The sequence below is a fragment of the Pinus tabuliformis genome, chromosome 4_2 (genome assembly GCF_031772625.1).
Source record: "Pinus tabuliformis cultivar Carrire ecotype Pingquan chromosome 4_2, CPIR1, whole genome shotgun sequence".
NCBI lineage: Eukaryota > Viridiplantae > Streptophyta > Pinopsida > Pinales > Pinaceae > Pinus > Pinus tabuliformis.
In genome coordinates this window covers 1,144,205,345-1,144,277,433 of record NC_142304.1, presented here as the reverse complement: position 1 = coordinate 1,144,277,433, position 72,089 = coordinate 1,144,205,345, and the positions used below count along the sequence as shown (strand labels likewise).

At 38.2% G+C, this 72,089-nt stretch overlaps 1 long non-coding RNA gene and 1 pseudogene across 2 annotated transcripts; both read left to right on the top strand.

The window, feature by feature from the left end:
• Nucleotides 1-51,676: 51,676 nt before the first annotated feature.
• LOC149173715 (3-dehydrosphinganine reductase TSC10A-like) lies at nt 51,677-54,002 on the top strand (annotated as a pseudogene).
• Nucleotides 54,003-61,426: 7,424 nt separating this feature from the next.
• LOC149173714 (uncharacterized) lies at nt 61,427-62,314 on the top strand. Of its 2 annotated transcripts, XR_016259701.1 has the most exons (3): nt 61,427-61,710; nt 61,791-61,834; nt 61,947-62,314. It is a non-coding gene; the product is annotated as an uncharacterized LOC149173714 (long non-coding RNA). The 2 variants fall into 2 exon arrangements; XR_016259700.1 differs by having other exon boundaries at nt 61,427-61,834.
• Nucleotides 62,315-72,089: the final 9,775 nt, after the last annotated feature.

Below are 72,089 nucleotides of genomic sequence, written 5' to 3'. Positions count from 1 at the left end.
CAAAAAAAACTCATCAAAGACTAAATATAGGTTAAAACCTTTAAGGAGTGAAAAATATTGTTGGCTTCCTCTAGAATAACACTACTTTCAGAAGCTGGGTTCAGATTTTACCACAAATGCAAGAACCAAAGTGATAAGCTTATTTCAGAGTTTTTATAGCATGATATATTATAAAAAAAAAATTGAAGAAGCACACAATACAAAAAAGTTTTGTATCTAATATCATTCTAGATAGAGAAAAGTACTCGTTAGGCTATCTATGACATGAGTAAGAATTGCTACCCACCTACTTTCAAAATCATCATGGACATTTACATTTTAAAAAAGGAATTGATTAGGCTACCTATGACTAAATAAGAGTTATTCCCCACCTTTCCAAACTATCATGTACATTTAAGCTATCATATTTTATCAACATCCTTTCTATGCTGCAACACATTACAACTTTCCATTATATTTATGTATTATATGAGTTGATGTACTTGTAAGGTGCATAAATTTCAAAATAATTGTCCAAATACCCATGTTTCCACTAAATTAATTTTTTAAGTAAGAGACACATTTTATTGTAGGAAGCATGCATCAATCAAACGCTGCTCTACTCATAGTTTAAAAATCCAACCAATTTTTCATACACAAACACATTCAATACTAATCCCCAATAACAAACAATGCTCAAAAAAATATTCTTCATCAAACATCTACCAATGCATAAACAATGAGGAGACAAGTGACACATCGAATATTCGATCAACCAAGGCCAAAACCTCTCCAACATGAGAGGAAAACCCAAATGAGATCTTCTTATTATATAGACTTCAATTGACAAATACCAAGACCATGGCCTAGACCCTTGACTCAATGACTTCTCCGAGACCAAGTCACAAGCCTCCTTGATTCAACTTCCTTCTTTTTCCTTGAGTCAATGATGATCAAGCTTCTTCCTTCAATAACTTGACTATCCTTTAAATTCTAGTTCCATGGATCAGATATGTAGTTCTTGGCCCTCTTGCATAAACCCAGAAACGTGTGGTTGACCAACCTTTTGAACCTTGATCTTCTTCGCTTGGATGGTATGAACTCTTATTATAATTCGGCGTGTACCATTTCTTATCTTCTTCCTTGATTTGACTTCTTGGACAACAACAAGGTCTTTGACCTTTTCTGCAGTAGATAGTTCTTCCTTCCTTCGCATGTGTGGATCTATTAGCCCTAAAACATACCCATAAACAACACCAAATCTTCTCTCTTTGTTTCCTTCTCTTGGTTGGTTATCTTCACACTTCTTATTACAGACTTACTTAACCAAATTTGCTTGTCCACAAATGGAGGATGAGCTGCCTTATATATAGTGTTCTGTCCATTAAAAACACGTGCTAGGAAGTGTTAAAGGGTGATAGGGGAACAAAAGGGAGAAATAGGTGAAAATAATGCATGCAAATAAACGATTACGATTTCATGACAGGAAGTGTTAGTGAGTTCCAGGTGTGATAAGGAGGGAGTGATAAGGTATGCTAGGCAGTGTTAAGGCATATTAGAAGCCAGGGAAACATGCCAAGATGTGTCAGGTGCTAGGGTGTGCCAATGCATGCCAAGGAGTGTTATGGATTGCTAAGGAAACATAAGGGAGCACTAGTTTCAAATGCATGGAAATGAATGACTAAGAGTGTGTGACAAGGAGTGTCAACAAGTTATAGGTGTGCTAAGGAGGGGACGACAAGGTATGTTAGGTGGTGACAAGAAATGCTAGAGTGTTAGGGTGACATGCCAGGGTATGCCAATGCATGTCAGCGTGTGCCAATGTGTCTTAAGGAGTGTTAGGGAGTGTGACATAAACACAAAGGAAAACTAGTTCAAAATGCATGGAAATGAACAAATAAGAGTGTATGATAGGGAGTGTTAGTGAATTCCAAGTGTGCTCAGGAGGGAGTGACAAAGTTGTATGCTAGGTAGTTCTAAGGCATGCAAGAGTGCCATGACATGTCAAGGAGTGGTACAGTATGATAGGGAGTGCTAAAGCATGCCATGGAATGCAGGGAATGCCAACATGTGCTGCATAGTGCCAAGGGATTGTTAGACATGCCAGGTGTTATGCCATGTCAAGATGTAAACTATGTTGTTTAGTTGTTTTATGGCCATGGTTAGACATCAGACTTGACTTGGTAACTTCTTAAGTGGAATGAGCTAAGATTGGGCATGAGTAGCCTAAAATGAGTTATAGGCCATTCTTAAGTGAACAAGGGATAGTATAGTTGTAGTAACTGTAAGTTGGTCAAGATGTTGTAGTTGAGGTAGGACTTGGTTGGTTCCCAAGTCTTAAAACCAATAAGGGTAGTTATGAGGGCATGATATCTAAGGAGTTCCAGGGCATGCCAAGGAATGAAAAGGCATGATAACACATGCCAGACAGTGTCAATGCATGTCGAGGAGTGTTGGGGAGTGTGAGGGCATCATACGGGAGAACTAGGTCAAAGTGCATGGAAATGAACGAATAAGAGTGTCTTCTAGGTGTCCCAAGGATGAAGTGTATTAGGATAATTTCATAATAGGAATTTCAATAGGTAAGCCTACGATTACGATAAGGGGATGGAAAAAGCAATTTTAGAAAAAGGGAGACTTTGTCTAGGGACAACACTACTTTTTCAATGACTTCGTTGGATTCCCAAGTCACAAAAAAAGTAAGGCTATCTATGAGGGCATGAAAACTAGGGAGTGCCAAGGTGTGCAAGGAATTCCAGGAAGTCATAACACATCCTAGAAATTTCTAAGGCATGTTAGTCATTCCAAGACATGCCAAGTGCTAAGGCATGCCAAGAGGTGTTAGGTGCTAGGGTGTGGTGCCAATGCATGCTAGGGAGTGCTAGGGAAACACAAGGGAGGACTACTTTCAATTGCATGTAAATGAATGAATAAGAGTGTGTGATAGGGAGTGTTAGCAAGTTTTGGGTGTGCTAAGGAGGCATTGACAAGGTATGTTAGGTAGTGCCAGGGAAACACAAGGAAGGACTAGCTTCAATTGCATGGAAATGAATGAATAATAGTGTATGATAGGGAGTGTTAACAAGTTCTGGGTGTGCTAAGGAGGCATCTCTGGACAAATTTTGGGAGGTTTTGGAGAAATTTTTGTGTTTTGGTGTAGACTTGCAATTTTTTGGCAATTTTCTATCTAGGAGCGCAGTGAGCTCACACTGTGCTTCTTCCTCAGGGCTCCAAATGATGTAAAATCAACATTTTTGGAAAGCATATGACCCCATCTCAAACCAAATTTTCCCACTTTCTTGTTCTGGGGCTCAGGTTTTGAGAAATTTGCAAAAAAAGAGGCCAAAAATCACCTTTCTACCCCTCTCTTTCCATTTCGTTGCGCACTTGGAGACACCTTGGGAGAATGGCCATATCTCAGCCAAAAATGGGTCATTTTGAGTGAAAAAATACTCTAAAGACATCTACACTCTCCCAGATTTCCAGAAAAGGCTTCCAATCTGGATTTGGACTTCAGAAAGGCACTCAAAAATGGCCTCCAATAGCTCGTTGAACACCTGGAAATTTCTGAGATTTTTGTAAAATTTTCACTATGTAATTCCTAGTTTGACTTTGGTAAAAGTCAAAAGAGTGAAGTAGATGAATGTGAGGGGTAAAAGTAAATGTAAATAATGGGTGGTTAGTATTTATAAGCCGTTTTGATGTAAATTTGACCTCATTTATGAGAGATTTTGGAGTCAAAGTTAATTATAGAAGTCGTTTTTAACTTCCCTAGACATTAGGGTTTGGTTAGAACACCTCATGGAAGAGTTCCTAGAGTCTTTGATTTGACCCCTGAGAGCAGGGAAATGTTTTTTTGGTATTTATGTATTAGTTTCTTAGTGATAGAACAAGATGGATTTCAGAGGAGAGAACTATTGTAGCTTGTACTTGGACATTTTCTGGAAATCAAAGGACACAATTTGCAACTATTATCTAGGAATTCATGTGTAGTAAGTTTGTGATGTTATTTTTTCTCTATTATAGCTTTATATGAAAGATATTAATCTTCTCTTTCCATTCATCAATTATTCAATTGTTTTCCTTACAGTTTATAAACAAAATTATTTGCATAAAGCTTTGTCTTGATGGAAAAATCATTATGTATTACTTTATTTCTTGCTTAATGAATTCATGTTTCATGCTCATTAAGACCTTTCGCTTCTTGTAAACACTACACTACATCGACAAACCCTAAGATCCAAAAAAGTAATGCTACCTTGCTCTTTTATATTTGTTGTTGTAACCCTTTGATCCTCTGGCCTAGCTACCTGGTTTTTCTCCCTTATCCAGCAACAAAACCCTAAATTTTCCAAAACCCACTTGAGCCTAACTATCTAGCCTAAAATCCTTTACATTCCAGTCATCTCTTTGTTGTGATTTCATAGAGAGATCCCTCTTTGGTTTGGTAGGTCTATCTACCAAACTAAAATCTTGGTATGTTATTACCTCCATCGATCTCCTCATCAGCCTTGGACATTGTGGAGGATAATAGAGGGCACGAAAACTAGGGAGTGCCAAGGTGTTCTATTGAATGTAATGTTACCAAGTCATGGAAAAATGTAATGCTAGTCGTAAGGTCATGACTGCCAAGGTGTGTTAGGGAATGCTAGGGCATGCTAACATGTGCCAGATAGTATGAAGACATGTCAAACGAGATAATATGTGCCAAGTGCTAAGGCATGCCAAGATGTACAGGGGTGTGACAATGAATGCCAGGGACTGTCAAGGGAACAAAAGGAAGGAACAAATTAAACTACAAGGAAATGAGCACATAATATGGTTAACAAGTCATCAATTTACCTTTTCCATGAGGGTCATACTAGGAAAACCAACACTAGGTGCCAATAGGTGCCAAGTGCCAAGTGTCAATGCATTCTAAGTGACAAATCTTCCTCCATTTCTTCTCATCTAGTTTCCAATAATTGATCTCAAATAACTTTAATATTAAACGATGCAAAATCATACCAAGTCATCTCAATGCATGCCAAACATGCTAATACTTGCCAGGTGCCAACACATGTCAAGTGCCAATGTGCGTCAAGGAGTGTGATGCATGCTATGAAGTGGAAGAGCATATCGAAGAGTGCTAAGGTGTGCTAGAGAGTGCCAATGCATGCTGAGGAGTGTTAGGGAGTACAAGGACAACATAAGGGAGCACTAGGTCAAAATGCATGGAAGTGAATGAATATAAGGGTGTATCGGGGAGTATTAATGAGTGCTAGTTGTCATGCCAAGGAGGGAGTGACAAGGTATGCTAAGCACAGGTAAGGCATGCCAGGGAATATCAGGGAATTTCAAGAAGTGCTAGAGTGTGCTAGGTATTTTTTGGGTGTGCTAGCATGTGCCAAATAGTGCCAAGGCATTCCAAGCGCTAATACATGCTAGGATGTGCATTATGCGTCAAGGAATTTCAAGGTAAAAAAAGGAATAAACAAGCTAAAATGCAAGGAAATGAACACATAAGAGGGTTAATAAGTTAGGACTTCATATTTTTCAAAATGGGCATGCTAGGCACACTAATAATATGTCCAATACATGCCAAGTGCTAATGTGTGCCAAGTGCTAATGTTTTTCAATGCAATATTATGCCAAGGTGTTCCAAGGCATGCCAACACATGATAGGGGAGTACTATGATATGCTAGGGCATGGCAACATATGCTTGGCCTCCTACTCATGGCAAGATGTTCTAGGTATAAAGATGTTCCAAAGCATGTTAAGATGTGCCATGAGTGTTGAGGAGTGCTAGGTCTCTCTCATTAATAGAATTGATAGAGCTTGATTATGTATTAAATAATATTGTTCCTACACACACTAGTGGAACTTTATTTAAAGGAAATTTGCTAGATAATAAATCTAATAGAGATAAATCATGTGTTGACTCATAGGAAAATTATATTCTTATGACTTGAGGGAAATGATACACACTAATTGATTCTTAACAAATTGACTGACTATTATAACCACTATGACCTTGGACACATAATAAAAAAGACTCCACAACAATGGTCTTAAATCGTTATCTTTTGACAAAAAAATATAGTAACAAGTGCATAGCTTCATAAAAAACTCATTGGAATGATCAATGATGACGAACATTTTTTTACCGTCACCAAAAGTAACCAAAAAGAGAATTGGTGAGGTTCAATAAAATATCTTCACTAGAAGTGTCACCAAAAAGAGAATTAGTGATGGGCCTTTAACGATCCTCACCAAAAGTGTCACCAAAGAGAAAATTAGTGACGAGCCTTTAACGAACCTCACCAAAAGTGTCATTGAAAATGGATTTGGTGACAAACCTTAAAGGACCATCAGTATATACGCTTACAACAATGATTCTTTAAAGACAGTCACCATATGCAACATTAGTGATGGACCTTAAAGGTCCATCACAGGAATGAAGCATCATAAAAAACTCATTGGAATGATCAATGATGATGAACATTTATTGACCGTCACCAAAAGTAACCAAAAAGATCATTGGTGACGGTCAATAAAATATCGTCACTAGAAGTGTCACCAAAGAGAGAATTAGTGATGGGCATTTAACGATCCTCACCAAAAGTGTCACCAAAGAGAGAATTAGTGACGGGCCTTTAACGATCCTCACCAAAAGTGTCATTAAAAATGGCTTTGGTGACAAACCTTAAAGGACCATCACTATATACACTTACAACAATGCTTTTTTAAAGACAGTCACCATATGTCATATTTGTGACGGACCTTAAAGGTCCGTCACAGGCATGACCCTCACCAATGACCTTTTTTCTTGTAGTGATCTTATCGTCCATGCCATTCATCTTAGTGTCCATGCCATTCATCGTATCTTCCATCTTAACGTCTGTGCCATTCATCTTAGCTTCGATCTTAGCGTCCATGCCATTCATCTTAGCTTCCATCTTAGCATCCATGCCATTCATCTTAACTTGCATGCCATTCATATTAGCTTCCACACTGTTAGAGCCTAGATTTACCTCAGGCTGAAAAGGTAAGCTTCTAGGTCCACATCAAACCATGCTTAGCCTGGTAGCTAGCCCTACCAGGTCAGGAGAGGGCTCTCTCCAGGTCAATCTCAGCTAATTATGGTCACTCAAGGCTTGATATGACTCATTTTATTACTGATATTAGGCTAGGTATATATGTAAAGGAGTTTGTTTGATAAAATTATGTTTTTGTGGGCTCTGAGGGAAGGACAGATTTTGGGTGCAAGGAATGAGGCACAGTTCTGCAGGGATTTCAATGGGGCAAGGTAGGTCACTGTATTTGGTACTCTGAATCAAGTGAGATGGATGGATCAGACTGAGGAGGAGTTGAAGAGGGCAAGGGAAGCCATGGATCCTCTCCAAACATTGGAAAACATAAAAAACTAAAGCAAACTTCAAGTAGAGCACTGCAATTTCAATGTATTCTACTTACACTCTTGTTTGTTTTAGCTGAGAAGAAATAAGAGAGAAATGATACACATAACACATGAATAAATTCACAAATACATAAGAAAGCATTGTACCAAAATAAATTCCACAAGGATCCCAAAGAATGTTGCAAATCCTGGTCTCAATTCCTTAGCCAAAATACTGATGTGAGTGTACAATGAAGCTCTAGGTTTTCTCAAGAGTCCAACCATGCTAATGACTGAAAAACAACATAATATAGACAAACATAGCTCATCCTTGCCTCTAGGGGTCTAGCTCACATGTTTAGGAGCTGATCCAACTGATCCTAAACTGAGAACTAGAATCTAGACAACATAACAACATGCCTCTAGAAACAAGGAAACTGATTCATTCAGTTACAAACAACCTCTAAACTGATGAATCTACCTGTACAAGTAAAAATATAACATATTTACATCATGATCCATTAATTTTCATCAAATTACATCATAAATTTTCCATTAGGAAAGTAAACAATTCAAACTAGGCAAAACTGGGTGAAAAATAGAGCAAAACTGGGTCAAACTGGCAATTTTTCCTCTATGCGTTGCGCCTGTTTGGACCCACTTTTGGAGGCCTTCCCGATGTCCAAATCCACTCCAAGTGTGCTTTTTGGAAAGGTCTGCCTGTCTACTTGCCAACCCAAGTGGAATTTTTCAATTTGACCTTCATGTTCCCTATAAAACATCAAATCTCCCAAGACTGCTTCTTGTGTGTCAAAATATGAGCAGTGAGGTCATTTTTTGAGTGTTTTTGACCTCTTTGAGGGCTCAAAACCTGCCCAAATTTCTTGGCCATAGGTAAGAAAGCATAAATTTTCATGAAAAATATATAAATACAAAGTTTTTATGATTTGGAGCCCCCTATCAAAATCGAACGCCCCGTGGCGCAGCACATAGGGAGGAAAACTCTGTTTTTTGTGCAAAAAATTTCCAAAATGCAAAAAATGCTCCAAATTTTTTGAAATTTGGGCTGTACCTTCTCTATCAAGAGATATGATGGGCCAAGGATGCCTTGGCCAATATCCGGAGTTGATCATGCTCCTTTCGCCTCTTTGAAGCCTTCTTCAATTTTGCCTTTAAATTCCTTATTCGTGCCTTGCAAGCCTTGTTCTGTGCCATGTAATTAAAAGCCATGTGTCTCAATAAGTATTTCTCCTTGTTGGCCTTCTCCAAAAGTCTCTCTAAGTGGTTGTTGACTCTCTCAAGCCAAGACTCTTGATCAGCATTGATCTCTTGCTTAAGTGAAGTGAACTCCACCCTCCTTCTTTGGGCAGCTTGTTGGTTCTCCCGCATGTTTTGTAACTCCATGATTATGTACTGATCTTCAAGCTACTTATTCCTCTCCTCCAGGTATTTTATGATCCACTTAGCCATCTCCAAGTTGAGGGACAAGGCTGTGATTTATGTCTGTTGCTCTTGGATGATCTCCTTGAGATTTGCACTTTGCGGACCCATATCTGTATCATCATCCTCAATAAGAATAAAGTCCTACTCACCTGAAGGCCCCTCATCCTACATTGGCCTCTTGCCTTTATCCTGAACCTATGGTACTGATGTCGGAAGCGAGGCCCCTTCCACCCCAGGTGGAGATAACACTCGCTTTGCTGCCGCAAACAACTGTCTGGTGCCCTTCTGATAAGTAATAAAGACCGACATGCTAACAACCTGTGTCTCCTAGCCCTATTGCTGATAAGAAGATCCACTTGTCTCATGAAAAACCTCTGAAGGTCCCTGAGGAGATCTAAAAAAATCACGAGAGATGAAATCATCCCAAGTGATGCCCTGCAATCCAAGCTGATGAACAACCACAATTTTAATAAGAGCAAAATGATAAATACTGTTAAATTGTTGCTGAGGGGTCTTCTGCTGCACTAGAGTGGTCATCCTTTCGATATTTCGGCACATGAAGTAAGGGATGTTCATCATCCGTACCTGGGTAAAATGCATGAGCAACCTGATATGATAAGCATACAAATGGGAGAACCGGCCCTCACAACTGAAATACTTCATGATCAATTTCATTAAAGGAGCATATTCATCTCCGAGGTACCGAAAAGGAAACACTCTCTTGAGCTGTCTCAAAAAGCCAGGTTTAATATACGGTTCATAATACTGCCGGTCAATTTTCTGCCTCTTGTTCCATGGCTCTCCAATGTTGGGAAGACCAGTTTCTAATGAAATGGACTCTGGTGTTAGTGTGAAAGAGACACCAGCTAGAATGGCTTGAACACCATGTAAATGCAGTACAAACAAACGAGCCAACTCATGATGAAACTGAATGGAAGCAACCTTCTCACAAAATTCATAACATGACTGATGTTGGAAATAAGAGATGGCAAGAGGGCAGGCCTCTAATTCAGTAAGGGTTATTGGTTCTTCTCTGATATGTTTGCCCCCTCTATGAGGCCTCTTGGGTGCATGTCCTTCTGTAGGTGAGTCACTTTGGGTCTCCTCTTCATAATCATATGATGGATTAGATGCCATAGCTACTGGTGGACAAGCTGCCTTGAAGAAATAGGTGCTGATATGTCAAACTACCTTAGACTACCTTTGATGATGTGTTAGACCTTTGTCACCAAGGGAAATAGTGAAATGGGGGACAATGGAGGGGAATTTAGGAAAAAATAGTGGATAATTTAGGGACTATTGGGATAGATTTTAGTTAGGGAAATGTGGGATGTTTTGGGATTATAGGATTAGGGTTTAGGGATTTACAATTGAGATTTTGGAAAAGGGAATTTGGGATAGGGGATTAGTGATTTTGGGGGGTTTGGGAACTTAGGGAATAAGGGAATTGTTAAACACACATGGGCAGCAAGAGAAATATGAAAGATAAATCATGAGAGTACAATTTTTATTAACAACTGATATACATTTATAGTACATTTTTGTGACCATTGGGTTTCACATCCCAAGGTCTCTTGGAATCCTTTTGTCCATTCATCTTCCACACTAACCCATTGAGGATTAGGTGTCCAACATTCCCCCCCTTAATCCAAAGGGTTATGTATGAGTCCAAGAAGAGAGCTTTAATACAAAATGTGCAAAAATGCATGGCAGCACTAGGCTGAATGTGCTCTTTGAAATGTTGGTATAAAGGGTGGTGGTTTAAGGATGACCACCAACACTGGAACGCTTAGTGCAGTTCCTGGAACTCTTCCAAAACTGGCAAGAAGCTGAAGTCTTCTGATAGAGGAAGTGCTCCTATTGTTTTGAAGAGGGAAAGCTTCAACCAATAAAGGAAGGTCTCACCCCGCATAAAAGGGAGAACTTCAACTTGAAAAGGGAAGTCTCAACCTGTGATGGTTTAAGGATGACCAACAACTCTGGAATGCTTAATGAAATTCCTGGAACTCTTCCAAAACTGGCAAGAAGCTGGAGTCTTCTGCTAGAGGAAGTGTTCTCAATTTTGTTCCTAGAATTCTTCCAAAACTGGCAAGAAGTTGAAGTCTTCTGCTAGAGGAAGTGTCCCAGATTACCGACTGAAGGCATGTTCACGGGAATCTTTGTCTCTGGGTACAACTTTGAGTCTGGTGTGGCAGGTTGTGGCTCAGGCTCGTTTGATGTGACTTTGAAGCTTGTAGATGACCATCATTTCCCCCCTTGTCAGATACAAGGTGAGATGATGGAGAAAATTCAACTGCAAGACTGTTCAATACTCTGGAACAAGTTCTGACATGTGATTGGAATATCTTCTTGGCTGTTGATGCCCATTGCCAAGAAGCGATCCATCCAAGATGAATCCTTGTTCTTGTAGGGTGTTTGTTTCTGAAGCATCTGTTTGAAGAATGACTTGTTTTATGACAATGCTTACATGGATGATGATCAAAACAATGATCTTTCAGATGGCCAACTCGGTCACAATGTTGGCATTTCACAATCTGTTGTTGTTGTTGTTGCTGTGAAAGAGGGGCAGAATCTGGAACAGCTGGAGGTGAACTGTCATGAGGAGCAGGTGAACTATCATGAATGAATCCAGCACTCTGAAACTGAATGGGCTTTGAGTAGTCAGGAATATGAAAGGACAAGTCCTTGTCATATCCAAGACCAATTCTGTGCTTGTTGTGGACAAGCTGTTCCCAAGGTCTGATGATGGGCTTGGGAAGTGCAAACTGAGTTTCTGCATCTGCATGTACAACTACTACTTTATTTGAATGAACTGTAACATTATTGACTTGATGCTGATGGGTGGTTGTCTCAATGTTCTGAACAAAAACAGGTTCATAATGATGTTTATTTTGATGTAGCTCTTCTTGTTGTAGCCGTGATTCAAGCTGCAAAAAATCGATCTTTTCCTGTGCATTACGCAGGTAGCTCTGAATGTCACAGAGAGTGTCTTTGTTGATGTTGACTATGTTTTCGACACTAGAATGTATTAGTGTATTCAGTAACTCTAATACTCCATAAAGTCTTCCCATTTTATCAACAAATCAAACTCTGTTAAATACACTTATTTTAACTTTTTTTTAAAGATATTAGAAGTTGCTCCTATTTTGATTTGCACCAAGTTTTGGCTGAATGGTAAAATCATACAACTTTTGGAATAAGGGGATAACTTCTATATACTTTAATACTCTATGGGAACTTCAATACTGAACACAAAAACCATAATGAGTTTTAAATTCAATGCCACAACTGGGGCAGCAGCAACTGCAAATAATAATCCCCAGCACTATATTACAGAAATACGCTGCCCTGGTACACAGATAATGACTTAGCTCTCAAGGTTGAGGCCACACGAATCTATTCAGCCATATAAATCAGACAAATATAATATATATCAGTCCAGGGATGAAGAGAGGAACACGAACTGTTAAATAGAGGATATATATGCCTTTGGTATAAGGAAAACATGCCCAGAACTGATGTCACACTTCGACCATTTCAGAAAAACCCTTCATGAGCTAATAAATGTGTAGTAACTCGGTGCAGGACAGTGCTATCATAATAAACTCGAGCCACAAGAAAAAAATATTGCTTTTATAAGTCCAGGCACACACCAACTAGAGATATTTTGGCTAGCTAGACAATATTAATTCGCCCCTCGAAGAGATAAACTCAGTCAGCAATATTAGAAAGGGAAAACTCTTTATTTTTATCAAAGAACTTGTCCTTGGAGACTTCAGCGAACAATGGCATCTTTAATAAGTTGATATTCGACCTATGAACTTAATATTTCTCTCATGTCTTATTATACGATATCGCAATGGTCACACCACTGCAGCAATTCAGAGACAACAATATTGCTGATATAATATTATGGTTACTATTATCAAAATAAAAGGTAGGGGATGCGATTTACCTGCCCGGTCAGCATAAGCTCAAGAAACAATTCATTTTCTCATTGCCATTTTTACGAGCATTGCAAATTGCTCCCCACAGTTCCCTTGGAGTAAGAACCTTCTCATGGAAGTTATTTTGGCCAAACTCATGCTACAAACGACTCAATTTTCTGAAAACAACTTGCGAAGTGCAAAAGCAACATGAATGGATTCTCTTCAAATTATTTGGAATTGGCATGAGTACATAATGTATTCAGTAATCCCGTGTTTGATGCCGAATAAAATTAAAGAATCTACAAAATGAGGAAAACAAACATGAACTCCGCTTAAAGATAACACAATAGTCCTTGCTTTTATTGTAGAATTTGATTCGATGCAATTTGGATTTTTTGTTCTCCCAGTTGCGAGAACGACCAGTTTGGAAAACTAAAAAAACAAACATAAAACACGCACATTTTCGACCATTGTTCAAAGCCTGCAGTTCACCATTCAATGCACATACTGGAATAGATTTCAACTGATACCAAGACCGTGAGAGGCTCTCCCAAGTAGAAATGCCACGTTTCGGCGCAAGGAATACGATGCAAATGAGACACGCTTCCAGATGGTAGCAAAAATAAAATCTCAGTGCTTATGGGTCTATCAACTTTGTACTGAGGTGGAAGAATAGATTTAGAAAGGGCCACAGAGGTGTCTCTTGATGTCTCTTTGAAAAACCCTCCTTTAGGATGGGGTTGCATATCCAACAATTCTCTCGTTTGTTCGCATGTTAGGGTTCCCTCTGATACCAAGACCAGGCTCACAAATATGGCCAATAAAGCTGCAGAGAGTCCCAAACTCTTTGCTCCAGATTTAGTGGACGATTTAATTGACATATTTAGTCAGTAACAGCGTCAGAGATTGAAGAGACGACAAAGGGACAAACGAAACTTGGTTTGGAACAGTCACTGAGCAATGAATATATGGTGGTATGGGTAGGAAATACCAAGTGGTATAATGCAAATAATACGTGGGAGCTACGTGGGAGCTGGGCATTCATCAAAACAGTGGGAGCTGGGCGTTCATCAAATGATTTGACACCAAAACGTGGGCGTTCATCAAAATGTGGGAGCTGGGCGTTCATCAAATGCTCTGACACCAAATGCTCTTCTTCTGTAAAACAGATAGACGTTACACACAAAAACGTGCCAACAATGAGCGCAGGGAGGAAAATAATAAACGGGTGCAATCAATGGTTGAATGCAGGTATGGGCACCACTTTTAGATGGCCAGTGTATTATATGAACAACGCTTTTGAATGGAGAGCAGAGGAGCAGATTTTTGTATGCAAGGTAGAACATAGGCAGAATCGGGAGTTACAGAGCAAAGGAAAGCCAAAAATGGCGTTGGAGAAATAACAGGTTGCAGCGAAAATTTAGCTGAGAAAATATTCATGAGAAAATATTCTTAAAATGAAGAATTAATGGTAGAAATGATCTGCACATAAAGGCCATAAAACAAATGGCTCAAATTAATTATGCAGGGCAGGAATATGCCTGCTCTGATACCATGTTAAACACACATGGGCAGCAAGAGAAATATGAAAGATAAATCATGAGAGTACAATTTCTATTAACAACTGATATACATTTATAGTACATTGTTGTGACTGTTGGGTTTCACATCCCCAGGTCTCTTGGACTCCTTTTTTCCATTCAGCTTCCACACTAACCCATTGAGGATTAGGTGTCCAACAGGAATCAATGAAAAATGGGGTAAGGGAGTGAACTTGGTGGCAAAACAGTCATCAAAACCCTAGGCTGCAATTTTTTGTTTGAGGAACTTGAAATGGTAGGGTTTGATTTCTTTAAGCAATCACCATGAAACAAGCATCATGAAGCAAGCACGCAACTTGGATAGAAAATGGTAATGGAGGCTCTACCTGACAAATCCGTGCATTTTTGGGCGATTTGAGCGAGTTCTGGAAATTTTCGGGCTCTTTGGCTGTATGCGTCGTGCAACACACCCAATGCACCGCACCCTTGTAAAAATGAACTGAGTGTTGAGGACAAGTGCGCTGCGCCAGCTGTATGCACCGCGCCTCCTACCCAGTGCGCTGCGCTGAGCAACTTAGTGCATTTTTCGCCCAATTTCTCACTTGCTCACCAAAATTGCTCTGCGTTGCTTCTCTTTTGCAAATGAACTTATCAAATGAAGGAATAGCTTATAAACAAAGAGCTTTTGAAATTTTAGCTCATGAAACCCACTTTCATAATGTTTTGCAAATAACTTTATCTTTAAACTCTGTTTTTTGGACTTTTCACTTCTTTTTGGCTTTGTAATGAACCAAATGACCTGAGCTTTGCTTGTTTTGCAGGTGTTGGATTTTCTAGGCTAAGGAAAGAAACCAGGGTGCAGATGAAGAAATTTGCAATGAGGAAAACAAACTTTTCATGATTTTTGTACAATAAAAGCTAAATACTCTGTTTTTTTCCTCAAAACAGAGTTTTGAGGAAAAACACATTTTCGAACACTTGGCAATGAAATTTATTGATGTTGAAACCTCCTCATGGCCTGCTGGTAATTATTAGACACTTTGAAACATTTTTTGACAAAACCCTAATGAAACCCTAACCTAATTGACAATGAAACCCTAAAGACAACCTATTGGAATTTTAGATAAAAAGAAGATTGTATATGCCTTTTTAATGAACAGACATGAACCAGCAGGTAAATGACATGAGGGACATGAGGAAAATTGTTGGAAAGCCAGTACCATCAGACGATCGATGCGCCTAATGGAATGCAAATGACTGGGCAGGACACCTAATATGAAATGCAACAAGGGGATTTGATCTCTGACGGAGGGATGAGGATAACGACACTAACATTGGCTCCAATGGGGATGATAGCTCCTTGGAGGTGCCAAGAACTATAGATCTTTGGGAAAGCTGACAGTGGCTTCGTCCATTGGGCTATGGAGTCAATAAATTCAACGAAACAAAACTAAACTCTTGACTTAAAGACTCAATTTCAGGACTGAATGTGACTCAACACTGATCCATTTTCAAGACTGAAATGACTCGAATGACTCTAACAAACCAAACCAAAAACTGAAATCAAACTTCAGCCTTATAGCCTTCACCTCGGGCCCCAAGCTGAAGAATGAAAATAGTGCACACTTGCAATGGAATTTAAACAAACCGGTATATACATTGATGAATAGAATAGCAGAAAACATGTCACAAATAATACTGCTTAAGGAGCCGACCATTGACCGCTCCACCCGGATAATCTTCACCATTCAGCTCTTGCAACAAGAAAGCGTTTTGACCCTGATATGCAACAATTTTGTACGGTCCTTTCCAAAGATTTTCAGATATTCCATGTTTACCTTTCTCCTCATTCCTTGCATCCCATTTCAGCACTATGTCTCCTATCTCAAACTTGTTCGCCTTTGCTTTTCGGTCATATATTCTCTTGATTCTTTCCTGCAGCTTGAAAGTATTCTGAAATACATCCTCCCTAGTTTGCTGCAAATGAATCATTTGATTGATCCTCCACTGCAAACCATCATCTTCGTTGTTCGCCTCTTGCAGAAGTTTGACCATTGGGACTGCCAAAGAAGTTGGGAAAACTGTGTCCACACCGTATACAAGCTCAAAAGGAGACATGCCTATAGATTTTTTGTGACTTACCCTGTCTGCCCAAAGTGCATTGACCAGCTTTTTGTGCCAACTTTTCTTGTTAATTTCCAGCAACTTTTTGATAATGTTGACAAGAGATTTATTTGAGGATTCAGCCAATCCATTGCCCTGTGGATAATAGGCAGTTGAATGCCCCAAAGTGATTTGATACTTATGACAAAAATCAATCATTCTTTTCGATTTGAAGGCTTCTGCATTGTCAGTGATCAACTTATTGGGATAGCCAAAACGAGACAAAATGTTGTTTTCAAGAAAGGAGATAATTACCGAATCGGTGGCCTACCTTGTAGGAACTGCCTCAATCCATTTGGTGAAATAATCTGTCGCCGTGAGGATCCACTTATGCTGCGCTGAAGAAGAAGGATGAATTTCACCGATGAAATCCAAACCCCACTGCTGAAATGGAGCACTGACTTCAATGGGTTTGAGTGGCAAAGGCTGCAACTTCCTCTTACCTTGGAAAATCTGACATTCATGGCAGCTGGCCACTGTTTTGTACACATCAGCAAAAAGGGTTGGCCAATAATACCCGGCTCTCAAGATTTTATTGGCAGTTGTCTTCCAGAAAAGATGGCCTCTGCAATCTCCTTTGTGAAACTCCTCCATTACCTGTTTCGCTTCTTCTTCCACTAAACAATTTAGCAAGACACCACCGGGGTCTTTCCAATAAAGTGCACCATTCATGATACAAAATTTTGCAGCTTTCAATTTCAGTGTCCTACTCTTGTTCTTAGCCATTCCGGGTGGTGATGACAGATTTTGGAGTACATAAATAATGTCCGAATACCAAGGAGAAAGGAGGAACATTTCTGATACCTGTACGGGCAGATTCTCTTCGTTTTCCTCGGACATAGCAGCAATTAGATTAATGTCCAGGACGTGTAGATTTGACTCAGCCATTAGTTTGGCCAGCCCTTGTCCTTTAATGAGCTTTGTCGGTTTGATTTCTAGATCATACTCCAACAAGGCAGCAATCCATTTGCCCCTTCTCCCCTCCGGATCTGTTTGCACTAGGACATCCTTAACAGCAGCGTTAGGAACATAAGCAAGGATGTGAGAATGTAAAATATAAACCTGAAAGTCTTTCAATGCCTTTACTAAAGCAAGGGCTTGTTTTTCAATAATATTGTACTTCAATGCCGCATCCCTTATGGTTCTGCTGAAAAAAGCGATGGGCTTCTCGAGCTGGTCTCTTTTTTGCATCAAGACCACTGCCATAGTATGATCCGAGGTAAATGAAAACAAAATAAAATCCTGAGTATAGTCCGGGCTGATCAAAACCGGAGCTGAAGAAAGTGCTAATTTCACTAAATTGAAAGATTTTACCGCTTCCTCCGTCCACCTTACTGCACTATCCTTTTTGAGCATATTTGTGATCTCCCTTAAGTGTTCTGCAAGATTGGGTATAAAGCGACGTAAAAAATTTATCTTACCATTGAAGGATTGGATTTCTTTCTTACTTCGTGGAAAATCAATCTTTTGAATGGCCTCCACCTGAGCGGGATCAATGCGGATGCCCTCCTTTGAAATGATGTACCCAAGAAGTTTGCCCTCATCCATGGCGAACAAACTCTTCTTTGGATTGAGTGAGATGCCATACTTCCTACACCACTGAAACACAATCTTCCATCGCCCGTTGAAAGGTTGCACCAACATTTTTCATCCCAAAAGGCATCTTTGCATAGTGAAAGGTTCCCCACGGAGTGGTGAACACTATTTTGTCATGATCATCCTCATGGACCAGAATTTGGTTATAACCCGAATAACCATTGAGTAGCGACATCTTGGATGCTCCAACTACTTGCTGAAGTATGTGATCCATCTTGGGCAATGGATAGTTGTCCTTCAAAGAGACTTTGTTCATATTTCTAAAATCAATACATAGCTGAATCTCACCTGTTTTTTTTTCTTGCGCACGGGCACCAGGTTTGAAATCCAACTTGAAAACCTTATAGGGACTATAATACCATCTTTATACAATTGGTTCACTTCTTTCTCAATTGAGGGCATCAACTTTGGATTTATTATCCTCAACTTTTGACTAAATGGCTTTTGATTAGGCTTGAGCGGAATGACATGCTGAATAATACTTGTATCATATGACTTCAAATCGGAATAATCCCAAGCGAATACATCAGTGAAAGAGGATAACAAACTGATATATTTTTGCTCTTACCAGTGGAGGCAATGCTTTCGATAATTTTACCATCTTGGGATTTTCAGCTGATCCGATGTTCACGTCCTCAACACCTTTTTCGGTTGGCTGCAAGCTTGGCTTTCGAGCCACATCGTCATGATCGAACAGCTCCTCTAAAGGGATTAGACCTTTAGGAATGATGTTATCTTTGAGCTGCAAAACTTCCATCTGATTGACTTCTATATCCGCATCTCCATCATCATATTCCACATCAATAGAAGTGTCCTTGAATTTACCTTTGTTCTGCAGAAATTCATCGATCTCATCATCATCTTGGAACACTTGCCAATACCTTTGATTGTCTGGGACAGCTGGGTGATGTTTCACATGAATCTCAAACTTGTTGTTTGAGTTCATTGGAACTTTCAGATTACTTGCTGCTGTTGCAAGTGAATCAGCAATGATATTTTGAGCACGAGGAACACAAGTTAAAGTATAATCTGAAAATACTCTCAAAATATCAAGCACTGCATTTCGGTAAGCCCGCATTCTAGGATGTTTTGCTTGGTATTCCCCTTTCACTTGCTTGATAACCAGCTCGGAGTTGCCATACACTGAAATCCTTTTGGCATTCAGCTTTCTAAGAATTTTTAAACCAGCAATCAAAGCTTCATACTCAGCCTCATTATTTGAACAATCAAAAGCTAGTTTATAAGAGCAGACCCTTACATTTCTTGGCACTTTGTTTGGGGTGAAAATAGGGCTATGTATCCATGTGCCAATTCCAACACCTTCCCTTCCTACCACACCATCAAAATCCATGACCCACAGGCTTGCTTCATCCTCTTCCAAGTGCTGGAACTCTGTTTGTACTGTTTCTCTTCTTTGCTGTCCATCACTGTGTTGCTGCTGTTGGAAGGCTGATTGCTCAGCGGTTTGCCTTTCTTGCTTCAAAACTTCTCTAAAATTTTTAGAGATCTCGGGAATGTATTCTACCTAAACTAATTGGCTATTTACATCATTAAAGCTATCTGAATACAAAAAAAATGATTCCAAATTAGTATGTACATAATTGATCGGATGATTTACCGACTTCTCCTTGCTAGTGATCATGTATTTCATCTTTTGTTCCCAATATAGTTTCCTCATATGAACGAACATGGAATGGTAGCATCGGATAAATCAAGTTGCATTGTCCCTTTAATCTTTGCTCCCCAAGATCTGGAAACAAGCATGCCAAATCTGGGAGGTATATCCGCTACGACTACATCCATCAAAACATTTTTGGCCGGAATCTGATCCAAACTGACCACCAAATCCTTGATAAGACCAATGCACCTTACTCTCCCGGAATCGAAAGAGTAAAGGTCATGATACTTTCTCGTAATGTCCAGTCCCAATTTCTCCATGATGGCCTTGGGGATGAGATTATGAGAGGCTCCGGAATCAAAAATAGCATTATGCAACACAAAGTCATGCACCCTGAGACGGATGTAGAAAGGAGCTACATCACTTTCTTGAGACTGGCCTTCCAATGCTGGCCCAAAAATCAACTCAGGACTGTCATCCTCCACATTCACCATATCAGATGATGGATCTAAATTCAAAATTTTGGAGACCTGACCTTTATAATTGTTGTTCTTCATCAACTCAGTCAAAGGAATGGATATCTTTATCTTGGCAATTTCATTTTCCAAATTAAAAACTGAAACTTTTTCTACCTCTTTCACTGAAACATCCTTCTTTTCAGATTTCTCCTTTGACCCACTTGGCTGATTGGATCTCTCATTTGCTGATGGCGTTTTGCTGGTGGTAGGATCAGTTGCCTCTTTCCCTTTTTTCTACACATTAGGAGGACCATTCTTTGACACTGCTGCCTCCTTCGTTTTTTGAATTGGTTTCACGGGCACATCTCTATTTCGAAGTGAATATTGTCACTGTGAGCTGACAAAGCATTCATGTATCCTATTTGGTACTCATCAGACTCTTCATCAAGAATTGTCTCATTTTCCAAAATGAAATTGTCATCTCTTTGTTCAGCTGAATTCTCGAAATACTCCTCATCCTCAGTGATGAAAATAGGCATATCATCAGGTGTAAAGAAATGATTTTCTTCGCCAATCACATTCTCTTCTTCATCTGATTCCGGACCATGTACAAAGTTCTACTGTAGAGGTGTCTGCACCGGCTGCTGCGCTGCGTGATCTTGGGCTCGCTGCTCTCTTTGTTTGATTCTATATTGTGGCTGCTGCTGGCCACAGAAGTTAGGATTTCTAACTTGAGGTTCGGGCTTGTCAATTTTCATTCTCTCAAGCATCTGCTCCACCTTCCGAAGTACTTGATCTGAAGTGGAAGCCTCTTCCTTTATTGTGACTTTCTTCTTAGCTCTTGCTCTCGCTCTCTTGGCAAGAAAATTTGCCTCAACACTAACTGCAATCTTCTGCATATCTTGCAAGGTTGCCAGATCTCTCTCTCTTAATTTGTAGGCCATATCAGTGTCAAAACCGTCCGGAAACTTAATCAAGGCCAACCCCATAGGTGGCTTTATATGATCAGGAATTGCATTATAAACAGAGTTGAAACGAATATAATAATCTTGGACAGACTCACCAACATTCCGCTTGATGTGCTCATAATTGTGGAGGATCTGAAGAGGATTTTTCTTAACTTCCCAGTGATCTAAGAACTGTCTTTGCAGATTGGACAATGAAGTGATACTAGCAGCCGGAAAAGCTCAGAACCATTTCCTAACTTCACCACCAAATGTTTGTACAAACAGTCTCATTGTTACATTTTCTGCATCAATTTCATGAGGATCAAAGAAATCCGTCATTCTGTCCACATGTTGCTGAGCTGTAACGCTGTGAGGAGTGCCATCAAACAAAGGAATTTTGCTTTGATAATCGGCGGGCATGTCATCCAAATTCTGAGGTAACACAAGAGGTGCAAAACGAGCAGCCATTGCTCTCAGTGGATTTGCAATCGGCCTTGGAGATGTTGGGGGAGTAGGTGCAGCTGATGTATGGGGTGTATGAGGAGGTGTGTGCGGAGGCGAAGCAATTTTGGAAGTTTAAGGAGTAGAAGGAGTAGACGGAGGTGATACTACTGCAGATTTTGATTAGAGATAATAGGTTGCACAGGGATGGTGGGAATGAAAGGCGGTTCGGTGGGAATCCTTGAGCTAGATGCAATTGCGGAAGATCCAAGGGTTGCAGATGCAGTTTCTAGGAAATCAATGATATTTGAAGCCACAATTGAAGTCTGGAGCTGTTTCAAGATATAATCATCAATTGACTTATTAGCCATTTCAGTTTCTAGATCTGCAAGAAATTCTGGATTCAGGACTGTAGAGCCAATAGCACTTTCAGATTTGGTTTCAAACAATGACAAATCAAACTGTTCATCAAAATCAAGCTCTTCAAGATACTCAAAAATCACAGGACATGAATGAGATTTAAACACGGGAGTCTCGGAACTCTCTTGACGAAGGATTCTTGGAATAAGATTGGGATTCTCGTATACAGGAGGAGGATTTGGATCTGGATTGGCTCTGGTATATCTTCTGGAAGCCAGTGTGCTATTATTTCCAAGAGATCAAACAGACATTAACAACTTATTCAACCTATCAAATACTAAAAGTATCATCTAAAGATTAGAATTAACAGTTGCACTGGGGTGAGTTGCAGGTTAGATTTTCCGTTAATAAAACTAGACCGTAGATTGAATGAAGTAGCGTTTATCTACTTGTGCTAATGCAAGCAAAAGCGTTTCAAAGGCTGCCTGGCTAATCTTCAGACTCTGTTTGTAGTTTAACAACGAAGAATACTAACAAACAATCAATGTAGTCCCCAGTACGGTCGCCACTATGTTAGAGCCTAGATTTACCTCAGGCTGAAAAGGTAAGCTTCTAGGTCCACATCAAACCACGCTCAGCTTGGTAGCTAGCCCTACCAGGTCAGGAGAGGGCTCTCTCCAGGTCAATCTCAGCTGATTATGGTGACTAAAGGCTTGAGATGACTGATTTGATTATTGATCTTAGGCTAGGTATAGATGTAAAGGAGTTTGTTTGATAAAATGATGTTTTTGTGGGCTCTGAGGGAAGGACAGATTTTGGGTGCAAGGAATGAGGCACAGTTCTGCAGGGATTTCAATGGGGCAAGGTAGGTCACTATATTTGGTACTCTGAATCAAGTGAGATGGATGGATCAGACTGAGTAGGAGTTGAAGAGGGCAAGGGAAGCCATGGATCCTCTCCAAACATTGGAAAACATCAAAAACTAAAGCAAACTTCAAGTAGAGCACTGCAATTTTCAACGTAAGCAGGCTCGACTGTTAAGGATGCGTAAGCAGGCTCGACCATAAGGATGCGTAAGCAGGCTCGACTGTTAAGGAGAGGACCTTTAGGTGCTCGACTGTTAAGGATGCGTAATCTACTTACACTCTTGTGTGTTTTAGCTGAGAAGAAATAAGAGAGAAATGATACACATAACACATGAATAAATTCACAAATACATAAGAAAGCACTGTACCAAAAAAAATTCCACAGGGATCCCAAAGAATGTTACAAATCCTGGTCTCAATTCCTTAGCCAAAATACTGATGTGAGTGTACAATGAAGCTCTAGGCTTTCTCAAGAGTCAAACCATGCTAATGACTGAAAAACAACATAATATAGAAAAACATAGCTCATCCTTGCCTCTAGGGGTCGAGCTCACATGTTTAGGAGCTGATCCAACTGATCCTAAACTGAGAACTGGAATCTAGGCAACATAACAGCATGCCTCTAGAAACAAGGAAACTGATTCATTCAGTTTCAAACAACCTCTAAACTGATGAATCTACCTCTACAAGTAAAAATATAACATATTTACATCATGATCCATCAATTTTCATCAAATTACATCATAAATTTTCCATTAGGAAAGTAAAAAAGTCAAACTAGGAAAAACTGGGCGAAAAACAGAGCAAAACTGGGTCAAACTAGCAATTTTTCCTCTATGCACTGCACCTGATTCTCTATGAGCCGCACCAATTTGTACCCACTTTTGGAGGCCTTCCTGGTGTCCAAATCAGCTCCAAGTGTGCTTGTTGGAAAGTTTTGCCCGTCTACTTTCCAACCAAAGTTGAATTTTTCAATTTTACCTTCATTTGCCTTGTCAAAAATCAAATCTCCCAAGACTACTTCCTGTGTGTCAAAATATGGGCAGTGAGGTCATTTTTTGAGTGTTTTTGACCTCTTTGAGGGTTCAAAACCTGCCCAAATTTCTTGGCCATAGGTAGGCAAGCATAAATTTTCATGAAAAATCCAGAAATGAAATTTTTTTATGATTTGGAGCCCCCTAGCGAAAGCGAGCGCCATGTGGCGCGACTCATAGGGAGGAAAACTCTGTTTTTTGTGCAAAAAATTTCCAAAATGAAAAATTTGCTCCAAATTTTTTGAAATTTGGGCTGGACCTTCTCTATCAAGAGCTATGATGGGCCAAGGATGCCTTGGCCAATATCCGGAGTCGATCATGCTCCTTTCGCCTCTTTGAAGCCTTCTTCAATTTTGCCTTTAAATTCCTTATTCGCGCCTTGCAAACCTTGTTCCATGCCATGTAATGAAAAGCCATGTGTCTCAACAAGTCTTTCTCCTTATTGGCCTTCTCCAGAAGTCTCTCTAAGTGGATGTTGACTCTCTCGAGCCAAGACTCCCAATCGGCGTTGATCTCTTGCTCAAGTGAAGTGAACTCCACCCTCCTTCTTTAGGCAGCTTGGCGGTTCTCCTGAATGTTTTGTAACTCCATGATTGTGTGCTGATCTTCAAGCTGCTTATTCCTCTGCTCCAAGTATTTTATGATCCACTTAGCCCTCTCCAAGTTGAGGGACAAGGCTTTGATTTCTGTTTCCTACTCTTGGATGATCTCCTTGAGATTTGCACTTTGCGGGCCCATATCTATATCATCATCCTCAATAAGAATAAAGTCCTACTCACCTAAAGGCCCCTCGTCCTGCATTGGCCTCTTGCCTTTATCCTGAACCTGTGGTGCTGATGTCGGAAGCGAGGCCCCTTCCACCCCAGGTGGAGATAACACTCGCTTTGCTGCCGTGAACAACTGCCTGGTGCCCTTCTGATAAGTAATAAAGACCGACATCCTAACAACCTGTGTCTCCTGGCCCTCATGCTGATAAGAAGATCCACCTGTCTCATGCAAAACCTCTGAAGGTCCCTGAGGAGCTCTGAAAAACTCACGAGAGATGAAATCATCCCAAGTGATGCCCTGCAATCCAAGCTAATGAACAACCACAATTTTAATAAGAGCAAAATGATAAATATTGTTAATTGCTGCTGAGGGGTCTTGTGCTGCACTAGAGTGGTCATCCTTTCGATATTTCGGCACATGAAGTAAGGGATGTTCATCATCCGTACCCGGGTAAAATGCATGAGCAACCTGATATGATAAGCATATAAATGGGAGAACCGACCCTCACAGCTGAAATACTTCATGATCAATTTCATTAAAGGAGCATATTCATCTCTGAGGTACCGAAAAGGAAACACTCTCTTGAGCTGTCTCAAAAAGCCGGGCTTAATATATGGTTCATAATGCTGTCGGTCAATTTTCTGCCTCTTGTTCCATGGCTCTCCAACATTGGGAATACCGATTGCTAATGAAATGGACTCTGGTGTTAGTGTGAAAGTGACACCAGCTAGAATGGCTTGATCACCATGTAAATGTAGTACAAACAGACAAGCCAACTCATGATGAAACTGAATGGAAGAAACCTTCTCACAAAATTCATAACATGACCGATGTTGGAAACAAGAGATGGCAAGAGGGCAGGCCTGCAATTCGATAAAGGTGATTGGTTCTTCTCTGATATGTTTGCCCCCTTTATGAGGCCTCATGGGTGCATGTCCTTCTGTAGGTGAGTCACTTTGGGTCTCCTCTTCATAATCATATGATCGATCAGATGCCATAGCTGCTGGTGGACAAGCTGCCTTGAAGAAATAGGTGCTGATATGTCAAACTGCCTTAGACTGCCTTTGATGATGTGTTAGACCTTTGTCACCAAGGGAAAAAGTGAAATCGGGGACAGTGGAGGGGAATTTAGGAAAAAATAGTGGAGAATTTAGAGACTGTTGGGATAGATTTTAGTTAGGGAAATGTGGGATGTTTTGGGATTATAGGATTAGGGTTTGGGGATTTACAATTGAGATTTTGGAAAAGGGAATTTGGGATAGGGGATTAGTGATTTTAGGGGGTTTGGGAACTTAGGGAATAAGGGAATCAATGAAAAATGGGGTAAGGGAGTGAACTTGGTGGCAAAACAGTCATCAAAACCCTAGGCATCAATTTTTTGTTTAAGGAACTTGAAATGGTAGGGTTTGATTTCTTTAAGCAATCACCATGAAACAAGCATCATGAAGCAAGCACCCAACTTGGATAGAAAACGGTAATGGAGGCTCTACCTGACAAATCCATCCATTTTTGGGCGATTTGAGCGAGTTCTGGAAATTTTCGGGCTCTTTGGCTGTATGCGCCATGCAGCATGCCCAATGCGCCACGCCCCACCTATGCACCACGCCCTTGTAAAAATGAACTGAGTGTTGAGGCCCAGTGCACCGCGCCAACTGTATGAGCCGCGCCTCCTGCCCAATGTGCCGTGCTAAGCAGCTTAGTGCTTTTTTCACCCAATTTCTCACTTGCTCACCAAAATTGCTCTGCCTTGCTTCTCTTTTGCAAATGAACTTATCAAATAAAGGAATAGATTATAAACAAAGAGCTTTTAAAATTTTAGCTCATCAAACCCACTTTCATAATTTTGTGCAATTGACTTTATCTTTAAGCTCCGTTTTTTGGACTTTTCACTTCTTTTTGGCTTTGCAATGAACCAAATGACCTGAGCTTTGCTTGTTTTGCAGGTATTGGAGTTTCTAGGCTAAGGAAAGAAACCTAGGTGCAAATGAATAAATTTACAATGAGGAAAACAAACTTTTCATGATTTTTGTACAATAAAAGCTAAATACTCTATTTTTTCCTCAAAACAAAGTTTTGAGGAAAAACACATTTTCGAACACTTGGCGATGAAATTTATTGATGTTGAAACCTCCTCATGGCCTGCTGGTAATTATTAGACACTTTGAAACATTTTTTGACAAAACCCTAATGAAACCCTAACCTAATTGACAATGAAACCCTAAAGACAACCTATTGCAATTTTAGATAAAAAGAAGACTGTATATGCCTTTTTAATGAACAGACATGAACCAGCAGGTAAATGACATGAGGGACATGAGGAAAATTTTTGGAAAGCCACTACCGTCAGACGATCGATGCGTCTAATGGAATGCAAATGACTGGGAGGGACACCTAATATGAAATGCAACAAGAGGATTTGATCTCTGACGGAGGGATGAAGATACCGACACTAACACATGCCATTCATCTTAGCTTCATTTACCTTTAGTGAGAGTCAAATTTGTTGTACTTGGTCTTGTAATTTTGATATATCATGTTGCATTTCTTCCTCTTCTTCATGAGTCATGCTAGAGCTTTCAGGTTGCTTACTAGGTGTTTCCATTTTCTTTCTTTGGAGCATTAATTAATGCTAGTAATTCTCCCACTATTCCCTTTGAATTCCTTCAAACTAATTTTTCAAACCAATTTTATGCAAAATTAAAAAAAAACTACACACATTTTTTTTTACTTTGTAAGAGCTTGATATTGTATCTGTTGTATCTTTGTAACTGCGGATTTTGAATATCTGAAATCTCGTCCTACGGTAGCCCTTTGAGTCCACTTTCTAACCCCACTAGTCTGATCAAGATTGGATTCTCCAAGGAAGAGTTATGCCAAATCTCCCACGGTGACCAGATTATAGACTAGTTGAGTAGAGTGAACTTATATGACGATATGCGTGTCACTGTTTTGACCTTAGTACTTGAAACTGATACATCAAAAACTATAGGTCGTCCTCTTTTTGAAACTTCTTATGAAATTTCAATCTGATGCTCAAAAGAAAAGTTATGACGATTTTCCCCAGGTCACCTTTTTGGAATGTAATTCGAGAGTTTGCAAAAACCCTACCTTCCTCAGATCATATCTCTGTAAATATAGCGAGACAAGCTTTGAAATTTGGAACTGAAGTTCAACACGATTTCGGATCAAATGGGGTTTTTTTGTAGCTTCTGAAATGTAACAGAAAAAAAGTTATATCAAAAATTCCACAATGACCTATTTGGAGCAGCGAAACCCTAGAATCCAAAGCTCTGATACCAAATGTTATGAAACCATCTCACAAAGGGATAGCAAAGATAGATAAACACCTTAGAAATAAGCCTCTTCGAGGGGGAAACCTCCTTTACATTACACAAATGAACAATTCTTAGATCATTCAAATGACAAAACCTCCTTTCTATATATAGGAGTCTAAGGGGTCACAATATAACCAAGATGACCTAACAATAATAATACAAAGGCACAAAAATAACAATAGAGGGATTCTATGGGGCACAATAATAACAATATGGGGACAATAGGGGAACAACAACAATAATAATGGATACAACAACAATAGTAATGGGGAAATCACTAATATTATAGAGACCTAACATTCACCCCCTAGTTCTTTTTCCTCCATGAGACCTACATCCTCTACCTTCTTGAATTTTGCAATTTGCATCCGTCGATGAGTTTTATCTCTTTCATTTTCTAGCTCAAAGAAGAGTGGTATTGAAAATTTGGTGGGTATAACTATCCCTTCCTCAATAAATTTATAGTAGGATCCAAGGTCAAGTTGTGGTTCAGGCTCCTGGAGTCCTTGGGGACCTACTTCTTCCTCTTGTGATGTGGTTTCCCTTTCTTGTAGCACTTTTTGTTAATCTTGTAGTAGATTTGTTCCTTCCTGTAGCAGCCTTGTCTCTTCCCGTAGCATCTTTGTTTTTTCTTGTAGCTCCTCTACCATCTCTTATATTAGAGTAGCTTATTTTTTGAGTTTCTTAGATGTGGTTACTCTAGTGGTGGGCCTCCCTATGGGTGGAAAATGTTTTTCACCCTTAGCTTTAGGGGAGGTGACCTCCTCAATTTTCCCTTCACTGGGTCCCAATTATCCTTCTTGACTATCTAACTCATCAATTTTGATTGGGACTCTTGAAAGAGGTTGAGGTTTCCCTTACTTGATCCTGGTGCTCTTCCTCCTCTTAAATTATAATGGGCCCTACTTGGGCTACCTTCTCTTGGGCTTGACAGATGTGCTAAGTGTGGACAAGGTAGAAACCACCTCTTGTTTTGTGTTCCCTGGTGAGAAGCTTATTTGTTTCCCATGTTTTCCTATCTTTTAAGATCTAGAGGTCTCCTTAGGGCTCTCTTATTCAACTTCCTATTCTAATCTTTCTTCTTCCTCTATATTTTCTCCTCCCTTTTTCTCTTCTTCCTCCTCTTCTTCTTCTTTCCTACCTCCAACACTACATTTTGGTGTTTTTTCTTATTGTGTTGAGGTAAGGGCTTGTGTCTCAATGAAGGCCATGTCCACAAAGTCAGTCGACAACACAAGGCTTCTGAGATGGCTTAAGGCAACCATCATAATGAGTCTGATGAGTCCATGATGAAAAATGTACTGGCACTTTCCTTCCTCGACTCTCTGGCTCATTTCAATTATAGATTGGAGGAGGAAATTTAGGACACTAAGCCTGCTTGGAATGGGTAATTATTCTTGGAACCTAAGCTCATAGAACAACCTAATTTGATAGGCATATAAAACACTCGAGATTCCTTCAAAGGATATGTATTCAAGGACGTTATAGGATAATTCATCCCAAGGGTAGGGAAAGCTTTCTCTTCTTACTTCGTTTTTGTCTTCAATGGGTTTCTATTTAGGGAGGAAGAAACTTTTCTTGGATGTGGAAACTATTGTCCTAATCCCTTTGCCCCATCAAACTCCTAAGGCTATGGTGGTCACTCTACTGATGAGATTTTCATTCATATGGATGGAAAGTCCCCTAAAAATAGTGGTATCACTGTCCTATCCCTAAGAATTGAGGGACATGGAAAACTCATGTGTTACCTCATCATCATACCCCTTCAATTGCTCAAATAATCCCATCCACTGTTGCCTCAAAAAAATGTATCTCAAAGGAGGATGATGATTCATTATATTGGTATCTATGGTCTCTCTTCGATTGAAGCCTCCTCCCATGGACTATTCTAATACTTAAATTATTTGGAGGGAGTTTTTCAAGATTTTTTTTTTTTGTTTTTTTGTTTAGTAGTCTAAGGTGCATAGGTAGAGATAGGTTGCTTGATGCTTTTTTTGTTAGAGAAGGTGAATAATGATACTCCCTTACGTCAGTGAAAGGCTTCCTCTTCTCTTTCCTTGCCTTTATTATATGCAAAAACCTTTTTTTGAAGGAATTTATCTCTATAGGGGTTTGCTACAAGATTCCTGCAGTAGGCAGAATTCACTTCACAATTGTATGGAAAGTGAGGAGGGAGGATGCCACTTACCCTTCTTAAGATGACTTATTTATGTTCATGGGGGTTTATAGGAAAATTCTCGGTGGTTTGGACTCATTTTCACCTCTTGGTCTAATCATGTAACACCTCCTTTGTGTTCCTGTAGAAATCATGGTATTCCTATAGCAGTGGTGTCTGATGCTGTACCTCCTACAAACAAACTCTGTAGCTTTTTTGTAGCACCCTAGGAATCATATGGTAGCATCTAGCTCGACCTTCGATATCTTGATGGGCCTCTCTAAATATTTTTAGGAATGAGCATCGGTACAAGTGAAATCGAGCCTTGTCCTTTTATTCCTTTTTGTGGTAATGGGTTTGGCATGCTTGGTGATCTAGCCTTTGCATGTATTTCCTCTTTTAGTTGTTGTCCCCACTCCTCGTAATTATCACTCCCCCTACTTTGACTTTTCCATGTTGCATGGGTGGTTGAGTATACTGCAGTTTACTGATCGAAGGTGGCCAAGTTTACTGGCCACCTCCAACCCATAAAAGCTCAATTCTCACTCATTAAACACATTTTTTACCATTATGCGAGTAGGCAAGAGGTGAGGGGTGTAATACCTGAGCCTACCTGTGATGTTGAGTTGTTGGAGATGCATGGATGTTTCTGTTGAGCTAGTGATTGATCAACTAATCTATGAAGGTGCTATCTTCCATTATCTTTCTTGTGCACATGTCCTCATAAAACAATATGATGATGTATTTGATAGATGAAATCTCCCTTTCATGTAGGTATTTTCGAGTGTTTGACCTGCTGCTGCTGGAGTGGATTGGTGACCTTGCAGCTGGTGGAGTGGATTGGTTAAATTGTAGCTACTCGTCAGGGATAGTGTGACTTCTATAAGCCTTAGGGATGGCCTCTTAATGCTTCAACATGGTCAAATATTCATTCTAGAGTTGCAACTATCCTTTATCTATGGTTTTGTTGGATCTCTGCAGGGTGCTACAAGATTGATCTCCTTCCTGTAGTAGTCACATAATTCCTTCCCAAAACATCGTACTGCATTCTTGGACTTGGATAAACCACGGTGATCCTAGGTATAGGGACACAATCCTATTATGGCTATGAAAGTTTGTGAAAAAGAGTGAAAGCAGAGTACTTTTTTTTTCTATGTTTTTTCATGGTCAAAGGTGGAATATTGAGGATGGAATTAGCTAAATGGAGTGGATGAGAGGTGAAGGAGGTTGGGTGGACCTCTCCTAACATTTCCCAAGTAAAAAAATGATTTTTGACCCCTTTTTCTAAGCAGATCTCAATCCTGTAGCATTTATGGTCGATCTTGTAGCAGTTCAGGACAATCCTGTAGCACTGCAGGATTGAGGCAAAATTGGGTGTAGTTTCTTGCTAGCTAATGGAGAGATATAGGGAGATGGGTGAATGATGATGGAAATGTAGTGGTTAGGCTAGGGTAATGGAGAAATTGACTATGGAATTTGTTCCTTCAATTGTTGTCCCCTTAACTATTTGGAGTCTTGCAAAAGAAAAATGTTAATAGAATTGATGTAAGGACTCCTCCTTGTGTTTTATTTTTTTTCCTTTTCTTCTTTCTCTCTCTCTCTCTTTTTTGAGACATGCAGATTGCCTTTGGATAGTTTTTCAATCTATATGCCTACCCCATGTGCCTCAGAGGGAGTTTCACCTGGGGAATTTTTCATCTTTTCTTTTATTTTTCTTTTTGTTCTCTTGGGTTGCCTCATAGAGGTTTTCAACCATAGAGTTGGCCTTAAATGCCTCATGGAGGTTTTCACCTAGGCCCTTTATTGTCTTTTTTTATTTTTTTTCCTCTCTGGGTGTTCAAAATATCGGTGAACAAAGGGTTGTATTGAGCCTCCTAATACCATTCATCTCCTTTCTAATTGAACTAATAAACTCCTCTTTAGACATAGACCTTTTTTACAACTTCAATTGATAAACATTTACAAGAAAGGGAATACCTTCCTCATCAATTGTTCTGATTTGGACAAACCCATTCTCATGACATTTTTCCACTAGATAGGGGTCCAACCATTGTGTCATTAATTTTCCTTTGAAATCCTTGAATATTGAGTCATACAGAAGGGCCCAATCACCTTCTTGAAAACATCTCTCCCTAATGTGTTTGTCATGCCAAATATTCCTCTATAGGTGGACTACCTCACTGTGTAAGAGATCCTGCAATCTAAATTCATCTAAATCATTGAGCTGGAGAAACCTCTATTGTTGTGCTATAGTGAGGTCTAAGTCTAACTAAGTTGTAATCCTTAGGGTATTGTTTTCAAAATCAATGGACAACATGGCCTTCTTTCCATAGAATAATTCAAATACATTAAATCTAGTGGTGGTCGTCCACATGGTATTATAGGCCCAAGTGGCTTCTATAACTCTATATGCACAATCCTTTCTGGTGCTTCAAATAATCTTGGTTAAAATGTTCTCCAAGGCTCTGTTTTTGACCTCCACTTTCCCATTTTCCTAAGGATGATAGGTAGTGGATGTCCTGTGCTTGATGTGGTGTTGCTTCATGATGTTTTCAATCATATTTGAGGTGAATTGTATCCCTTGATTAGTGACCAACTCCCTTGGAAACCAAAGTTGTAGAATATATTCTCCCTTAGAAATTCAGCCACCTTCTGCTGAATTGTTTCCTTTACTGCCTTTGTTTCAACCCATCTAGTCAAGAAATTAGTGCACACAATGATATACTTCTTCTGTCATAATGGGGGATCAATGGGCCCATTGAAGTTTATGCCCCATTTCTCAAATGGTTCCAGAGTCACTTGAGGTTGTAGAGGAATTTCATCCTTAGGTGTCAACTTTCCCATCCTTTGGCACTAAGCACACTTGGTTGTGTATCTTCTTGCATCTTGATGTAGAGTGGGTGAGTAGTAACCAACTTGTAGAACTTTGAAGGTTGTTATCTTAGCATAAAAGTGGCCTCGACAAGGTCCATCATGGCATGTTGAGAGGATGTCGAAGATCTTCTCTTCCCTCATACATCTTCTCAAAATATGATATGGCCCCAACTTGAAAATATTTCCCCCAATCCAAGTGAATAAGACACTCTTCCTAATAATCTTCCTCTTCTCCTTAGAGGATGGATTAAGAGGGAACCTCCGAACAACCAAGTAGTTTGATATATCAAAAAATCGAGGAGATAACAATGATATAGCAAAGAGGTGTTGATCTGGGAGTTGATCATCTACCATCTCCTCATTCCTTGCAAGCAAGGTAATTCTTGACAAGAAATTTGCAACCACATTCTCTTTCCTTGGTTTTTCAACAATAGTTAAATCAATTTGTTTCAATAATAACAACCATCTAATTATCCTAGCATTGACATCAAGTCTATTCACTAAATACTTATTGGTTGCATGATCAGTGTGGAATTTTTTTTGATATCCAGTGATATAGTCCCTAAACTTGTTAAAAGAGTGTACCAAAACCAAAAATTCTTTTTTAGTGATTGTATAATTTAACTAAGATTTATAAAGGTTCTTATTGATGAAATAGATACCATAGGGAAATTTTTCTTCCACTTTTCCTAAGGCTACTCCTACAACTTTATCTGATGCATTTGTGTGGATATGGAAAGGCAATTCCCAATTGGGGCCCCTAATGATGGGTGCAGTGGTTAACTTCTCCTTTAGCACTTCAAAGGCCTCTTGACATTTATTTGTCCAAAAGAAGTCTGAATCTTTAGCCAATAGTCCAAACAAGGGTGCAATGAATTTACTGAAGTCCTTAATGGACCTTCTATAGTACCTAGCCAATCCAAGGAATCTTTGAACATCTCTTTGTTTTTGAGGGATAGAGACCCTTTTAATGATGACAACTTTGTTTAGGTTATCCTATATCCCTTCCTTAGATATGGAATGGCCTAGCAAATTCCCTGCATTCACCAAAATATCTCATTTCTTGGGACTTAATGAAAAATTCATCTCAATGCATTTCTTTAAGACTTTACATAGATTAGAAAGAGCTTCCTGGAAGTCACAACCATAAGGAGTGAAGTTATCCATGTATATCGAAATAGTCTCATGAACAAGGTCAGAAAAAAATACTAAAAACATCCCTTTGGAAGGTAGCAGGGACATTACAAAAATAGAATGGAAGGACCCTATAGGCAAAGGTATCCAAGGACATGTGAATGTAGTCTTGTCTTGGTCCTCAAGGCTGATATATATTTGGCTGTACCCACTAAACCCATCTAGGAAGGAAAAAAATCTCTTCCCTACCAGGCCATCCAATAATTGGTCAATGAATGGAAAAGGGAAGTGGTCCTTCTTTGTAGCCTTGTTAAGTTCTCGATAATTAACATAGATCCTCCACTTCCCATTTTTCTTGGTGACTATGACGGGGGGGAGGGGACACCCAATCACTATCTGAAATGGGGTATATGAACCCTGCATCCAGTAGCTTTTGTAATTCCTCTTTCACAATGTCCTTAGGATTTAGATTCATACTTCTATGGGGTTGAGGCATAGGCTTACATCCCTCTTTGATGTAGATGTGGTGAGTACAAAATGAGGGATGCACACCTTTCATCTCCTTATAGTCCGAAGCAAAAGCATCCAAGTGTTGCCTCAACACATTGCATAATTGTTCTTCTTGCTCAGCTGAGAGAGAGGGATTCATCTTTAGAGTTCTAGATATGGTAATCTCTACAACCTTGGCATGATCTAGATTAGGGTCAACAGAGCACAGGTCAGTCCATGGGTTGCTCTCGTATTATTTCATCAGTTCATTAACTGGCATGGAAATGGGAGGTTGATTATGCAATATATGGTTAATAAGTTCATCTTGATCAAGCTGACTCCCTCCTACAACAATTTTTAGTGTACAAAACTGGTAGAGCAGTGCCTGATAAAAATTCCTCTTCCTTATCCTCTAACCACAAGGGAAAGTCATGATCAATAGAAGGTTAAGCAAGAGGGTAAAACACAAGTTTTTTTGATAAATGCCCATTCTTGATGGTCATGTTCCCAGCCTTGCAACTAATGTAGGAATCAACATTGGCCAACCAAGGTCTTCCTAGGATGAGAGGGTAATCATTAAACTTGGCTTTGGCCTGGAGGACAAGGAAATCAATGGGGTACTCCTAGGAGTCAATGGAAACCATCACATACTAGATAACTCCCTCAAGAGCTACTGCGGATCTATCTGTAATCTGCAACATTGTAGTGGTCTTCCTCAAGGCTCCTTGGAGGTTGAGCTTGAGCATGGTTTCCTTGGTCATAACATTGATTGCAACCTCAAGGTAAATCAAGGTATTAGGGACCATAATTCTATGAATGTACACATCCACTACTAGGCTATCGGGATCCAAGTACTTTGGGGAGATTACTCTCCCAATCATCAGATTAGACAACTTACCAACAACATTGATAGTATGGGTATCTCTTGTTCTTCTACTAGGCCTTTTAAAATACTCTTTCTTGATAATATTGTTGTAAATGGGGAAATATTTGATGGCCTGGAGAAGGGGTATTTTGACACATAAGTTCTTCAATTCTCCTAGAAGTCCAACCTCTTTCGGGGTGTGTTGTTTATGGTAGATCAATCTTTCAGGATAAGGAGTTGCATTGGCTTGAGGGGCACTTTCTTCCTTCTCTTCTTCAAGATCTTTAGGTGGAGAAGGTGGGTGAGCATCTGGAAGTACCTTCCCAGACCAAAGGTTGATCTCTTGGATTTCCACAACATAAGTAGGATAGGATGTCTCCCCACTATAAACTTATTGTGCCTGCTTATTGCTCAGGTTCAGATTGGGTTGGGCAGGCATTTGAGGTTTCTTAGGTGGGTTATGGTCAGGAAGTTGTCGTTGAGGTTGAGGGGAGGCATTAAATCAAGAGTTTAGGTTGTTTTAGGCCTCCATCCTTGTGAGGAGTTGCCCCATTGAGGAGATTGAGGTGGATATGGTTGGAAAGGAGGGTTGATAGGTTGAGGAGCATATAGAGGAGTATAAGGCAAAGGAGAGGGTATGGTCCATGATGGATAAGTGGAACGGTACCAAGGCAAGAGAGGTGAATTCTGATTTGGATTTTAAGGAGGATAATGTGAACCTTTCATGCCCTATTGATATGGTCGAGGGCCTTGGGACCTCCTTTAGTTAATGAAGCAAAGTTGCTCTGAAACACCTTCTTCCCCTTGGTATACAACTTTCAGGCATGGAAGCAAGGGATATTTGTTTATTTCATGGTTTTCTTCGCATTAAAGTAGAATTCGATGATATTTAGTGGGCACTCATTTCTAGGATGTCTCTTAGTGCATCTAGGGAAAAAGATAACTAGTTCCCTTTCTGCTTCCTCTTGCTTCCTTTTAATTTGCATAGTGTCCATATGTAGGGAAAAGGTATGCAACATTTCACTCTTTAAATCCTCCAACATACTTCCTATCTCATGTTTGATGGTTGATGTAGAGGGAGATGAACTGACCAAGCCCTGGCTAGACCTACCCTTTTTCCTAGCAGCCCTAGAATGATTTTTGAATATTGTCTTGATGTCATCATAATGAAACTGGTAGATATTTCCTCTAGACAACATGTTGATGGTCTCCATTACATCCTCTTTGATCCCTTAGAGAAGAACTAGCTTGAGTGACTTAGGGTCAAGGGTACAATTAGCCCTCCTATAATTAAGTTGGAATATTTCCTCATAGTCCTCTAAAGATTCATCTGGTCCTAGGGTCATCCTAAAGATTTCTTCCTTTGTTTCTTTGGACCTACAGTAATCCCTGTACTTTTCATTAAAGGATTTCTACATTTAGGCCCAGGTAGTGATGTTGCCTCCAGGTAATCCCATAAACCAGCGCAAGTTTGCTTCTTTGAAGGTGGATGGAAACAACTTCAACTTATGTTCATCAAAGGTATAGTCACAAATCCTAGAGACAACAACAAATTCAAACATGAAGGTGTCAGGGTCCTTAGACGTTAGTCCATGGAAATATGGATTATATTCTTGATTTTGGAACCCCCATTGTTTTTTCAGATAGGAAAAATCTCATTTTGTATGTTTTCAACCATGGTTTGGGTAGGTGAGGTAGGATCTTATTCCCCTATGGGTTCCTCAAAAATTCCAGGTTGCTCACCTAGTGGGTTTTCTAACTCCCATGTAGTCAGAGAGGGAAGTTCACAATCACCAAAGAATAACGATGGTTGGCTACTTGAAGGGGTGGGGGTTTTGGTAGGATTTTCCCTTGAATATCCATACTCCTACAAGGCATCAAAGAACTATCTCTTTTTATTTTTTATTTTTTTTCTTCTTGAAGCTTTCAATTCAAAAGTACTAATGCAAAACAAAAAGAAAAAATAAGCAACCTCTAAGTAGAAACAACACCTACTTGCACACCTCCCTGACAATGATGCCAAAAAGTGATGAGACCTGGTATTGCATCAAGGATGTTGTAACTCCCAAGACCCTCAACTTGAAATATCAACCCAGGGTTCATACAAAATTAGAAGTGACAGTTCTATATGCACAATAGGTAAAGTTCTACTCATGTCTCCCTCAGTCATTGAATCAAATCAAAGCATGCATAAACCACTCCTTCAGCTAACTACAAAGATGATATTTGTAAAAAGACAAAAAGATACCCTAATTGCAAGGAAATGAACATTATCCTAGTTGCAGAAAGGAAAGTTCCATTCATCAGATGTAGAGACTAATTGTAACTGCAAGAAGGGAGAATACTATACCAGTTGCAGAAATGAACCATGTTGTTATACTTTCAAAAAAATTAAATCAATACTCAACTTGCATAATGTAAATCATTAATCTAATTACAAATTTCTTTGAAAGTAGAAATTTAGTCTACAACACATAACTAGGAAATCCAAAAGAAACTTAAGTCAAATCTAATTTCATTGGAGAGACTCCCTTCATATTACTGAGTGTACTAAGATGGATATAGATTTAGCAATAGGGTCTTTACTCATTTCATAAGAGAGTGCTCATTGTGATTCAAATGTGAAAATATGCTTCCTAACTCTATTTGTTGTCTTGCGCTTATAGTGGAGGAAGGATCAGTCTAGAGTGGTCCTTGAGCCTCCACAATCATGGGTTCTAAGCCTAGGAGTCATTATTCAATTTAAAAATGCAAAAGTCAAGATCCTAGAGCAAGTCTGGCTGAGTTTGGACAATGTTACAAGAGTACTAGAGGACGCTATAGGAAATCATGTTTTGCTACAAGATTGGGTTGAAGAGCTTTCTGAGGGAAAGGAAGGTGTTCCGAAAGTAGAGGAAGGTGGATGAGGGTGGATAAAGGATGTGTGAAGCATTTTTCCAAGCTTAACACTCCTTAGAGGCTCATATTGCATAAAAGCCATGCCCATAGTGTCCTTCATTGACCCTGAAAAGATGATCTCACTGACAAAGCTTGAGAGCAGTATGAGGTGCCCAAGAGGAGGTTAGTAATGAAAAAGTGGATGTGGATGAGTGTTCTAACCCCTGGAATTCAATGATAGCCCCTACAGACTAATGATCAAGAACATGAATCTAATGATCAATATTGTAGCAAAAATAAATCAAGGTGGAAAGGATGAGTTGAATTTTATTTCATCAAGATCTATGTTATCCTACAACATGCATCTAATCCATTTTCCAATTCATGATATTAACGTATAGGGTACATAAATTGATCCAAGTGGATATTGGTGGCCACCCACCTCTCCCACCTAGAGCTATAGTTATTTTCATTTGTTTCCTTTTTTATTTCAGCATTTACTATTTTTAGCAGTTATTTGGGTGTCGAACTTCAGGAGAAGTTTTAACCCCTTAAACGATGTTTTTTGAGGTCCACTATAGGTCCATTATCGTAAGTGATTGCAGAAAATCCTGTAGTACTCGAAGAGACCTTTCCAACAAGGTATCGTACGTGCAAAACATAGATAATATGACCAAGTTATAACCCCTGGAAGTTGGCTGCCCAACTAACCCCAACGAGGCCGACAAACTCTTAGCGTTACATCTCTCGGAGTTAGGGTTTTGGTTGTTTAGGGTTTTATCATGTTTTTCAATAATAAATAGGACCTTAAGCCTCATTGTAACATAGTTTAGAGGCATGTAGCCGCCACATCGCTTCTCATAGATGAGCTACCATTGCCTGAGCTAGTCTTATTTCCATTATGTTTGTACGCATATTTTAGTATTTGATATTAATGAAATGAAGTGTTATTTCTACTGCATCTTTTTATTTATGGTTATATTTGTAATTTTTTGTGTTCTTGTTTAAATTCGGATCATAAACCAAGCATGCAAAATAAATTCAATCCAAATCCTAGAAAATTCCAAAGAAATATAAACACATGTTTTTGGCTTGTTTTTGTAGACTCTTCAAACAAACTTCCCACAAGACAAGTGGCAATTAGACTTGCAACTACAACTTTTTCAATCTAATTTCTACCTAAACAAGGAAATAAATAAAACAAATTGACCAAGAACAAAGGAAAAAATACATGAGAGGGATTAAAGGCTCTAGGTTAGGCCCTAACCAAAGGTTTTTAGCCCTCCTAAGCTAACTTAGATGTAGATAAACAATGGACCTTTCATTAACAAAAAATATAGTTCAAATACATAATCTCAAAATGGAGATAATAGTCTCAAGTACTTGGCCTTTAATAACTCTTCCTAGCTCTCAAAGTTTTCATCCTAATGAGCCCTTAGGCCTGTTTATTCATACAAAAAGTGACTTTGGGGCAACTCCCTTGAGAGGAGGACTACTTCCCTCCAAAATACCAAAATTAGTGGATATAGTTCCCTTAGATCTTCACATGCACTTGAGTTCCTTGGCTACCAATGGACTTCGAGATGTTGCTAAGGAATCTTGGGACTAAAGTCAAGTTGGAGAGTTAATGTAGTGGACACTCCTCCTATATTATCTCTAGATACCTCCAACGTACCCCTGCATGGTAAATGTCTCCAAAAATACTTCTTTTTCCTGCATATTAACCACATTAGGCCATGGAATATGACAAGCACCCTTTAGCCTTCCTACTAAGAACATTATGGCCAAGAAATGTAAATTAATGTGAGAAAAAAGAGAATTTAAGGGTTGGAGGATAGTACAATGGGCCTCAAAATATACTATTGATTGGACTCGTCAGGAAGAAAAAGTAGTATGTCTGGATTTAATAAGCAGACAATGGCATCTACATGTAGTGTGGAAGACAATGGCTTCTTTCATCACTCTTAGAAGGTTATCATACCTTCGGTTGAGCGATAGGAGTACAAGAGGAATTCTCCTTCAAGTGAGGGTAAATCTCAAGATACCTTAAGGGGATGGAGGGTGGAGATGGTGTTATATAGAGTCCCTTGACAACCTAGGGTATATATTTAGCCCTTGGAATCATGGTAAAAGAAATTATAGAGTCCCCTTTGCTTGTTTATCTACTTTTGGTAGTGAGTTCTCAATTACCTTTACTAGGTGGAACCATTGTGTTGCATTCTACCAGGGTTAAGGTGAAGCCTTTTGAGTCCCTAGAGTGTGTGTGTGCAAGGCATCTACATGCAGTGTGGAAGACAATGGCTTCTTTCACCACTATGAGAAGGTTATAATACCTTCGGTTGAGCGATAGGATTACATGAGGAATTCTCGTTCAAGTGAGGGTAAATCTTAGGATACCTTAGGGGGTTAGAGGGTGGAGATAGTGTTATCTAGAGTCCCTTGACAACCTAGGGTATATATTTAGCCCTTGGAATCCCGGGAAACGAAATTATAGAGTCCCCTTTTCTTATTTATCTACTTTTGGTAGTGAGTTCTCAATTCCCTTTACTAGATGGAACCACTACATTGCATGCTGCAAGGGTCAAGGTGAAGCTTTTCAACTCCCTAGAGTGTGTGTGTGCGCATGTGCTATTGGATAGTTGGAGGGTGAAGGAAACAAACCTATAAATTCCTTGTGCATTGGTGGATTTTTGAGTGGTTGGTGGGTGGAGGTAGGAAGACATCTAGAGTCCCTATTTTAGCTAGCAATTGATTATTACTCCCTTGAGAAAGATCACCTCAGTCCCAGGAATCTGGCTTGGGGTTGATAGCTACAAGTAACTTGGTTGCAACTTGTCTATGGTTAGGTGGAGATTTGTAGTCCCGAATTCAGTTTCCCATCTTCAATACAAATCCAAGATAAGTTCTTCTCATGTATAACCTTGTATGGATTTCATGTTAAAATGTGAATGAATGATATGTTTATTGTTTGCATGACAAGTCTTGGATCACTTGTGTACATATGTTGAATGGTTGGTTATAATCCATGTGAGGATGTATTGATATGCATGAATGTTTCATGGGATTAATAGCCTTATACTAATATTTTTTTACAGAGAATTATCCACCTACGATAGCATCATGGTTGCACTAGTGAAAGGATTGCTCAATGAAGTCAATGGTCACTATGGAATGCTTGTCTTCTTGTGAAGATTGAATTTTGAATGGTTGAGTAAATCTAACCATGGGTTTTGTATACCTTGTTTTGACAAATCTTATGGTTTCACCCTTTCTAATTGATTATGAGTATATGTAAGTGATGTTGAATACCAGTTCATTTGTTGTTTAGCTGGTAGGGCTGATATAATTAAGGAAAGTGAGTTTCTTGTTTATTAAAGAGTTCTTTCTACTCTCTATGTTCTTAGGAATAATTTCTTATGGCGGTGATCCTCTTTTGGTGGCATTCCTCGAGGGAATGTTTATCAAGTTGTTACTAATATTTTCTCTAGAGTTCATTGGCCATCGAGTGATGATATTGACGCTTGAAAATAATTGAGAAATTCTAGAAAATAAATCAAAAAAAGGAATCAACCTTTGGAAATCTATAAGACATTGAAAATGGAATAAAAATTAAGTCTTTGAACCCCATAGGCTAGAGGTCGGGAGGTCAACCAGCCGACCTGAACATCGGTGGGTCTTAGCCTCAACCAAGGTCAGGCTGACTGTGCAAATGGTGGATGTCAGGGTGTAGCAAAAGTCGGGAGCTCAGATGGGTCAAGGTTTGGGACTGAATCCTACCCAACGTTTTATCGTGCCAAGAAGGAGGGTCGACTCCAACTTAGGTTAGAGGCTGGGGATTGGGCCCAGAAATAGAAGTGGAAAAATGGATGCCGACGGAAAGGGCCAACTTCCAATTAGTTGTTTAGTCCATCTTCCACGTGGCTTTTCCATAATGTTCACACCTCTAGCCACCTTCCACATGGGCTACTGGGTGGTTTCCTTTATCACTGCGTAATTTTTGAGGTTGTGGAAAAAATCACAAAAGTAACCACATAAACCACTTTGGAAACTGGAAATCTAGCCCTTCTAGTTTTAGAGAGGGATCTGTCTTTATTATTTAGCTTTGTTTAACTGAACGTATTAGGCTAGCTATTAAGTTCAAATTTGGATTTTTTGTGTTGTTGGGTTGAAACTGGGAAGAAAGGCCATTGGGCAAATGGAGTCATGGGTTCAAGGTGATCAAATACAAAGTTTACATGCTAAAATTACAGGGAAGGTTAGGAAAATTCACTGGATCCTTGAAGATCAATGGTGTGAAGGAGAGGAAAATATTTAGAGATCCAATTAAAAAACAAAGTAGTTAAGAATTCTGATTTTAATCTTCAGTGGAAAACATAAAAAATATTCTTAAGCCAAAGAGAGAGTGTACATTCAAACAAACTCTATTCTTTATCTTCTTAGAGTAATTCAAATTTTAGAATCACATATGCGAATTAAAAGAAAACAAATTGACAAATTTACAATACAAATCCTATTCTTCAAATAAGTCCCAACACCTATTGCTTCAATTGATGAAGTATTTATATAGTTTCTTCACAAAATATCTTGATTCAAAATATCAAGATTTATTACAAATATCTTAAAACTGTTTACAAAAATATGACTAAAATATAGGACATTCAAAACTAATGAATCTTCTTGGCATTATCTTTGATTATTTTTGGTGGTAAGGAACAACAATTCGAATTTGATAGCAAGCCTTATTTGATGAGGTGGTATCCAAGTCAGTAACTGCCCATGAGCGTTTTCCTCATGAGATTATGAAGAATAGGGTCCATTGATACCTTTGAGTATCTCAACCCATGATAGCTGTGAAAAACATGAGAGAGGTTTTTGTAAAGGACGATGTTATTAACAAAAAAGTCTTTCATTTTTTGAAAATTCATTTTCATGTGTTTGGTAACCACATTTGAAAATAGTGGCTTAAAGCATGAAATTTCTTGAAAATATGCCTTCAAAGATTTATGCAAATCTCCTAAAACACAATGGGGCCGTTCTGGAAAAAAACCTCTTATATTTTTGAGAAATTCGTTCTTATTTGTTTGGAAACCATGCTTGAAATCACTGTGTTGTATATGAAAAAACGTAGTTTTAGCTGATTATTTTTCCAACTCGGTGATGGCTATAATTTTCCAACATTCACAATTGATCTGGCGGGAGTGAGATGGAATGGATATATGACGTGGAAGCAAGAGTTGACATGGAGGCAGGGGATGACGTGGAGGCACATGGTTGGTGGAAAAGAAGTGGGGTCTGTCGGTGTGAGGTGGCGGATAGGCAGTGGGGGAAAGGGAACAATGTAGGAGCGAGGTGGGGATGGGAAGTCCACTTGGCGGAATGTGAGTGGAAGGGATGATGATTCGTGGTAGTTAGGATGAAATAGCGGGAGTTTATATTGGTGGGAGATATGAGCGGTTTTCGGGGGGGTAGTAGGCAGTAAGGGGTATTGAACTCGGGGGGGGGGGGGGAGGGTCTGCGAAATGTTGAGCATTCAACATGTGAGGTGGGGCCTGTGAATAATGAATCCACTTTCCGGACCCCCCTGTTAATAACAATAGAATGGGCTAGGGGGTCTGAAATTGATCCCCTGCCATTGATCTAGGCGGGGTAGATTGTGGCCACTGGATTGTGCATGCCACATACCACAAGCCAACAATTTATCTTTGTCGGTTTTGACTTTGTTATAAAAACAAAACATTAGCACCAACACATATTATTACAATTTATTAATCGTGTTTAAATGACATGATTAACACATTACAAAAAGGAATAACTTATACTAAAACATACTTATTTTACCCTAAAGGCGCATTTTGTCTTGCAAGCCCATTTACTTTTCTATTTTTTTCTTGGAAATAGTTTGCAGAATACAATATTATTTACAATTCCATCAACTGAAAGATAATAGCCAATCATCATTTGATCCTATGAATATGACCCTAATAGTTTCCAAATGGAGGCTAAGGTGATTTGGAAATGTGAGCAAGGCCTATCTTTGAGAGGGAACAACTCTCAATCCGCGAGTCAGATTGAGGCAACATTTATATCATTAGAATTGTCTCGATGAGACGAACATAACAATGGTGCCTAATTGAAGTCTTAAGAAGGTTGGGAAAGTCAAAATATTTAGGACTTATTCCCATAACGTTACTTTGGGAGTTGGATCTACATAATAACTATCTCCTTATAAATCTGGTTGGGTTTTGGGGTTAGGAGGGGGTGTTAGATGAGACTTCTCCTTAATATGGCCCAAGTTTCACTATTTGAAACCTCACATAAGAAAGTTATTGTGAAAATTCCAAACTGACCTGTTTGAGACTGATGTCATGAACATTTAGGATCCTGGAACTTTTTAAAGCAAATATTTGAAATTATAGCAAACCAAGATACAAAATTTTAACTATATGTTCAGAGAAATCCCTCCTCAATGTGATCCAAGTGTCATGGTTTGAACCCTCACAAAAAAACATTATAACAAAAATTTTGAACTAACCTATTTGAGACCGATTTCAAGAGGTTTCATAAAACCTAACTTCCATGGAGCATATGTTCGAAAATGTAGCAAACCAAGATCTAAAATTTGAATAAAATATTTCCTAGTATGTCAGATCAATATTCTCCAAGTTTCACCATCTAGGGACTAATAAGGGTTTTTAGGGTTATTATGGGCCTTATATAGGGCTTAATTTCACATTAAATAGAGCTATCAATACCTGAACTATACTTCTTGTTATATGTCATGCGTTTATTGTAGTAACTATTTAGCAACCAAAGATCCTCATCGTAATCACCTTCATTGATTTGACATGAGATGAACATTAACTAATATGTCCCTTCTTTAGTGTTGAGACATTAACTTGTTCCTTGCTCAGATTTGACTATTTCTTTCTACATTCATTTTCATAGTGGCCATACTTTTTGTGCTAATAACATTGTATCTTGGAATTGTTTGTCCATCATATGCCGGTCTCTCCCTCAAATTCTGAAAGCGACTAGGTTAATTTGATTTTCTTGACTAATCTAATATAGTCATTCTTTTTGCCTCATTAATCTCTACCTCTACCTCTACCAATGGATGCCAAATCTTAAAGTTATGTTTTAAGAACTCCTTTCATTTTGATTCTTGATTTATCTAAATAAGAGATCACATTAGTTATTTTAGTGCCAGTTTGGACAAATATTCAGAATCCTATATGGTAATGACAATGATCTCAAACTTTTTAGGTAGGCCCCTGAGAAAAATTTCCACAATTTTTTGATCTTCAATTTTCTCTCCATGAGTCATGAGTTGATTAAGAACTCTCATCACTTTGGTCATGAATTGGTCAATATTCTTTGCCTTCTTCATCTTCAATGTTTCAAACTCTCTCTTAAGAGTTTTAAGCTTCATAATGTTCACTTGATCAGTATCTGATATGCTAACTCTAATATATTACATGGTTTCTTTGCATTAGATGTTCCCATTATCTTGGAAAAAAGTGAGTCATCTACTAAACTCTAGATCTAAAATTTGCAATTGTTCTCCCTTTTCCTCATTTCTACAAGTTGATTTTTATGGGCATTATGTATGGCCTGCAGAGTTTCTTGATCAAGCTCTGAGAATGAATTTTCCAGTTCTTCCCAACATTCTTGTACTTGCAATAAGGTTTTGGCTCTTGTAGACCAAAACTCATAGTTCTTGCCAACAAGAATTGGTCCCTGTAACTTCCCTAAATTACTTGTAAAAGTCATTAAATTTTTTATAATTCCATAATATTTATCTCTCTAATATTCTTACAACCACACCTTTTTTTATAATAAATATCACAAAAAATTCAAAAAATCATCACCAAAAAAATTCTTCCTAACCTTAAAAGATTTTATTCATCCAAAATTTAAAACTTGGACCTAATAATAACTTCATATTTGAAACCACTCTCCAATAAAATTAATTTCAAACCTTCTTGGAAAAAAATTACCACCTCAATGCCATCCTTGAGCAACTTAGTATACCGGATAATAATGAACACATATTTTACAAGTTGGGCATACCTTTGCATGGTGCTTTGTCTATGGGGTTGGACCCAACTCTCCCTGGAAGATGGCAACGACTCCTATCTTTCCAACAAATGACAATTCCTTCAGTTGCTTGGGCTCAACATTGAGAAAGACCATGATTCTCCTAGCTTTAGTAAATGGTGTGAACTTCCTATAGATGGCAACTGCTACTTGCTCATAGCAGTCTTGACGCTTCAATGGACAACTTTCCTTGAAACCCTTGATCTACTTTTTTGGTGCTTTCCTTCTTCACAATCTGATATCCACTTTGTGAAAAGTATTATGCTTGCTCTGATACCAAGTTAAACTTGCAAGTAGAGACATAAATAAAAACCAATTGGAAACTCATTACGCATTGCTAACCCGTCTCACTATTACATAAATTTTACAATAGACTAAAAACTTTCCAATAATATATAAGACTAAAAACTTTAGAAATATTTAACAACTAAGTCTCACACTAACTTAGACAAAATAGTATATTTTTAACACTAATCCCAATGAAAATATGATGATGCTCCCTTAAAAGGATAGTGATTAACTAAAGATCAATTCTCTAGGAATTTGTGTTTTTTCCTCATTATGTTATTGAAAAATATAAAAATGGATATGGAATTTTAAATTTATCTTATTTATAAAAAAGGAAATTCACAATGATTACTTATTTTCATATTTGAGATTTTAATTTAAGTGTAAATTATATTTCTTAAATCAATTATATTTTTGAAAGAGATTTTTTTTTAAAGGAGAAATATTATAATAGATGTAGGTGGTTTAAAGGTTATGATAGATGTAACTCAGTTGTCCTGTAAGTTTAGATAAATTATTAACATTAAACAATGTAAAGGTTGGTGGATTATATGTTGGACAAACAAATCATCAATTTTTTTATATTAAAGAGTACATTTATTATGAGTTATTTGTATTTTTGGCTAAATTAGATGATGAGTTAGTTTATATTATCATATATGCTATTTTATTTTATGCTATATTTTATGTTATGCATCAATTTATGGAGTATTTTCACGGAGTGAATTTGAAATAGATGTGTTTTCTTATCATGTTTAACTCTCTTTTATAAATTCATTAAAATTTATTAGGAATCAAATATATATATTTGTACTTACAATTTTAAATTTAAAAACCATCGGTTTTAGAATGTTTGTTTATTTAAAATATATTTAAATCCAAATCAAATCTAAATACTTGTACTCATAACTTTATTTTTTTAAAACTATCAATTTTATAATTTTGATTGATTTATAATATATTTAAATCCAAATCCAAATCCAGATAAACATAATGTAAATTCTCAAATTCCAATATTGTATGAAAAGATCTATACAATTGAATACCATTAAATGCAAATGGAATGTCATAGAATCAATAACACCATCATTTGGAAAATTATTTTATCAAGTATAACTCTCTCAACCCGTGAGTTGTAGATCGATCAATAAGTTTGAGTGGGGTGGTTTGAGTGTGGTTTAGTCCCCATCAGATCTAGAGTTCAAACTTCATAGAGAAGAATTGAGAATAAAAACTATTTTAAGAAAACTAAACCATCCCAAAAGACATCCAAACTTCTTTTATCCAATAAACAAACTCACTTAACTCTAGGCTTAACCTAATCACAAAATGAAAAAACAAAAATTTAAACCTCCTCTATATCACTGAAATTTATGACCAATAACTTAAATATACAGTTAATTTTAAAAATTTCAATTAAAATCGCTAATAATTCTCCTATTAACTTAAGTTCAGCTTAACAATCTATTTTTACCATTATTTTGTTGGTTACACTTAGTGCTGTTAAAAACAATTAAAAATCAAATTTAAATACTTGTATCTATCAAATTTTTTTTGGGTTAACAGTTTGTTCTCCTATTTAAGTTCAGTTGAACAATCTATTTTATTATTTTGTTTGTTATACTTCTTTCAATTTGAAAAGGGATGTTGAGATGTCACTGCCACGTGGTTAAAGAGTTCTAATCATCATAACTTCCATTAAAGAAATGGCTTGCAAGATGATCCTATCTCTCATATATATAATTTTTATATGTCTCATAAGATGACTCGGATCGAACCTTCATAGTTGCCTTCGACCACGGATAACTTGAATGCACACCGTCTGTATGGCTTGTAATTGTTTCCAGTGATAGTTGTTGCCAGTCACATGCGATAGCTTCCATGTCTTAGTACCATACAATAAGGAAGAGCTTATACAACATGTCAAAAGAGTTGTTTTTAGAGTGATTTTTTGGAATTTTAAGTGTTAGCATTATCAGAAATGTTTTTAAAAAATCTTATTAAAAACAATTTCCATATCTAAATCACAGGTTGGTCCTTATATCATTTTCGTATTTAAGTTACTAAGTTACATGTTAAATTTATTATTAATTATATAATTATATAAGTTAAATGATTAGTAAATGTTGATAAGTATTTGAGAAAATATATAAATTAATAATAGTTAATTGATAAATATGGATAAGTATATAAATTAAATAGTTAGTAAATGTTGATTGGCATCTAAGAGAATAATTATATAAATTAAAATGTTGATAAGCATATAAATAAATAGTTGATAGATGTTGATAAGCATTTAAGAGAGTAGTCATATAAATTGAATAGTTGGTAAATGTTGATAAGCATGTAAATTAAATGGTTGGTAGATGTTTGTAAGCATATAAATAAATAGTTGGTAGATGTTGATAAACATTTATGAGAGTTGTCATATAAATTAAATAGTTGGTAAATGTTGATAAGCATGTAAATTAAATGGTTGGTAGATGTTTGTAAGCATTTAAGAGAGTAGTCATATAACCCAATCTAGATCCATCTTAACTCAAGATCTACCAAGGGCTGAGAGGGATCAAACCTCTTGAGATGCAAACCTTTTAGAGTGAAGAGATTTGATCCCTCTAGTAGCTTGGTAGATACAGAATTAAGATGGATCTATGAGGGTGTAATTTTCCCCTTTTAGATAGGCTATATTCTACATGAATACCATGGATCAATATAATGTGTTTTCTTAAAACTGGATCTTAAAAACTACCAATTACCTTTTTTTTGTGAATATAAAGTCATTATATTTCATTTCAAAATCAAAGATTTACAGAGGTTGTTGGACATAAGTGCCAGAAGAAAACACAAACCCACTACCTTCTTTTGAGGCCACAAGATAAGCAGTAGGAGACATCCCAAAAACTGAGGTTCATATAATAAACCTTCAGTACATTACCATCAAGTAAAAAATAAGAATTATCCCAAAAACTAAGGTTCATATAATAAACCTTCAGTACATTACCATCAAGTAAGAAATAAGATTTATCCAAAACACAAAAAATTTTGGATAAACATTTCATAATTCCATCAGAAAAATAAGAATTATCCATCACACAAAAAGTTTTGGGTAAACATTTCATAATTCCATCATAACAAAACTACAACTAGACCCACCATTTCAACCTAAAACAACATGCACACAATTCTCCAACAACAAAAACAATATAAACCAGTACATATTAACCATCCAAAACTAAGTATAAATGCATTCAAAATGGACTCAACCCAAGAAATACAAAATTAACCTTGGTTTCCCTAAGAACGCCCATCAGGGAGTATCCAAGTGATTAAGTGATTAGAAAACAGGAGACTTGTTGAAAAACCATGACATATCCAATATATTAGAGCAACCGCATACTAACCCTGCACCATAGCAACACCTCGAACCAGATAAAGTTCCAAACATACAAAAACCAAAAACCATGTTGATTGACCGTGGCTTGCCCATACCAAATAGGAGTGCTTGCGTATATCAAATAGGAACAACCCATATCACCTCTAAATAGGAGTGCTTGCCTATACTAAATAGGAACAACCCATATCACCTCTGCATTATAGTACCAAACCAGCAAAACCAGATAGAATCTGTTTTTATTATTTTAGTTTTAAGTTATTTTTACATCAAGTTTATTTTCAAAATTTCAAAATATTTAAAGATGTTACATTAATATTTAAGGATATTACTAATTTATTGTTTAAGTGAGTAGTAAATGATTGTTTTAAGTAAAATTTTACTGTGTAGTGTTTTTTAGGGTGTTGAATTTATTTATAAATCTAAAAATGTATTTTAAATAACAAAAAATTACAATCCTGATTGAAATTGTATTGTTAGATTATATTGTGTCTAAATTGAATGATTAGTAAATGTAGACAAACATGTAAGAGCACCACCATTTAAATTAAATAGTTGATAACATAAATGATTGGTAAAAGTGATATGTACCATATAAATTAAGTAGTTGAAAGACATCCAATAGCTCAAACTTATAAATTAATTGGTTGGTAAATATCAAGGGAATAAGAGTGCAACCATCTTTGGATAAATTTAGATAAGAGTAAATATATAGATTTATCTGGGACTTTGGGACTTTTGGAGTTTTAGGCTGATTTCTGACGGAAATGGTGTTAATTTTTTTATGGTTAAATCTTGATTTGAGTTGTTTAAATTGGTTTTGGGGCACTTCAATTATGAAGAGTTAACCTGTCGAATTTGTGATTTCAATAAATTCATAAAAATTTCTAAATAAATTAGATCAAAAATAGCATTGATGTTTGATGAAAAAATAAACCTGAAAACTTCCCAAAAAAATAGCATTGATGTTTGGTAAGAAAATAAAACTGAAAACTTTCTAAAAAATAACATTAATGTTTAATAAGAAAATAATCCTGAAAACTTTCTAAAAAATAACATTAATGTTTAATAAGAAAATAATCCTGAAAACTTCCCAAAAAAGAAAAGGCATTGATGTTTGATAAGAAAATAAACCTGAACACTTACCAAAAAAATAGCATTGATGTTTGATAGGGAATAATAATGATCGAAAGCAATGCCCCATCTTTCCTTCTAATTCTTAAATATGGACACATAGAGACGTGATTATACATATCTTGAAAACCTGCGTCTTGATCCCCTTGCATATGCATTAGTGTTTGCTTGGCTTTGCTTCTTTGGATCTCCAATTACTATTATAGTTCACGAGGGGAGGCCTAACCTGGTTCGTAAATTTTGTTACGAAGGCTGGGAGTTGAGATCCCCACTCTAGAAGCTGAGCCAGTACCCTGAAAGTTTACCATTACGGAAGAAAGAACGGGGCCATGCAATTTGCATGTCACAACCTTTTTTTGTTTTGTTTCATTATACATCTCAATTCAATTGAATTACCATTCAGCAGTGTTCTAAGTCGGTTCACAGTTTTGGCATTTTACTGAATAGGTGTATTCCAAACATTTCAAGATTCTGCTCCATACAACTTCCAAGAATGGATGCAAACAGTGCTGTCAATGGCTGATTATTTGCAGGTGACTAATACTCTTTTGGTTGTCCTCACCATCATCACCTTCCTGTCATTCTTTTGTAACTCAGTATGGAGACGAGCACCCACTTTTCAGAGTTTGCAGAGGAAGCATGTGTTCATAACAGGAGGTTCAAGCGGCATTGGCCTTGAGATTGCCAAAGAGGCTCTATCACAAGGTTCTTACGTGACACTGGTGTCAAGAAATCTTTCTAATCTTCGTAAGGCTGTTGAAGGAATCATCCAAGAAGTGGAGTGCGATGAAGACAAGATCAATATCAAGGTAATATACGCTGCAAAATGGTGTACAATAGAGAACCAACCTAGAAATTAACCCATTTGTAATTTATTTATGATCTTATCATGCATAGTGTGTTGGGGAATACCTAGGAAGAAAACTGTATGATCTTCTTGAAGGAACATAAAGTTGATGTGAAAGAGAAGATAGTGAGACCATAATTCAATCCTTCCATTTATATAATTATGATTTCACTGTCTTGTCTTTCAGATCAGTTTTCTGGGTAAAATGTTTACTAGAAATGTCTAATATTTCAAGAAGATCACACAAATTTCTTCCTGAATATCCCCCAATTTATTCTTGATTCATCCATAAGGAACTTATAATTAATGCTTACAGGTCGTGATTGTGAGTTGTAATTATCAATTACTAATTTATTCTTGATTTATCAATAAGTCACTTAGAATTAATATTTACAAATTGTGATTGTGAGTTGTAATTATGAATTAATCTACTTTCTTAAGATCTAGATAGCTAGAAATCCATAATTTATAAGTTATATATAACCTCTACTATGTATAAAATATAGTGTAATTTCTGTCTATATTTTAGCTAGAAATCCATAATTTATAAGTTATATATAACCTCTACTATGTATAAAATATAGTGTAATTTCTGTCTATAAAATATTGTATGAAAAACGCCCACTCTCTCATTTTCTAAGTAACTCTTCATGTGTAAAGGTGCATTGAAACTAGTGTGTGAGAGAGGCTAAAGGCATTGGCAGCTGCTCTCATCTGCGGATGATACATCAACTCTCCATGTGTTTAAGTAATCCTGAATTGAATTGACTTTTCATGCTTGTGTAACGGTGAATCGAATCTAGTTAGAATGAGAAAACCCTCAACCCTCAGACAATCTAATTCTGAAGAGGGGTGGGGTCATCCATAACCCTTCATTTATGTGGCCTTGTAAAATGTTGCAGTGGATGCATTGAAAACATACTAACACAAACCAAGCTAAACAGGGCTCTAGAGCATTTTAAGTTGTACAACTGGAGGACTGACCAAATATTGGAAACGCAGTTTATCTTAACCTCCATATGCATATCAGGCGTAGGTTTAGATGGATGTGCTAGTTGTTATATCTTAGGTCAGTTATTTATTTTGTTTGATGGACAAAAATGATAAAAATACTCACATATATTGTAACTAAACAACAAGGTAGCAAACATCAGAGCTGTATTCCAGCACTTGCTTCTTGTTTTATTATTTAATACATACATGTATTTTTAGTCATGGGATATCTGCTTATCATGATTCAGAACAACCCAGAATAAGGCCTTTCAGAACTAACTATTTTGAAGTGTTAACCTAGATCTGTACATATAGGTTCACCTGTTTACTGACACTGATACACACTGTAATGCAGGTTGCAGATATAAGTGACTATAAAGCAATTTCTGCGGCTGTAACTCAATCTTTTGAGTGGAGGCCCATTGATGTACTTGTCTGCAATGCTGCAATTGCTCCTAGTTTCTTTATGGATGAAGTGCCTGTCAAAGAGATTGATCTTACAATAGGGACAAACCTCGCTGGGACCATGTATACATTGCGTGTGGCTTTGCCATTGATGTAACAAAGGGGCAATATGCATCCCTCAACTGTTGTGCTTATGGGGTCACTTTCCTCTTTGGTAACGATGTTTTCAACACTTGGTTTTTCTTTTCTTTTTTCATTTTTGGATCCCTAATCCATGTTTAAGGATTCAAGTTTTTGACAGTTATATTGTTATTTGTACATAACAGTATATGTTTTATGGACATGGTCTTTACACTGCTACAAAATACGCTATTAGAGGACTTGCTGAGGCTCTGAGGGTGGAACTGCTACCATACAATATTGGAGTCACTCATGTGTGTCCAGGGTTTGTAGATACGCCCATGCTTAGAAAAATAGAAGGTAAAAATTACCTTTTATTTTGTATTTAATTATTCTACGTTTCGTTGAAGTATGGATTTTATGTTTCATTGAATCAAAATAGATTGATTTATATTTTCTATGTCCTTGTAGTATAGTTAAATTTTTTTAATTTCGAGGCCTAAAATATGAAAACTGATGTCTGTAAAGCAGATACTACAATCTGAACACTACAAGTTTCCTAGCCAATTTTAAAGACATATTTCAAAAAAATTAGTTGAAGACATATTTCTAAAACAGAGGAAAAACTTAACAGTCAAAATACAAATTTAATATATAAAACACATTTTGGGGTTCTTTTATTGATCACACAAAACTTGATGATTTATCACACAAAATTTGATGATTTTTTTGGACTAGTGACTTGCCTAAAATAACTTCACATGAAAACACATTCTAAATCGCCCAAACTATAACTTAACTCGACCCGACTCAGTGAACTCACTCTGCTAAATTCAGCCAACTCTAACATGCAACAATAATTACAATTCTAACAATTTCTAAAAGGTGATCAAAATCTGCTCAAAAATGTATAAACCCTACAACAATATATAAATTTATAAATCATATAAATCTATAAATCATATCTATCTATATATATATGCTTATTGACATATAACAAATATATATTTTTTGCATTTACTTATGTACTTATGGGCTTTTGCATTTTGATGGGGACCCAGCCCACGTGGCCTTCTCCTCCACTCCTTACGTGGACCTTGTGTGATTGTATTGCAATGGGATATTTGTGATTGTGTAATTAATGGATAGTTGATATTTAATCAACCCGCATGTACCTCTCTGCCTCTCCACGCACCACCTGTCCGCCTTGGGATTTGACAAAACCCTAAACTCACTTGCCTTTACTCCGGATTATTCGCGGTCTTTCGGTCATTTGCGCTGTTTGTTGGGCTCTGTGGTTATGTTGGTGTTCGGCTCTGTGCATGAGCTCGGTTTCCTCTGCAACTTCTCGCCCTTTGTGACTCTGTCCCGGTGTTTGTTTTCTGTCTATGAATTCTGCCTCTCTCTGTAACACTCCGCTTTCTGTGACTCTGTTATGGCATTCGGTTCTGTTAATGGGTTCTGTTCAACACTTCAACTCCGTCTCGGTGGGAAGCTCACAGTTGCAGCTTCGTCTCTGGCTCCAAGTCATCGCTCAACTCCGTCGATTCAGGTAAGAAATTGTTGCATGCTATACATTTATGTTTCCAACTTGAACGCTCGCCTAACCCTTCACAGCTCCTCTGTGGTTAGGTTATCTCTGAGCTTTCAGCAGTTGATGGACCTGGTTACAACTGGTAAGGCCCTATCTCTTTCTTCTATTCTGCTTGTTCGGCTCTCATGGCTTATTCTCTTTTTCACAAGCTTGCTTATGCCGCGGCCTAACGCTGTTTGTCACGGTGGTTGCAGGTAACCGGTTCCGTGGCCTTGCAGGGGATTCGACAGCTTGTCTTTTCGGGTAGCTCTGTTTCTATTTCTCCTCTTTCCGTGTCTTTTGGTCTGCACAAGATTTGTTTGCCATGGGTGTCTGTGTTTTGGTAATGAGTCAAGTAGTTAAGGGTTTCGACCCACACTGTAATCTTCAGAGGGTTTTCGTGGCAAATGTAAATAACTGTTACAGTCCTTTGCTCTCCGTCAATAGGTCATTCCACAGTCGTGCTTGTTTAATCGTATGAACCCTCGCTTACTCGGCCGTTGGCAATGTTATGTCTAGTTAAAGATTTTGTTCACACCGCAAATGTAATAATTGTTTTTTTGAAATTCGGCACGGTTGCTTACCTGTGGTTTGGGGCCGTGGCTCTTTCTGGCTTGACTGCTCGTTTTCTGTTGTTCTTCACTTGAATTCGCTTCGCTGGTTATGGGACGTCTGTATTTTGTAGTTACCCTGTCACTGTTTGACCTGCAGATTTTTATAATGAACAGAACTGTATGTATGCGTGCACTTGTCTCTCGACTTAATGAAATTTGATTGTAAAATGACTTTGCAATGAATGGATGTATTCAGTAGTTAGAAATAGAATGTTCTGTGCGTGGATGTGGTGTGGAATGCTGTCACGGTTCGCATTCAAAATAGATACATTTACAAGAATTTCTGTGGATGCAAAATATATTTTGAGGACATTGAATCACAGACTGTAAGCTAGTTAGGATGCACTGAAAGAAATATATATGAAGGAAAAATAATTCTCTGTTGCTTCTCTTCTTTCTATATCGTACTCCAGAACCCTTTACATGTATTTTCTTCCGCTTTTTATACCATAACTCAGTGGTTAGGTAACTGTTAGTTAGTTCCAGCTTATAGTTATCTGGCGGTTACTTCAGTTACATGGTTTGGCTATTTTGGGTTTACCTGTGCTTGCTGTCTCGCAACAGTTTGATGTCTACAGTAATTTATGGTTTGTTCCTAATTAGTCTAATAATCTTAATTCAAAATCTATACCAAGCCCTTAACATTTATAGTTAGGACCGGTTATTACAATGATAACAGAAACAAATTAACAAGTCACTTAAACTAATCACTAAATGCTGTAGTCTGATCCTTAAGAGCAAAATTGATAATAATGAAAAGACTAAGACAGTCTTGCTGTCCTTCTGTAGAAATTGTCACTTCTCCCAATCTTCTTCGGAAACCTGTTCTGCCACTTCTCGGCCTGTGCCCTGTCGACCAGATGCTCCTGCATCAGGCTGCCGGGGTAAAAGAGAGTTCTCATGGCTCCGTTCCATGAGTTCTTCCACCGAGTAGCCTGCTTTTCGGATCTGCATCTCGTCAAGCCAAGAACTGTCCTCCATTGGACGGTCCTTCCATTTAACGAGATAACGCAGATATTCCTTTCTGCGTGTCTTTTTGGCCACCTGCGTGCTGATGATTCCTTCTATCTCATGAGTCTTGACCGATGGTAACTGTTTCTTCCAAAGATTGTCCTCGAACTGGGTGTCCCGTTGTGGCTGTACCACTCGTCCTTCCTCTACTTGGGCATGGTATGGAAACAGGTCTGCCACATTGAATATGGGTGATATGCCTATATCAAGTGGCAGCTGAATTTCATATGCATTTGCTGAGAATTTTCGCAGAATTTTACATGGGCCGATTTTTTTAAACTTCAGTTTGTTGTACGTGCCTTTAGGAAACCGTTCCCGGCGCAAATGTGCAAGGACTTCGTCCCCAATTTCAAAGTTTACCTCTCGCCGCCTTATGTCTGCATGTTGTTTATATTTCTGCGTGCTGTCCTGTAGTCTCGTCTTGACCTTTTCATGCAGCTCACTCATTGCTTCTGCAAAATCCTCCCCGTCTGCACTCCTTCTTTCTAGTTGTCCCAAATCTCGTAACTCATGTATTCCTCGCGGGTGCATACCATACAAGATTTGAAATGGGCTAAGGCCGGTACTCCTGTTTGGCGAATCGTTATAAGCGAATTCTGCCTGCGCAAGAGCTCGGTCCCACAAACGTGAGTTTTCTCCCGTCAAGCTGCGTAATAAGTTGCCCAAACTCCTGTTTACCACCTCTGTCTGTCCATCAGTCTGCGGGTGATACGCAGAGCTGAAGTTTAATTGTGTGCCCAGCTTTTTCCACAGGGTGCGCCAAAAATGTCCTGTAAATTTCACATCCCTGTCTGAAACAATGGTTTTTGGTAAGCCATGTAGTCGAACTACTTCTGTAAAGAAAAGATGTGCCACGTTCGTGGCGTCGCTTGTCTTCCGGCAAGGAATGAAATGAGCCATCTTTGAAAACCTGTCCACCACTACCATCACCGAATCATACCCCCTCTGTGTTCTCGGCAATCCTAGGACAAAATCAATGCTGACTGAATCCCACGGTCTGCTTGGAACAGGTAGAGGTGTATACAGCCCCGTGTTCTGGCTGTGTCCCTTTGCTAGTTGGCAGATTTTACACCTGGTTATATATCGTTGTACGTCTCGATTCATCCTTGGCCAGTAATAAAAATGCGCGAGATGCTCCACTGTCTTATTGACGCCAAAATGTCCCGCTAGTCCGCCACTGTGCTTCTCTCTCACCAGATTTTCCCTCATCGAACAATCTGGAACACACAGTTGTCCCCCTCGAAACAACAATCCCTCCTGCAGATTGTAATCTAGCCATGGGCTTGTATTTCTTAATACGGGATTTTGGCATGCTTCAAAAGCCTCCTTGAAATCCGTGTCCATCTGGTATAAATCTTTCAAGTATTCAAATCCCATCACCTGTATGCCACTTTCCTGTAAGAGCAGGGCTCTTCTACTCAAAGCATCCGCCACTTTATTGGCCTGCCCACTTATGTGCTTCAACACAAAGGTGAAACTCTGTAGGTACTCCACCCACTTGGCATGTTTATGGTTCAGTTTGTGCTGCTGAGTTATATACTGCAAAGCAGAATTATCAGAGAACAAAACGAACTCATTCCCCAGCAAGTAGTGCCTCCAATGTTTCAAGGCTTGAACCACTGCATAAAATTCCTTATCATATGACGAATACTTCTGCCGACTCTCATTCAGCTTTTCACTAAAGAATGCCACTGGTCTGTCCTCTTGACTGAGTACAGCGCCAATAGCTGTCCCGCTGGCATCACACCGAACCTGAAAAGGTTTGCTGAAATCGGGCAGTCTCAAGATTGGCCTTTCCGTTATTTTACGCTTCAGGAGTTGGAAACTGTTTTCTGCCGCCTTAGTCCAGCAAAAAGGTTGACTGGCCTTCTTGATGGTCTCCAACATGGGTGCGCAGATCTCACTAAAATTCCTGATAAACTTCCGGTAAAAACTTGCTAAACCGTGAAAACAACGTACCTCGAACAAACTCTTGGGTGACGGCCAACTCATGATCGCTTCAATCTTTTCTGGATCCATCTTTAACTCATTCTCTGCTACCACGAATCCCAGATAAATCAACTCCTTCTGCAAGAAAGTACATTTCTTTAAATTTACCAGCAGTTTGTTCTGCTGCAGCTTTTCGAACACCCTTCGGATATGCTGAAGGTGTTCTCCTCTCGTCCTGCTGAAAATCAAAATATCATCCAGATAGACTATTACAAATTTTCCTATAAACTCTTTTAACATTTCGTTCATCAACCTCATAAAAGTGCTTGGAGCATTACTCAATCCAAATGGCATGACCAGCCATTCGTACAGTCCTTCGTTGGTCTTGAAGGCTGTCTTCCACTCATCTCCCTCTCTTATCCTGATCTGATGGTACCCACTTTTCAGATCGATCTTAGTAAAATACGCTGCCCCACTAAGGCAGTCCATCATATCATCCATTCTAGGCAAGGGAAACCTGTATCGAATGGTGATCTTGTTTATGGCCCGCGAATCTGTGCACATTCGCCATTCTCCCCCTTCTTGGGCGCAAGGACCGTAGGTACCGCACAGGGGCTCAAACTCTCTCTGATCAGTCCCTTGTCTAACAATTCCTGTACTTGCTTGCGTACCTCCTCATTGTCCTTGGGGCTCATTCTGTATGCTGCTTTATTCGGTAGACTTGATCCGGGTATAAAGTCAATATGGTGGCTGATGCTCCTCTTGGGAGGTAACTTATCAGGTAACTCCTCAGCCGCAATTTCATTGAATTCTTCTAACAGTTCCTGGATCTCCTTAGGTAATTCTGTCCTTTCCACGCTCAGCAATACTGGCTTCATTCTCCTTACCACTGCTAAATTAATCTCATTTTTTCCAATCTGCTTTATATACTGCTTTCCTCCAAGTAATAATGCTTTTGTCCCACTGGATTCAGCCACATCTTCCTCTTTGATGGGTACAAGAGTATGTTTGACCCCATCCTTCGTAAATTTATAACAATTTGTTTTGCCATCGTGTGTCACCTTCCTGTCATACTGCCATGGCCTTCCGAGCAGTATGTGACACACATCCATTGGCATGACATCACAGACCACTGTGTCGTGATACTTGCCAATACGAAACTCCACTTCACATTGTTCATCGACCAACAACTGGTGTCCTTTCTGCAGCCACGACACCTTATAAGGTGTGGGGTGCTTCATCCGCTTCAACCCCAACTTTTCCACCATTTCCGTGGCTACCAAGTTGTCAGTGCTTCCGCTATCTATAATTACCTTACAGCACTTTCCATGCGACTTACAAACTGTCCGGAACAGTGCCTTCCTCTGGGTTGTCTCAGCCACTTCCTTGGTTGGCTTTATCAACACTTTATTCAAAATTAAAGCTTCCCCCGTTTCTGCCATGTCCTCCACTTCTCGGGGTTGTGCTTCAGCTTCCTCAGGCTGTGCCATCAGCGTTCCCCTCTGACCAGCTTGTTCAGCTTCTGGACATTCAAAGGCTCTGTGCCCCCACTTGTGGCACCTGTAGCACTGGACATTCGCCCCTCTTCCGCGGCCATTTCCTCTTCCTCTCTGGTATGACCGTCCTCCTCTGGTGCTATCTCCTTTCTCAGTCGTCCCTGAAGCTTTTGAACTGCTGCTTTCTTCGCTGTTTGCAGCACTCTTACCTCTTCCGTAGGACTGTCCACGTCCTCTGCTACTTCCTCTCCCTCTTCTGTTATTCTGTTTTCTGTTAATCTTTTCCTCCGCCTTAACAGCGCTCTGAAAGGCTTCTTCAATATTCCGGGGAGAAAGAATACTAATCTCATCTAGTATCTCCATCCTTAATCCATTTACGTACCTTGCTGTCTTTTCTGGGTTATCATCAGTGTAGCTAGCACGTAAATTTACTCTGTAAAATTCTTCTGTATATTCTCTAACTGTCATTCCTTTTTGTCTTAGACTCTGAACTCGCCGATATAATTCCACCTGGTAATCTTTCGGCAGAAATCTGCCCTTCAACTTCGCTATCATCCGAGACCATAATCGTATCGGCGCCTTGTTCATCTTCTTTCTGTCTGCTTGGACACTGTCCCACCATAATAGTGCGTGTCCCTTCAACTTAGTGGCAGCGAACTTAACCCTCTTATCCTCACTGACTTCTTCATTTTCGAAATATTTGTCCAGTTCGCTTATCCAGTCCAACAGGACTTCTGCAGACAGACTGCCATCATAATTTGAAATTTCTGTCTTTGGTTTGCTGCTGGCCATCAAAACCTGTCGCAGCAATCTCAATTCTGGAGCTTCCTCATCAGACCCTTCTACAGCTGTCATCACCTCTTCTTCACTGGTGTCTCCCAGTTCTGGGTCTCTTCGTCTACCCGCTTCTACTGCTTCCAAGCGAGCTGTAAGAACTCTAATTTGTTCTCGTAATCCTTCATCTGCTCCTCTTCGTGCACCTCTTCCACGTCCTCGTCTTGGCACTTGTCCTTCTGCCATCTTCTCTTACTCAAGAAAAACTGCTCTGATACCAATTGATGGGGACCCAGCCCACGTGGCCTTCTCCTCCACTCCTTACGTGGACCTTGTGTGATTGTATTGCAATGGGATATTTGTGATTGTGTAATTAATGGATAGTTGATATTTAATCAACCCGCATGTACCTCTCTGCCTCTCCACGCACCACCTGTCCGCCTTGGGATTTGACAAAACCCTAAACTCACTTGCCTTTACTCCGGATTATTCGCGGTCTTTCGGTCATTTGCGCTGTTTGTTGGGCTCTGTGGTTATGTTGGTGTTCGGCTCTGTGCATGAGCTCGGTTTCCTCTGCAACTTCTCGCCCTTTGTGACTCTGTCCCGGTGTTTGTTTTCTGTCTATGAATTCTGCCTCTCTCTGTAACACTCCGCTTTCTGTGACTCTGTTATGGCATTCGGTTCTGTTAATGGGTTCTGTTCAACACTTCAACTCCGTCTCGGTGGGAAGCTCACAGTTGCAGCTTCGTCTCTGGCTCCAAGTCATCGCTCAACTCCGTCGATTCAGGTAAGAAATTGTTGCATGCTATACATTTATGTTTCCAACTTGAACGCTCGCCTAACCCTTCACAGCTCCTCTGTGGTTAGGTTATCTCTGAGCTTTCAGCAGTTGATGGACCTGGTTACAACTGGTAAGGCCCTATCTCTTTCTTCTATTCTGCTTGTTCGGCTCTCATGGCTTATTCTCTTTTTCACAAGCTTGCTTATGCCGCGGCCTAACGCTGTTTGTCACGGTGGTTGCAGGTAACCGGTTCCGTGGCCTTGCAGGGGATTCGACAGCTTGTCTTTTCGGGTAGCTCTGTTTCTATTTCTCCTCTTTCCGTGTCTTTTGGTCTGCACAAGATTTGTTTGCCATGGGTGTCTGTGTTTTGGTAATGAGTCAAGTAGTTAAGGGTTTCGACCCACACTGTAATCTTCAGAGGGTTTTCGTGGCAAATGTAAATAACTGTTACAGTCCTTTGCTCTCCGTCAATAGGTCATTCCACAGTCGTGCTTGTTTAATCGTATGAACCCTCGCTTACTCGGCCGTTGGCAATGTTATGTCTAGTTAAAGATTTTGTTCACACCACAAATGTAATAATTGTTTTTTTGAAATTCGGCACGGTTGCTTACCTGTGGTTTGGGGCCGTGGCTCTTTCTGGCTTGACTGCTCGTTTTCTGTTGTTCTTCACTTGAATTCGCTTCGCTGGTTATGGGACGTCTGTATTTTGTAGTTACCCTGTCACTGTTTGACCTGCAGATTTTTATAATGAACAGAACTGTATGTATGCGTGCACTTGTCTCTCGACTTAATGAAATTTGATTGTAAAATGACTTTGCAATGAATGGATGTATTCAGTAGTTAGAAATAGAATGTTCTGTGCGTGGATGTGGTGTGGAATGCTGTCACGGTTCGCATTCAAAATAGATACATTTACAAGAATTTCTGTGGATGCAAAATATATTTTGAGGACATTGAATCACAGACTGTAAGCTAGTTAGGATGCACTGAAAGAAATATATATGAAGGAAAAATAATTCTCTGTTGCTTCTCTTCTTTCTATATCGTACTCCAGAACCCTTTACATGTATTTTCTTCCGCTTTTTATACCATAACTCAGTGGTTAGGTAACTGTTAGTTAGTTCCAGCTTATAGTTATCTGGCGGTTACTTCAGTTACATGGTTTGGCTATTTTGGGTTTACCTGTGCTTGCTGTCTCGCAACAGTTTGATGTCTACAGTAATTTATGGTTTGTTCCTAATTAGTCTAATAATCTTAATTCAAAATCTATACCAAGCCCTTAACATTTATAGTTAGGACCGGTTATTACAATGATAACAGAAACAAATTAACAAGTCACTTAAACTAATCACTAAATGCTGTAGTCTGATCCTTAAGAGCAAAATTGATAATAATGAAAAGACTAAGACAGTCTTGCTGTCCTTCTGTAGAAATTGTCACTTCTCCCAATCTTCTTCGGAAACCTGTTCTGCCACTTCTCGGCCTGTGCCCTGTCGACCAGATGCTCCTGCATCACATTTGCAGACAGCATAGATGCAGGATGGGCTGATGTATTGGGTAAAGTGTACTTCTATAACAGAAACCGAGCAGCCCATCCCAGAGAAGTTGCAAAAACTACATTACAAGCTGCCAAAAAGGGTAGATTCTTAGTTACTTCTGGATTCATGGGATTCATTCCGGCTACATTATCACGTGGCTTGATCCCTGCAGAGTCCTTTGGAAGAGCTCTCATGGAATTGGTAGCAATTTTTCCCTCTAGACTGATAAGCTTCATAGTTTCTGGATATATCCATGGAGTCATACTGTGGCATCATCGCAACATGAATCATCTTGTTCACGATCCAAAGGCTGTAGAAGGATCAGCTGAAACTGATTTGAACGAATTGAATTCTTCCAAAGGCTAAGCCATAGATCGTCAATCAAAATTTTAGTGGGCTCAAAAGAAGTTGGCCAATGGACATATCAAAATGGAACGTTGCAGCTTAGAGAGATTAATGCAGAAAATATTATATTTTGTGATATTTATGGAACACTGTCTAAGGAAGTTTGTGTTGATAATGTGGTAATATGTAAAATGCATTGTTTAATGCATAGTTTTGTAGACTGACTTCTTTGCATCAATTTTCTAGTATGACTTGCATAATTTTCTTTCCTAGTATGACTTCTTTGTTATAATGAATTATAAAATAGGTTAGGTTTATACACGATGACTATGAAAAATGTGATTTAGGATTTCATTTTATCGTCTAGAGGGATTATAATTGGGTTATAAGTGGGATTGTAATTTAGTTATAAGTGTTTATTATTGTTGTACACAAGTTTTTCTATTTTCAAGCCAAAACACAGCTATACAAAAAATAAAAAGGATTGATTAAATTAGAAAACAAATAAATGTTAAACCCATCAAAGAGCATGGAAGAATTAAATTGGAAAACTAATAAATGTTGAATACATTAAATTAGAATTTGGTTGATAAAACATTAAGGTTGTGATTCTAATTTTATTGATACCTAATTATAGTAACTTAATCACAAAAAATATAAAAATACTAAACACACATCAACTTAAAATTTTGCTAATAGAGATTAAGGTTGTGATTGTAATTTTAAACTTAGATACAAAATATAGATATCTTGATCAAAGTATAGTTACACTTAATGTTAAGAACAAAGTTGGAGATCACACTGTTTTAATGTTGTTTCCCGTCCCTATACTGCCTCAGTTATTTACTCCCACACCCATCTTGCAAAATAAACAAAGATAGGAAATTACTACTTTAAAGGTGCCAATTTTTTATTATTATTTTCTCCCTTGGGTATCTTGCCAATTCTTTGGGTTGGTAGAACATTATAGGCAAAGTGCATTGCCCTAAAACAACATGAAATCTCACGTCAACTACTAATACCTTCACTCGTGTTAAATTTCCATAAGGAAATCAATATTCACATTAATCAAATAATGTTACAAATAAATATATGAAGTGTTGTCTCAAGATAGGGAAACTATCTTGGACACACAATTTGTTGGTTGAGAGAATATCTCAACCACACACAAATCTAGGAAACAAAATAGGAACAGACTCCTCTAGATAGAAAGAATCACAACTGAGACAAGTAGGAATTACATATTCCAACACACCCCCTTAATGAGTACTTATCTCAATATCAATTGCAAAGTATAGTTTTGATCGAACATAACAAAAGAATATGTTGACGTCCATATAAAGGAGCAACCATCCATCGGAATGCATGGGTGCCCAACCACTGCAACCACTAGTTTAATAGGATGTCCTTCGTATATATGGTTCTATCAACCATTATCTGCATACAGGTACTTGTACCTACAAATCCCCCTCCATCATCATCATGGGTTTTATCGGATTACCCATAACCATGCTTTGGGTTTTATCGGATTACTCTCAACCATGCCAATAAGGGTTCTCAGCCACCAAGGTTAAACTTAGCCATGAAGGCTCAACACAGCCACAAAAGCTCAAAACAGCCATGAAGGCTCTAACACAACCATGAAGGTTCACCACAGACCCAACTTAATGAGGCCCAGGGTTTTCTCGGCTCACCCTCAACCATGCTAAGGGTTTTGTCGGCTGACCCTAAACCATGCCTACAAGAATCCCTGTCCACTTCACTCTCACATGTGGTTTCTGGCTTACCACAAACCAACACTGCAAATACAAAGTGGTTTTAAGATTACCACAAACTTTATGGGGGTATACATGCCTTACAAGGCTTACAACACAACTCCAAATTTTGGAGTTACCAGGTACATACATTACAAAGACCACTACAAAACATCCTAGACTTGCTTACTAGTAAAATGTATGTGATACACTATCATCATGATTCTATTCCACAAACTCACACAAACTTTAACTTAATTTTCCATCATCCCAAATTTTCACTTGCTTTACCCAAAATCAATATTTGTTGCACTTCAACCTTGACCACCGAGTGCCTTTGGTGTCTTCTTTCTTTTTCTAGTTTAATTGTCTTGGATTCACCTGCGCGATTTGTTAGAGTAGCTAATTCTAACAAAACTACTCCATTGAGTTAACTAGGCTCAATTATCCTAATTCCAAAACATTTATAAATACCACATTAATTTGTTTCTCATTGGATTTTTTTTTTAAGTCTGCAATTCTAAGAAGTTCAACTTTTACATTGAGTTGATCAGGCTCAATGTGTTTACCTTCGCAAACTCCAATTCTGTCAGGTTGAACTGAAGAGAGATTGAACCTAGAGACTGCCTCTGGCAGAACGCTCTACCTTCATTCACACAAAGGCATATTACATATAAAATGTAGCACATAAATAGGGTGGTTTGAACCACTCCCTAAATAATAGGATCTTAGACCTAATTAGAGGGTCTCAGGCCTATCCTGCAACAACAAACAACCAAATCTAGGAAAAGACTAACTTTCTCCATTAATTCTAACACTCCCTCTTAATGGAGAAAGGGTGCTTGGAAAAATAGCATACATCTGCTAGTCTAGTCTCAACTAGGCTTACAATAGTACAAAAGAAACTTGGTAACTGAGCCTTCATTTTTGTCTTCTTGCTTGAGCGTCAATTCTTGTTCATTCGTCGGTGAAGTTTCATCTTCACTTTTCTTGCCATAAGGTAGTGATGGAGCTTCTCCTCCTTTTTATGTTTTCTACCCCAAAGGTGGAACACTTGAACTCTTATCCTCCTCTTTCTTGATCTCAATTGTAGGCTAACATTCAATGTTGCAGGTTCTTGGGACTTTTCAATTGTTTCTTCTTGAATGCCAATATCTACACACTTAAAAACAATGTTATATTCATATTGGCTCTTGTCTTCCTGCTCCTTCAAGAGAGATTTCATTTCTCCATCTCTCTTTGCTGACATAGTTTGTTGATTCATGCCTTCAACCTCTTTACTCAATTTTGTTGCTGCAAACATGTTGTCTTGCATTTGATTTGTATATGGAGATAGGATTTTCTTCTCACTGAACAACAACTCATCAATAAGATGCTTTTCATGCATCAGATTGATCCACTCATCATGAGATACATAGATCTCATCAAATTTGACTTCATAAGTCTTTGCATCAAGGAAGCTTTCTTCATAAAAAATTCAGATTCTATAATAATGGTTGTTTCTTCATCATCACATGTTTTAATGTCATTTACAAGCACACATTCATCACCCATTGATAAGCCTAGATATCGCAGCAAGAATGTTGCAACTCCCAGGGCTATCAGCTTTACTTATCAACCCGGGGTTCGTACAAACTTCGAGGTGATAGTGCTATATGCACAAGTAGAAGTGAAGGTCCTGCCTGTTCTCACTGTTTATCTGGCAAGAGACCCCAAGGGTTTCAAGTCAAACTTCTATAGGGTCAGAAGAAACTTAATTATTTTATGGAAGGAGAGCAAACCTATTCTAAGAGAGAGCTACTCTACTGCAGTAATGAAGAAAACAACTTGTATTGCTAACTCACACCAGACCCTAGCTAATCTAATTAAATAACTATGTTAAGCAGAATTACTAGAATAACACTAATCTGATGCTAATTATCTAAGTTACAGAAGTAAAAGCATCAAAACTAGACTAAGGCGTAAGCAAAGGAAACTAAGCTAAGTCTGTGTTTAAGCGGAAGAGTAGTCGGAGGACAAAATTGGCGAAAGAAGGACATGAGGGAGCAACAATGCATGAGAACTATTTGATCATTTGGGTGAAAGGCAATTGAACGGCTGAGATTGGATCATAGGAGGGTACGTAGATAGATGGGCGAACATGGTTAACTAACAGGATGAACGGTGGAGATTATATCGCGGTGGTTGAGTGAATAGATGAATGAACAACGTTAATCGGAGATGGACGACTGAGATTATATCGTGGAGGCTAAGTTAAGAGATAGACGGACAAGATTAATCGGCAGATGGACGGCGGAGATTAGATCGTGGGCAAAAGAAAAGTGCAGAAATCGTAGCGGGTTTGCGGAGGTGGTACGCTGTATATCGCGCGCCCTCAAAGCTATAAGTGGTTTTCGAAAATTTTGTGCGATTATCCTAACTAGGTGACATGTAGCACGAAGAAACCACTCTCATTGCATGCCCTCTGGCTGATAACAATCAGACAGAAATCCATGCAATATCGCGCGATAGCCGTCGGATCTGACGAGGCAGATCAATGATGGAGATTTGACCGAGCTAGTTCGTGAGCGGGTGCACAATAGCTGTCGAATTATACAAGGCAGATCGACAGTGGGGATTTAAAGTGAAAAAAGTCAACATTAAAAGTGAATCGGGCGGTGATTGGGAAGGTTTGTTGGCGATCAAACGACGATGGGAAGGTTTGTTGGTGATCGGATGGCGAGGAAGCGATGTAGGAGGAACGTGCTGGAGGCAGTTTCAAATGAAAATGACAGAGAAAACCAGTGCGGGTGAACAAATAACTGCATTAAACAACGAACTCCATAGCCCATGTGAGAACCAGAGACTATGTTTTTGGGGTTGCTGGAGGGTCCCTTCCTCAAGTCATGGTCCCAGAGGGAGGAGATGAGGCTGAGACACCTGCACACAACCTGATAGTGATATTTTTCCTTTAACTAACCTGTGAACTAAAAGAAGGCATAAATGAAAGTAAACTGAAGCACAACGCAGATGAACAGAACCAGAAAGCTACTTCAACAAATAACCAATGAAAAACCATGAATCTATTTAAGAAAATGAACAAGTAAACCAAAAAGTTATTTAAGTAGGTAAACAGAACCAGGAAGCTACTTAAACAAATGAACAAAACATAACTCTATGCTAGCATAAATGTATAGTAAAGAGGAGTTGTGGCTACTTGGGTCGGGCCCTAACCCAAGAGCTTCACCCCTCGAAGTTAAATCAAAGTTGGATTAAACATAACTCATTCTTATCATTTACAGAACAAACTGTCACAAGTCTCTTGCAGCTCAGAAATAAAACAAAGTTTTTATAAATGAAGTCTGAATCCTAATGAGGCCCTAAGCCTCTCTATTTATACATCTGAAGTCTCTAACAACTTCCTTCCCATTAGGGAGGCTTGGCTCCCAACTTAAGATAAACTATTTTCTATCCTTTTTACATGCTTGGCTATCTTTTAGTCTTCAAAGTGACGGCTATGTGCACTTTGAGTTGATGGTGGAATATTTGAATGGAGGGCTAGTAAATGAAGAGGATTTACCTCGTATAGTTACTCTCCCTTGTCCCATTCGAGTCTTTTCCAAGGTATTTGCCATAGTTCTTTGCTTTTGTCCTTTATACCTGCATTTTTCCTTGCTTTTACCCATTTATTCTTGCATTACATGCACATTAGACCACAAAGCCAAATATCCAACTCTAAATCATTTCATAAACAAAATATAATCAAAAGTATGTAATAAGTTGTGAGAATAGTTGGTTTGACTAAGCTAGGAGGTGAATTAAAGCCAATTAAGGCCCATATAGTTACTCAATAATGAGGCTCATCACCCATGATTGCATCTTCAATGTTGACATGTTCAGTTTCACAATTAGTTATGGGATTGAAAACACAATCATCATTTTCAAGAGAAATACCTTCATCATCTTTGCCCTCATTCAAACTGTACTTCATTTCTAAAATATCCGACAAATTTTTTTCATTTTGAATCTTACCATTTTCATGTAGTATGTTGAACATGATGTTTTCATCTAATGTAGATGTTATAAGACATAATGCTGATGCATCTCCACTATCATGGTTTAAATTGATAGCATCTTTAACATGATTCAATAAATTTACCTTCCATAATGTTGTTTTCATTTCAGTTGTCCAACATTCATAATTCATACCTAAAAAAGAGGGTAGATCCAACATTAACCTCTTAACGATTTCATCAAATTCTAGATCTGCATCATGATCCTTGACTTGATCAGCTATAAGTCCATCAATGTCGACTGGAAACTCTTCACCAAATTCAGCAAAACAATATATTGCATTTGTCCCTTGATGCTTTCTCCTTAGTTTTCTTCGAGACTCTTTCAGTCTCCTTTGTTGACCCATTTCTCCTTCTATTTTCTCCCCTGCATCGAGTGCGCAAGAACACTTCGATCAAGAACAGTCTGCTGCCCACTGCACTACTAATTTCTGTAGCCACAGATACTATAGAACTTCAACAGGGATGAAGTCAAGCAATACAACAAGTTTGTAGCTCCAGCTCAAACAAAATCCCAACCTTTGCTTTAATAAAATGAAAGCTATTGCAAATAATAGAGGTTGGTTTGTTATCAGATCCAGATCTGGATCCTTTCCCTCTCAACCCGGTCTTTCAGCATAAGCGAAACCTCCACAACAGTTGCAATTGCTACTTGCTCATAGCAGTCTTGATGCTTCAATGGAAAAATTTCCTTGAAACCCTTGATCTACTTTTTTGGTGTTTTCCTTCTTCACAATCTAATATCCACTTTGTAAAAAGTATTATGCTTGCTCTGATACCAAGTTAAACTTACAAGTAGAGACATAAATAAAAACCAATTGGAAACTCATTAGGCATTGCTCATCCGTCTTACTATTACATAAATTTTACAATAGACTAAAAACCTTCCAATAATATATAAGACTAAAAACTTTAGAAGTATTTAACAATTAAGTGTCCCACTAACTTAGACAAAATAGTATATTTTTAACACTAATCCCAATGAAAATATGATGATGCTCCCTTAAAAGGATAGTGATTAACTAAAGATCAATTTTCTCTGAATTTGTGCTTTTTCCTCCTGATGTTATTAAAAAATATAAAAATAGATATGGAATTTTAAATTTATCTTATTTATAAAAGAAAAAAAAAAAATTGACAATGATTACTTATTTTCATCCTTGAGATTTTGATTTAAGTGTAAATTATATTTTTTAAATCAATTATATTTTTGAAAGAGATTTTTCTTAAAGGAGAAAAATATTATAATAGATGTAGGTGGGTTAAAGGTTATGATAGAAGTAACTCAGTTGTCCTTTTAAGTTTAGATAAATTATTAACATTAAACAATGTAAAAGTTGGTGGATTATATGTTGGACAAACAAATCATCGATTTTTTTATATTAAAGAGTGCATTTATTATGAATGATTTGTATTTTTGGCTAAATTAGATGATGAGTTAGTTTATATTATCATATATGCTATCTTATTTTATGTTATGCATCAATTTATGGAGTATTTTCACATAGTGAATTTGAAATAGATGAGTTTTCTTATCATGTTTAACTCTCCTTTATATATTCATTAAAATTTATTAGAAATCAATTATAAATATTTGTACTTACAGTTTTAAATTTAAAAACTATGAATTTTAGAATGTTTGTTTATTTAAAATATATTTAAATCCAAATCAAATATAAATACTTGTACCTATAACTTTATTTTTTTAAAACTATCAATTTTATAATTTTGAATGATTTAAAATATATTTAAATCCAAATCCAGATAAACATGATGTAAATTCTCAAATTCCAATATTGTATAAAAAGATCTATACAGTTGAATACCATTAAATGCAAATGGAATGTCATAGAACCAATAACACCATCATTTGGAAAATTATTTTATCAAGTATAACCCTCCTCAAGTCGTGAGTTGTAGATCGATCAATAAGTTTGAGTGGGGTGGTTCAAGTGTGGTTTAGTCCCCATTAAATCTAGTGTTCAAACTTCATAGAGAATAATTGAGAATAAAAACTATTTTAAGAAAAGTAAACCATCCCAAAAAACATCCAAACTTCTTTTATCTAATAAACAAACTCACTTAGGGCTTAGCCTAATCACAAAATGAAAAAACAAAAATTTAACCCTCCTCTATATCATTAAAATTTACAACCAATAACTTAAATGTACAGTTAAGTTTAAAAATTTCAATTAAAATCGCTGGTAATTCTCCTATTAACTTAAGTTCAACGTAACAGTCTATTTTTACTATTATTTTGTTGGTTATACTTAGTGCTGTTAAAAATAATTAAAAATCAAATTTAAATACTTGTATCTATCAATTTTTTTTGGTTACAGTTTGTTCTCCCATTTAAGTTCAGTTGAACAATCTATTTTATTATTATTTTGTTTGTTATACTTCTTGCTATTTGAAAAGGGATGTTGAGATGTCACTGCCACGTGGTTAAAGAGTTCTACGCATCATAACTTCCATTAAAGCAATGGCTTGCAAGATGAACCTTCATAGTTGCTTTCGACCACGGATAACTTGAATGCACACCGTCTGTATGGTTCGTAGTTGTTTCCAGTCATAGTTGTTGCCAATGAAATGTCTTACCATACAATAAGGAAGAGCTTATACCACATGTCAAAAGAGTTGTTTTTAGAGTGATTTTTTGGAATTTTAAGTGTTAGTATTATCAGAAATGTTTTTAA